General features: G+C 46.7%; 1 long non-coding RNA gene across 1 annotated transcript; it reads right to left on the reverse strand.

Annotated features, from left to right (window-relative positions):
- Positions 1-30,773: 30,773 nt before the first annotated feature.
- LOC144491329 (uncharacterized) lies at positions 30,774-60,694 on the reverse strand. The gene is made up of 3 exons (XR_013497431.1): positions 60,578-60,694; positions 40,758-40,985; positions 30,774-31,059 (listed from the first exon to the last, which is right to left on the reverse strand). It is a non-coding gene; the product is annotated as an uncharacterized LOC144491329 (long non-coding RNA).
- Positions 60,695-70,335: the final 9,641 nt, after the last annotated feature.

A 70,335-nucleotide genomic window follows, 5' to 3' on the forward strand; every position in this document is an offset into this window, starting at 1 on the left:
CAGACAGTGAATTCGCAGCCCCTAACCACTCGCTGCAGGGAACGTCCAGGTTCAGGCAATGCTGGAACCAGCAGCACTTTCACAGACAGTAGCTCTGGAGAGACCAGTGAGGAAGACCTGGTAACTGAACACAGGGCTCAAATGGCAGGAGGAAGATTAAACTCAATTCAATTATGCACTTGGGAACACTTGGCAGTGTTCCCCAAGGCTACATGAGTTTGGAGCAAATTTATGTTCTCTCAGGACTGGAGAATATCTGCCGCAATAATCCAAGTAAATTTGGATGGAGATTGCCGGAGAACTGAGCAGGCGTGGCTTATGTGGTTGCAACGAGGCAAATGGATGAATAACCTTCAATCTTCTGATAAGGTGGTAATCATTTTATAGCATATAATCTGAAGCATATGGAGTCGAATGAGAATGAAAGTGAAATTGTAGAAAGTTCATCCCCACACAGACATAGGCAATGCCCAGACAGCAGCATCGACTGTCAAAGACATTTCGGCCTTTCTGTGCAGACTTCTGGTTCGTCAGATAACTCTTGCACTGTGAGATTGGAACAGTCACAGGCAAGAGGCTTTCCCTGCGTGGACATGATGTTCAGTCAGGTTGTAAACCAGCATTGGCTTGTGTCTTTGATGGGAGAGTAACAATGGAAATTCATGAGCCTGTAGAAGAGAGAACGAAACATCAGGAAATGAACAAAAAATTGTGGCAGCGTCCAGCTCTTGCCATCCTTACTATTAGAATTAGCAGCGCTGGAGCTCGGAGAATAGCAGACAGGGTGGGAGATCGTTGATTGCGATATTGGTTGTGGAGCTGAGAGTGAGCGGCGAATGGCTGGGCACAGGAGACACTCTGGCATCCGCAACACATAGAGCTTGTGTGCCCATCGCTGGTCACACGAAATAGGCTGAAGGACGCGTTGGAATGTAAATTTTGTTACAAACTATGCCGTTAAGAAATGTATTGAATAATGAAGGATATTGAATTTGATGATCGGCCATGAACAAAATGAATGACAGAGCAGGTTTGAAGGGCCGAATGGCTGCCTCCTGCTTCTAGCTTTTATTTCTATGCAAGTTATGTTATCGACACCGTGCTATGTGTGGCCAGTGTCCTTAATTGTTACTGAAGCAGTATAATTGACATCATGTTGATTTTAATCTGACTGAATGCAGTGTTCTGCTGTTTCAGTGTTCCCCTGTAATGGCAGATTAGAGCTTGATTGTGGGTGATTGACAAGTTATGTCATGTGGCAGAGGGACAGTTATTTTTCACAGAGCATTCTAGTTTTAATTTTGCTTTCAGAAGCTGCTTGAAGTTAAGACAAACAGCAATGTTGTTTCCATCTCTGAAGTTGGAGTTTTTGCTCTTTAAGTGTTGCTGTGTTGGAAGCTGCCAGAGGCTGGAGTTACCTCTCTGCGGTTGGGCTGTTCGGAAGCGACATCCTTCTCTGAAAACAGCTGCCAGTTGGCTGTCTGGAAATGTTAAAAAGCTGGAAATTGGCTTCACGTGAGCATACTTGTTTTTGTGCTAACTAATGTTGGAGAAGGGTGTATGTCTGTTGGTATTGTTTTATATTGGAACAACAGACATAGCTAGCTGTTAAGAGTTATACCGTGTCATGTTTACATCTTGCAATTATCATAGAATCATAGAATCATAAAAGTCCTACAGTACAGAAGGAGGCCATTCGGCCCATCAAGTCTCCACCGACAATAATCCCACCCCAGGCCCTATCGCCACAACCCCACACATTTACTCCACTCATTCCTTTCACCTATACATCCCAGGACACCAAGGGGCAATTTAGCATGGCCAATCAGCCTAACCCGTGCATCTTTGGACTGTAGGAGGAAACCAGACAACCCGGAGGAAACTTACGCAGACACGGGGAGAACGTACAAACACCACACAGACATTGACACAAGCCGGCAATCGAACTCAGGCCCCTGGTGCTGTGAGGCAGCAATTGGTAAAGATTACGCGAATTCTTCTTGTTATATTCTAACTGCATTCTTAAATAAACTGTGTTCGTTAAAAGCATCCTGGTGGGTCATTTGATTCATACCTGGAGTGAAACACCTCATGCTCATCAATGTCAATATCAAAGTAAAACCTAGCGTCTAGGCTAACCTCACAAAACACCTTGGAGTTTCTGGCCTGCGTCTTAACAATTGCCTCAATTCACTCTTTCCTCTTCCTCACAAATCAAGGGTTGTGTGACTGGGGAACATCAGTCAGTAAGTATGTGAACGGGTCCTCATAGGGTCACTGTCACATTATTCCCCAACACCCATGGCACAAAAATCAGTGTGATTGCCATTCCAATGCCTTGGGAATCAGAGAGAGAAATACCAAGAATCAGTGAAAATTCAGGTTCTGGTTCATAACTTCCAACCCTTGGGCCTTTATACAGTTTTTCAGCACAGAAAGAGGCCTTTCGGCCCATCGTGTCTGTGCCAACCATCAAGCACCAATCTATTCTAATCCATTTCCAGCACTTGCCCAATCGCCTTGTCTGCTGTGGCATTTCAAATGCTCATCTAACTGCTTCTCAAATGTTGCGACTGTTCCTGACTCCACCACCCTTTCAAGCAGTGAGATCCAAATTCCCACCACCCTTTGGCTGAAACAGTTTTTCCATGGAACCATAGAATCCCGATTGTGCAGAAGTAGGCCAGTCGCCCCATCGACTCTACACTGATTCTCCGAAAAAGCATCTTAACCAGGCCCACACAACAGTTCAACCTGGACATTTACCATGGCAGATCCACCGAAACTACACATCTCGGGACATGAAGGGACAATTTAGCATGTTCAATCCACTTAATCGACACATCTTTGGACTGTGGGAGGAAACTAGAGTACCTGACGGAACCCGCACAAACGAACATGCAAACTCCACACAGGCAGTCACCCGAGGCCGGAATTGAACAAAGGTGCCTGATGTTATGAAGCAGCAAAACTAACCACTTCAATTCTCCTCTGAAACTCCTGTCCAATGCCTTAAATCTATGCCCCGAGTTATTGACCTCTAAAACTAAGGGGAAAGGTTTCTTTCTATAAACCTATGTATGTCCCTCATAATTTGATACAACTCCACGAGGTGGTCCCCCAGCCTTCCCTGTCTGAGTAAAACAACAGGAACATTGACATACAGAGGGATCTGTGCGTACTTTCCCACTGACCCCTGCAAGGCAAGACAGGTGGATAACTTGGTCAACAAGGCATGCCGCATGCTTGCTTCATCGGCCAGCACATTGAGTATAAAAGTTGGCAAGTTACGTTACGGTTGCATTAAACTTTACTTCGGCCACATGTTGAATATTGGATGCAGTTCTGATCGCCACACTACCAGGAGGGTGTGGATGCTTTGGAGAGGGTACACAGAAGATTTACAAGGATGTTTCCTGGTCTGGTTAAGGTATGAGGAGACGTTGAATAAATTCGGATTGTTTTCACTGGAAAGACGGAGGCTGAGGGGTGACCTGATAGAGGCATATATAGTTTTGATAGTTGCAGGCTTTTCTCCAGGGTGGAAAGGTCAACTACAAGACGGGACAATTTGAAGGCAAGAGGGGGAAAGGTTAGAGGAGACATGCGGGGAAAGCTTTCACATAGAGGGTAGTGGGTGCCTCGAATGCACAGCCAATGCAGTTGACGGAAGCAGGCATGTTCCCAACGTTCAAGGTTTATCTTGGTATAAACATGAACGGGAGACGAACAGAGGAATATAAACTGTATATGGGCAATAAGTACTGGGTCTGAATAAGGATTCGGAGTCGCCGTAGACTTGGTGGGCCGAAGGGCCTGTTACTGTGCTGTATGGTTCTTTGTTCTTCTTTGTACATGAAGATTGAAATCACCCGTGATTATTGCAGTATGCCTTGACAAGACCCCATTATTTTTCCATACACAGTTTGCGAGATTGTGACTATTTTTAGGAACCTCGAAAACTTGCTAATTCTTTTCTATACCTAAACTAATTCTGCATCTTGTTCATTTGAACTAATTTCACCTCTCCCTACTGTACTGTCATCTGTTACTAACAGAGAGACTCCGCCACCATGTCCTGTCCTCCATTTACTGTCATCCATTCACTCTCCCCTTTTCACAAATCAATGGATGCTGTATACAGGGAGAGCCGTGCAACTCTGAGGAGGAGAAGAGGACCGCGGAGGGTGAACCATAACAGTATTCCCCTGCATCCCCGAGATAAAGATTTCTGGCACTGCCATCCCATTCCTTCGGGATCAAAGAAAGAAATATCATGAGTCAGTGTAAAAGCAGTTTTTCTTATTAATAACGGACACCAATAGCAATGGACAGAGTTTTTTATACAAATCCCAGTGGTCAAATTATATTGTTGAATATTCAGTTATTATAAACACAATCTCATACAGTCTGCTACTTACTACAGTATCTGTATTTTACAGTCCGGATTCCTCAGAGCCACAGACAGAAGTTTCACCTCTGAATCTCCTAGTTTATTGAAACCCAGATTCAGATCTATCAGTGAGCAGTTTGCACTGAGAGCAGAAGCCAGGTCTTCGGCACCAGAATCTGTGAGATCGTTACTACCCAGACTTGAGATGAGAGCGAGAAAAATAACAGGAAACGGGGTAAATTGGTTGACGAGGGAAGGGCCGTGGATGTCGTCTATATGGACTTTAGTAAAGCGTTTGACAAAGTCCCTCATGGTCGGTTGGTGCAAAAGGTTGGATCTCATGGGATAGAGGGGGAGGTGGCTAGATGGGTGGAGAACTGGCTTGGTCACAGAAGACAGAGGGTGGTAGTGGAAGGGTCTTTTTTCGGTTGGATGCCTGTGACTAGTGGTGTTTGCTACCAAGTAAACCTGTTGTACTTTAACCTGGTGTTGTTAACCTTCTTACTTGTGGTGTTCCGCAGGGCTCTGTATTGGGACCTCTGCTGTTTGTGATTGATATAAACGATCTGGAAGAAGGTGTAACTGGGGTGATCAGTAAGTTTGCGGACGACACGAAAATGGCTGGACTTGCAGATAGTGAGGAACATTGTCAGAGGCTACAGAAGGATATAGATAAGCTGGAAATTTGGGCAAAGAAATGGCAGATGGAGTTCTATCCAGATGAATGCGAAGTGATGCATTTTGGTGGAACTAACGTAGGGGGAAGCTATACGATAAATGGCAGAACCATAAAGGTTCTTTGTTTTGAAGAATAAGATCATTCACAATAATAATGTACAGCGCGGGACATTCAAGAAACACAACTTCAGTTTATGCAGAAGGCAAAATACCATTGATGTTGTAAATCTGAAATCTGAATAAAATATATAGGAAACTCTCAGTAGGATAGGCAGTATCTGTGAAGGTCGAAACAGATTTAGTTACAGTTCAATTATCTAAAATTAAAAATTGGAAGTAGCAGTGATTTTCTTTAAGTGTCAGGGAGCTGGGGATTGGCGGGTGAGAAGGAAAGAACAAAATGGAAATGTCGGACTGAGTAAATGACAGAAAGGATGATGGTGAAAGAGAATAGCACAGGATTCCCATGTCCTTACCCTGAGTCACAGGGAGGGACATGGGATGTTCAGTGGTTCAGGAATGGAGTGTGTTGTGGGGTTCAAGATGATGTGAGAGAAACCTTTTTCACATTGCCAGTGGTTCGGGTCTGGAATTCACAGCCGAGAAGTGTGGTGGAGGTAGCAGTCAATCGAAGCAGTCAAAAGGGAATTAGATGAATTTGAATCTAAACAATGAGATAGGATATGAGAAAAAGACTGGAGAATGAAACAAATTCGTAATGCTAGTTTGGTGAGCTGGTGCAGGCATGATGGTCCAAATGGCCTCATTGTGCACTGTAACAATTCTGTGAAGATAATGGTTGGAAATGTATTGATATTTCAACTGGACATTGATGATGTTGTAGTGTGGACAGTGTTCTCAATGAAATATTCTATAGCCCTCAATGAAATATTAGTTTATCTCACCAATAGAGAGAGACAATTTGTTACATGTAGCTTCAGGGACACAACTTAGTAAACGTGAGGAGGTGGGACTCCATGAACCCCACAACTTAGTAAAAGCGGGGCAATGAATTCCCATAGCCGGTACAGGGATCAAACACACAACATTAACGTCATTCTACATCACACTCTAGACACCAAAACAACTGAACTAACTCCACACTATTGCCAGAACCGGCACATTAATATCCGACAGGTGAGGGGGAATCCGTCCACTCAGGTAGCACAGGCAGAATCACAGAATTGTTACAGAGCAGAAGGAGGCCATTCGGCCCATGGTGTCTGCAAAGACACTCTGAATGAGCAATGAACTCAGCTTCATTTCCCCACCTTCGCCCGTAACCCTGTGATTGCAGAGTTCAACTACTCTCTGCAGGGGAAGGCCGGGTTCTGGCAATGCTGGCACCATATTTAAGGGTAGCCCATAGCACTTTCAAAGGCAGCAGCTCTTCAGAGAACAGTGAGGGACCCTGGTTAATGAATAAAGGGTTGAAATGGCAGAAGGCAGATTAAACCCAATTCGGTGACACTTCTCTGAAAATGCTCATCGAGGCAACACGGGTTTGGAGGGAGGTTCTGTTCCCTCAGGACTGAAGGAGGAGGCCTGTCACATCAACTCAAGATGTAGAGATGCCTGCGTTGGACTGGGGTAAACACAGTAAGGAGTCTGACAACACCAGGTTAAAGTCCAACAGGTTTATTTGGTGGCAAACGCCACTAGCTTTCGGAGCGCTGCTCCTTCGTCAGGTGATATGCCCGTAACCACTGAACTGCTCCCCAACAGGAAGAGAACAGTCTTGCCTGGTGATTGTCGAGCGGTGTTCATTCATCCGTTGTCGTAGCGTCTGCATGGTTTCCCCAATGTACCATGCCTCGGGACATCCTTTCCTGCAGCGTATCAGGTTGACAATGTTGGCCGAATTGCAAGAGCATGTACCGTGTACCTGGTGGATGGTGTTCTCACGTGAGATGATGGTATCCGTGTCGATGATACAGCACGTCTTGCAGAGGTTGCTGTGGCAGGGTTGTGTGGTGTCGTGGTCACTATTCTCCTGAAGGTTGGGTAGTTTGCTGCGGACAATGGTCTGTTTGAGATTGTGCAGATGTTTGAAGGCAAGAAGTGGGGGTGTGGGGATGGCCTTGGCGAGATGTTCGTCTTCATCAATGACATGTTGAAGGCTCTGGAGGAGATGCCGTAGCTTCTCCGCTCCGGGGAAGTACTGGACAGCGAAGGGTACTCTGTCCACCGTGTCCCGTGTTTGTCTTCTGAGGAGGTCGGTGCGGTTTTTCGCTGTGGCGCATCGGAACTGTCGATCGATGAGTCGAGCGCTATATCCGGTTCTTATGAGGGCTACTCTCCATAATCGGTTGCATTCTTGGAAAAACGCATCTCCATTAAGGACGGTCACCTCAGCACCTCACTGTACCGCAAGCCCACGGATAACCTCACGATGCTCTACTTCTCCAGCTTCCACCCTAAACACGTTAAAGAAGCCATCCCCTACGGACAAGCCCTCCGTATACACAGGATCTGCTCGGATGAGGAGGAGCGTTCTCCAAGGCGGCCTTCACGACACACGACAACGCAGAGTCGTTGAGCAGAGACTGATAGCCAAGTTCCACACACATGAGGACGGCCTTCAACCGGGATCTTAAGTTTATGTCACACTATCTGTAACCCCCACGACTTGCCTGGACTTGCAAACTCTCACTAGCTGTCCTGTCTAGAGACAATATACATCTCTTTAACCTGTGCTTAATGCTCTCTCCACTCACATTGTCTGTATCTTTAAGACCTGATTAGCTGTAAAGACTCGCATTCCATTCGTTATTCATTATTCTGTAAATTGAGTTTGTGTCTTTATATGCCCTGTTTGCTGTTTATGAGCAGATCTCCCACTCACCTGACGAAGGAGCAGCGCTCCGAAAGCTAGTGGCGTTTGCTACCAAATAAACCTGTTGGACTTTAGCCTGGTGCTGTTAGACATCAACTCAAGCAAGTCTGGATAGAAACTGCCGAGGCCTTGAGCAAGCAGCACGTTGTTGCAGTGAGGCAAAAGGATGAATAACCTGATAAGTTCTGACAAGGTGAGCATTAAACTCATAGGCTGATATGTGAATCAGAATGAAAGACAAATTGTCGAAAGTACATCTCCACCCAGACGCTGGTGTAGGCGGGCATAAATTTTGTGGGTATTAGGATTAGAATATTTCTTAAACTGTAACTCGATAAATGAAGCAAAACAGGACAGCATTCAGCCAGAAAGGTGTGAGTAAGGTAAGCAGACATATTTTAAACACAGAAACCAGGTTGACAAAGACTCAGGAACTCGCATCAATATGCTATTCAGAAAATATCTTGAGACCTGGAAAACTTCCTGACATCCCATCAAACACCCATTGTCCAAAGGAATTCAGAGACATAAAGCAATTATCACACTCTTAAACCAAACTTTACATATTAAAACTCTAGACCAGAAAACCCATTAACGGGATAACTATAAAAGAAAACCATTTACACATCAAACTCCACACCCACAAACCTATTGAAACAGGATGATTATATCAGGAAACCACTCACAAACCATTTACATATCAAAACAGATCGTTACTATAACTGTACTCCGTTTTGGCGGGCAAGCAGAGTACTTTACGGGACTGTCTTGTCTGTGTCCTGATTGTACCTCCGTCGACGTAAAAACACTATAATAAACTGTGCTGCTATCGATCTTGGCTCTGGGTGCGAGTGGTGTGGTATCTGTTCACTCGCGCTAACAATTGGGGGCTCGTCCGGGATCGTGACCGCCGCTGGAACATCGCCTCTCAAACACTGGGTGAGTATCTTTACTCATTTAAAGTCCGCGGGAATTCCCAGTGCCAGCGGTGTTCCACGGCTGCCGCGATCTGAACTTGTGAACAGAGCCCGATCGAGAGCTGCACAGCGGGGTAGGTTCTTCTTTGGGCGGGTGAGCGGGGTCGCGAATTGTAATTGATTGTGTACTGTTGCATTCCGTGTATCCCTGACAGCGGACCCGACCAGACATTAGCTGACCCAAAAGGTACCTAAGGAAGACAAGGGTTAAGTGGCCGGGAGGCCGGGAGGACGTCCAGGGTTAGGGCCAATGAACGCGGACTCACGAAGTTCGGTTTAAGTCCGGGCGCTGCAAGTCGGGTAGGACCTCTGCAGGCGCGAAAGTCTGGGCCACTGGAAACAGATCCGCGAGGAGTCTGCTACATGTCCGGGCGCTACTAAGTCTGGAGCCTCTGTGAGTGCTTCGGGCACTACAAGCAGGAGACCTCTGGTAGCGCGAAAGAACGGCTACACGCCGGGGGAACTCCTACCTGCGGTCAATCCCACGCTTGTCCGCACCCAGGTCAGGGTGATTCCCGGGGAGATAGGGAAACGGCGAGCCTCTGTGGATTGATTTAGCGGTAGGATTTGGTCAGGAAAGAGTGGCCCCCGGCCCCTGTAGTCGTGGTCAGAGCCCCCCCCCTGTCTCTGTGAGCGGTGATCTCCCCGTTACATGCAGGACGGGCTCTGCGTGTTACTGCTGAAGGTTTAAAGGTACTGACAGTGGAAACACCAAACCAGGAACCCCAGGGATACCTACACAAGTATCTGTGGGAAGCACCAAACCAGGATTAGTACACCACTGATCTTAGCTAAGAGATTCGACATGGATAGCATTGAGACCATTTTTGAATGGGGGCCGGAAGGGTCCCTCACCCGCTATCTAGCAGATAAAAACAAGAACCTAATTAAAAGCATGATTAAAACAGGGTGGAAACCCCAAGACCCCCTTGAGAGCCAACGGGAATGGTGGGCAACGGAAAAGAGGAACAAGGATGATAAGGCTTGGATCCTCATACTAAAGGCACACCTCACCCTAGCAGGGCGAGTCCATAAATACGTTCAGGATAAACAAGAAAAGGCTGAACAGAAAAAGCATGCTGCTGTGATGGCTATTAACCCCGTGTTGCCGGCACTGACCGACTTCTCCCGTGAAGCCCCATACGAGGAATGTCCCGATTGGGAGTGCTTAATAGACGAGACAAGTCCTCGGTGCCCAACAGGGGGGAGTCCCCCGGTAACCACCGATCCCCCAAACGCCAAAGCAGCACCTCTTAAGATCGAATGTATCCCAGGGGGACAAGGGAGAGACGGGCGAGGAAGGCAGGCCCAAATTAAAATGACTTATGTGTCACTCTCGCCAGGGGACACTATGAAATTACTAGAAAAACTCCCAACCCTGCAGCCCAGGCACAGTAACGCAATTTTTTGGCAAAAGATGAAAGAGATGCAACTGTGCCACAACTTACACAACCGAGATATAGCAGGGTTAGTAAGAGCCAAGATGCCCGAGAATCACTGGGCTCGGCTCCGGGCAGAACACCAGAATGGGACTTGGTGTGCAGACCTAGACGGGAGCCGCCGGGAGCAGGAACAGGCTCTGACAGGCTTTAAAAACGATATTATCCTGACCATGGGGGAGGTCCCCGTGAGTTGGAGTGTAATAGTAGGAGTAACGCAGAAAAAGGAGGAAGGGGCTCAGGAATACGGGCGACGAAAATTCGATGCCTTTGTAGCCCACGGAGGAATGCCAGATGCAGATAGACAGAACCCGGCATTCCTCCAGTTATATAGGGATGGGCTGAGCCCAGCACACCAAGCTATCCTAAAGACAGGATTGGTAAACTTTAACACCTTCGATGAATTAGAAAACTGGGCTGTCACTGTAGACAACCAGCAAAGGAAAACACAGGGCGCCAGAGCAGGGATATCAGCGGTAGGAACTGAAGGAGGACATTGCTACAGGTGCGGGGAATTAGGCCATTTCAAAAGGGAATGCCGAGCTATAATCCCGCACCCTCCTAATACATGTAATAAGTGCGGCAGAATCGGACACACCGAATCTACCTGCAAAGACAGAAGGATCCCAAGGAGAAAGGGAGCGCCCCCGAAGAGACTGGAGAAAACCCCGGCAAGCGCCCCAGATATAAGGGAGAACGAGGTGGTTTCGGACCCAGCGCACCTCAGCCACCAGCAGCTGCTGGACATTATACAAACCTTGGCGGCACAAAAATCTGCATGAGTGGCATCGGCCCCCGCCCCGGGAACGGACCCCCGTATCTGGGTGAATGCATCGTTAGGGGGCCGGCGATGCAAAATATTAATAGATACGGGGGCTTCGATATCCCTCACCAACATGGCACTACCCACCACCCACCGTTCCATAGTAGTAGTAGGAATAGGGGGGGATAGGACTATAGCATATCAGAGCGAAGCAGTGTTACTTGAGGTAGAGGGGATCATACTCCCCGTACACTTCTGGGTGGGCCCAAATGAAGAAGGGACAATTTTGGGAATAGACCTCCTGGGAGAGTTAGGAGCAGTGGTGGACGCTTTCAATAAGCGCCTGCTGTGGACGGCAAGGAAAGAACACAAGAGCGGGATCCAAGGATACTGGGTCCCTAATAAGAACGTAGCAGCCATAGGCATGGGGGCTCCGGCTCCGACGGCCCGAGACTGGAAGAAGGAGGGACTAGTGGGACTCTTATGTCAAGCACTACCCCGGGTCTGGGCTACAGGCAAGCAAGACTGCGGTCTCGTCACAATCCTTCCTTTACAAATACAAGGACCAGCCCATGCCCCTCATAAACAATATCCCATAAAACCCGAGGCGTTACAGGCAACCGAAACAATCGTCCAGGCTTTGGTTAAACGGGGCATCCTGAGACCCACCGTGTCCCACACAAATTCCCCGATGTGGCCCGTCCGTAAGCCAGACGGGAACTACCGACTAACCATCGACTATACCGCCCTGAATAAGGTCACCCCAAAGGAACACCCTATCGTTGCGAGCCCGGCCACTATATTTAACGGACTGCGACCTGAATATTGTATCTTCTCCGTGCTGGACATAGCAAACGGATTCTGGTCAATTCCACTCCACCCAGACTCCCAGGAGAAGTTTGCCTTCACCTGTGGAGGTAGACAGTACACCTGGACCCGTCTCCCCCAGGGATTCCACAATAGCCCCAACATATTCCACCGGGTTATGAGCAAAGCCCTCGAAAATTGTAACTTATCCCCCTATGAGAGCGCTTTTCTCCAATATGTGGATGACATCTTGATCGCCTCCACTAACCCGACGGGGCATTTGGGAGCCCTGTCAGTAATCCTGCGGGGCTTACAAACAGCAGGATTTAAGGTTAACCCAACCAAAGCACAACTCGCAAAACCAGAGGTCCGATATCTGGGGCATTACATAAGTCAGGGAAAGAAAACCCTTCCCACGGACCGAAAAACAGCAATTGCCAACATGACCCGTCCGAACACAGTTAGGGGGGTGCGTAGGGTAATGGGACTCTTTAATTACTGTCGGAATTTCATCGATCAGTTTGCATCCATAGCAGAACCTATCCAGCGATTGGTAAAAGGGGGGAGGCCGGGGGCAGAAATCATTGAATGGGGACCCGAACAAGAAACAGCATACTCCCACCTGAAATCAGAATTATTAGCGGCCCCAGCCTTATGCCTGCCCAACATAGCGAAACCGTTCCATCTTTTTTATAATGCGGAGGACGGATTCTATAGCTCCGTTGTGACTCAAGAAAGTGGGGGCACCATGAGACCTGTAGCATATTATTCGGTGCGGCAGTCCCCGATAGCCAAAGGACTACACAAATGTGTGGCAGCCCTGGACTGTGCCGCATGGGCAGTCAGGGTGTGCGAACCCATTACTATGTTAGGACAGATCATCCTGCACACAAAACATACAATAGTAGAATTATTAAACACAGGTCGACTCCGAACTGTTTCAGATGCTCGAAGGGCAACTTGGGAGGCAGTGCTCCTTCCTCAGGACCAATCTATTAAAATCGTACGAGATACCGGAAGAAACCCAGCAGAGGGGTTCCTTCCAGACGGCAGTCCACATCACTGTCCGATTAACCCAGACATGGATACAGAGGATGGGATTAGTGATCAGCCACTGGAGAACCCCGATATAATACTATACGTAGACGGGTCCCGAAGGCAGGTGGAGGGACAGTACCGCACAGGATGGGCAGTGGTAGATCAGGAAGGAACACTAATAGCAAAGGGCACCATGGGGGGGGAGACCTCTGCTCAAGTGGCCGAGCTTATAGCATTAACAAAGGCCCTTAGCGCAGGAAGGGACAAAAGGGTAAACATATACACGGACAGTCAATATGCGTTCGGGGTGGTTCACGACTATATGATAGCATGGAATAGGCGCGGATTCATTACCGCAGCGGGGGGACACATAAAACATGAAAATATAATTCGAGACCTGGCCACAGCATCCAGACTACCCTCAGAAGCAGCCGTAATTAAAATAAAAGCCCATCAAAAGACAAGGACTGTAGAGCAGAAGGGGAACCAACTAGCAGATGCCGCTGCTAAAGCTGCAGCAGGGGAAGCCCTCCCACAGATAGCTGCCATCACCTCTTCCCCCATGGAAGAGATGGATGTTCATAAACTACAGGGTAGCGCTGACCCAGACGAGGTGGCGCGGTGGAAACAGACCGGGGCGTCCTTAGACGAAGATGGTATATGGAGGAAAGGACATCAAGTAGTCGCCCCCTCATTCATACAGGCGGAACTACTTCGACTCCACCACGAACCAAACCACTCCGGACGGGATGGGACCCTAGCTCGTTTATCAGGAGATTGGTGGTGGCCAGGGATGGGGCGGGATGTAGCTAAGCACTGCCAAAGATGCATCATATGCGCACAGCATAACCCTGGCCGGCCCCTGAAGGTTAAACTAGCAAACCAACCCAGACCAAAGGGACCTTGGGAAAACCTCCAAATTGACTTCATCGGCCCTCTACCCACCAGTCGTGGAAAGAAGTACTGCCTGGTCCTCATTGACCAGTTCACCCGATGGGTAGAAGCCTTCCCAACCCGGGATTGCGGGGCAACCACTGTAGCCCACATCTTAGCATATGAGATAATACCCAGATGGGGAGTCCCGTTACAACTGGACTCCGACCAGGGGACACACTTCACAGGCAAGGTAATGAAACATGCATGTAAAACCTTAGGGATCCGACAGCGGTTCCATATACCATACCACCCCCAGAGTGCTGGAATGGTAGAGAGAATGAATCGCACCCTCAAGAACACGATAGCAAAAACTATCGCAGAAACAGGTCAGGGGTGGGTAGATGTCCTTCCCTGTATCCTGATGCGCCTACGGGCCACCCCAGGTCGAACCATAGGGCTCACCCCGTTCGAACTAATGACCGGGAGAGCAATGCGACTCCCCGAAAACATCGCCGTGGGAGGGGAAGAAATGACACCCCTCCGGGACAAGCTCAAACGATATGTGCAACACTTAGATTCACAACTCCGAGACCTGCACCACACAGCCAGGGACCAGCAAGCCATTAGAGACCAGGCTAAAAAGGAAAATGTCAGTCATACCCCCACCCTCCCTCGAGTAGGGGATAGGGTTTTGATTCGGATTGCCCCAGACCGACCCGGGTTTGCACCGAAATGGATGGGACCCCACGAGGTTATCCTTACCAGCGATACATGTGCGTGTGTCGATGTGAAAGGAAAAGGCCGATGGAAACATTGGTCGCAATTAAAATCCTATCACCACGGGGAAAGAGGACAGAGCAGACTGACTGAAAGGACAGAGGATGCTCCGTCCACTCCACGTATTGGCCCTTAACCATCTTTGTCCTTACAGCGGAAATCGAAATAACAACCTTTATTTTCCAACACTAAAGGAACTATATGCCAACCGAGGCATGAATGTATATATGTAGATAGAAATAAGAATAAGATAAGTAAGACAAGTTCATCACCTAATATGAACCTAACGACTGGCGGCCACCAGGTTTTATATATCCTCCCCCAACCCCTCTCCAGAACCATGTGGACCACTTGGAGAATGATCCTCGCGGCGACCTTCCTGACGAGTGTGGCACCCAAAGAACACCCCATCTACCCGCGATTCCACGGGGTAGCCTTCAACACATCCGAGGCACTATGTGTGCCAGCTGGACCGGACCCTATGAACAGTAGAACTTATCTTAACGCATGGCTACAAGTTTACCCGGGTATCAACGAGATCTGCTTCACTTGCACTTTAGAAGGACTCCGAACATGCATTCAACAGCGGGACCTCCAGAACAGAGACCAGTGCGTTTTTGGGACTCTCTGCGCCCTCCCCGACAACCCACAAGAGGCCCGACCACAGGACACTTTGAATTCAAACATGGACATTTGCGGCTATTACGGACTTGTTGAGGCTCCCGCAGTCTCATTGTATGTATGTTTTGCACCGCTTCCAACGCGGGCCCCCACGACCACAAGGCCCGAAATCTTACCCTGTCCCTTGCAAAGCAGGGGACCGGAGGGAGGACTGGTGTTGTGGAACGAGGGGGAAATTGTGTACGACAACGTAAAACATGAGGTGGTACCTGTCCTGATCGACATTTCAGGAATCCAGGTACCCAGGCATTGCTCAGAACAGGTACAGAACTTGTATCAGATGTTAGAGAGAGAGACCATAAAACGGGCCATTGACGCAATGGGGGCCACACACTACAGGGGAAACATAAACACCAACACATACCGAAGCAAACGGGGTATTATCAATGATATGCTCACAGGGCTGAATACAGGAGACACAATGATTAACTCCATTGACATCCAGGGCCTCAACAGTAAAATTGAACAGCTGAAAGGGGTAATGAAAAACATATTACAGCGGTCATTAGACCAGCAGGCGGAACAAGCATTCTTAGGGGAAGCGGGCGCCCATATCCAACTAGATGGGATTGCAGTGTTAGAAGCACATGCCCGAACTATCAATCGCCTCATAGACAGGGAAAGGGAAGACACTGCCCGGGTACAACAGGGACAGTTATGCCATGCATATGGTCAGTGGATGGTGGCACAAGTACGACACAATTTGGACCAGGTACACAGGGGGGAAGTGCCCGATTGGATCGACAGCGCCCAACTAGCGCAACTCGCAGATCAGAAGGGGGTGCTGGATGACCGGACCCTGAAGGGGGATGACACGAGTATATCCAGTAATCCCCGACTGCGAGGTTAGTGAGGGCACCGGGATAGGAATGGTTCTGCTAATTCCAACGGTCACACAGGACGCTGGACCATTCCCCATCTTCCGAATTGAAAATATTGGTGTTGTTAGGGGCAATGCTTCCCTCCGCTACCACATAACCGAAAACATGGCCATCTCCAAACATGGCATAATGTCCAGTGTTTCTCTCGCAGGGTGCAAGCAGAGGGGAGAGGTCACCATCTGTCCTCACCCACTGAGACAAGGAGAGGCAGCAGAATGTGGGTTTAACCGAACACAGGACTGCACCTTAGAGATTATACCCGTAGACCCACATTTCGCCCGGGCAGGATACGGGGGGCGGGGTAGATACTGTGTAGCCACCACACGTACATCATTCACATATAACGGATTAACATGCCCAATCCCCGACCCTAACTTCTGTTTTACCCCTCGCAAGCCAGTCACTATAGGTCAAGCTCACATCACCAATATCCGAAATAGGCAGACCATAGCCTTTAATGCCACAGACCCCCTAAAAGACAACCTAAGAGACTACCAAGAACCCGAGCAAGCCCCCATCCCACACCTGACCGAAGTCCTAAGGGAGCTCCGACTTAAAGTAGGACACTCCGTCCGATTATACCACCGGTTACAGTCACACATCAAAACCTTGGAACAAGATACCGAGACGGCGTTACGAAGTCAAACATGGGTACAGAAGGTGTGGGACTGGGGTCTAAATGTAAACATCCACCCCTGGGTCCGAATTACATCGCACACACTGGTGGTCATCCAACTCATCTTAGCCCTCTCCTGGGGATTGGTTACATGTTATACCTACCGCCAGCGGAAGAGAATGAAAGCACATAAGAACTTAGTTAGAACAATTGGTATGATGGGGCAAGTAGCCAAGCGGGATGATTACTCCCGCCTACACATGATTTGACAAACTCCGGGACTCCCCTAAACTGTACGACTGCAGCGTACGGAGGCAGGAAGCACCGGACACAAAATATAATAAAGGGGAGAAAGATCGGTTAGAAAAGTGAAAAGGAAATAAACAACAAAAATTCACTTTTGACCGACAGGGGGGACTGTAGGCGGGCATAAATTTTGTGGGTATTAGGATTAGAATATTTCTTAAACTGTAACTCGATAAATGAAGCAAAACAGGACAGCATTCAGCCAGAAAGGTGTGAGTAAGGTAAGCAGACATATTTTAAACACAGAAACCAGGTTGACAAAGACTCAGGAACTCGCATCAATATGCTATTCAGAAAATATCTTGAGACCTGGAAAACTTCCTGACATCCCATCAAACACCCATTGTCCAAAGGAATTCAGAGACATAAAGCAATTATCACACTCTTAAACCAAACTTTACATATTAAAACTCTAGACCAGAAAACCCATTAACGGGATAACTATAAAAGAAAACCATTTACACATCAAACTCCACACCCACAAACCTATTGAAACAGGATGATTATATCAGGAAACCACTCACAAACCATTTACATATCAAAACAGATCGTTACTATAACTGTACTCCGTTTTGGCGGGCAAGCAGAGTACTTTACGGGACTGTCTTGTCTGTGTCCTGATTGTACCTCCGTCGACGTAAAAACACTATAATAAACTGTGCTGCTATCGATCTTGGCTCTGGGTGCGAGTGGTGTGGTATCTGTTCACTCGCGCTAACACTGGCAATGGCCAGACAGCAGCATCAATCATCAGCAACATGTCAGCTTCTCTGTGAAGGTTTCCGGTCAGTCAGATATGACTGCTGCACTGCCGAGACTGAGTGACCATCCTGGTGGTCCCATGATTGTCAGTCCACCTGGCAGTACCATAGGCTTATGTGTGTCTTTGATGTGTAAGTAACAATGGAAATCTATGTGGTTCCGGAAGAGAGAGCACACAGCGTCTGAGAAGGAGCCAAGAGTGACAGCGTGCGGATTATGTCACCCTTATGCCAATGGAAGATGAAGTGTTGGAGCTGGGAGACCTGGAGGCTGGGTGAACAATCACTGATGGTGAGATGGGTTGTGGATCCAGAGAGAGTGAGTGAGTGAATGGATGGGCACAGGAGAGACTCTGCTGAGTCCAATACCTGGTGCTTGTGTGTCTTCCATTGGTCACATGGAGTTCCAGATTAGGAACAGTGTGCAGGACATGTTGGAATATGCATTACCCTCTAAAATTCGTCGCTCTCTCACAAATCAACGATTGCTGTGAACGGGAGACAGTCATCCACCTCGGAAGACGAGGAGGGGTCCTCAGAGGGTGCACTGTCACATTATTCACCATAATCTCCACTGAGTAGATCCTGTCTTACACGATTAGCTAAGGGGTTACAATCTGACAGCACAGGGCAGTCGTGATGTGGAGATGCCGGCGTTGGACTGGGGTGAACACAGTAAGAAGTCTCACAACACCAGGTTAAAGCACAGGGCAGCACAGACAAACCCAAGCAGCTGATGAAGGCAGCAATAGTTGAGTTCACTCACACTCTTTAGAGGACAGGGCATTGTCAGCTTCAGGAAGATGAAATGTGAGTGGAGTCTTAAACAACGCAGCAGATACTGGAGCTGCAGCGTAACGTATTTTAACATCCGGTTGAGTTTCCAAAGGCTATGTGTATCCATACGAAAAGGATGGAGGAGTCAATTCAGGCCAGCAGTGTTACCAAAAGGAATACACATGAACCTGCATGTTATCACCACCTGCATGAGGAACACGGGCTGCGGGAGGGGTGGGAAATTATGCCTGGAGTCGCTATTAGAACCTCCCCAGCTGAGCAGGGAGGATCCAGTTTGCCCTGAATGGATAGAGGAGCGGCTGCCTGCAGCATTTGGGAGCTCCTCTCAGGATGCCCCTGGTGTGGGTCATGGGACCTCTTCTGCTCCGACTGTGAAACAAGCACCTCACAAGACTATGATGGCAGAGACAACTCCAGCATCTGTGCAGAGGACCCGCAGTCGGCCGGATTCTTCCAGGACTCACGAAATACGAGGACAAAGCCATGGTCATTAAAACTCTCAGAGGAGAGGGGTAAAGATCCTGCCTCTCGCTCAGGTGAAAGTGCGGGGATGGCGGTGGTTGTCATGGTAGGGTTGCTTCCTTGGGTTTCACAGGGTTATACTTTGTCATTACCGGTCACCTTGTTATGTGTGTGTTTTCAATAAATTTTGAGATGGAGCACCACTGAAAACAAATCCTTCACCACATTACTGGGTCTTCAACAGTTCACTGGGAATGTGAGATGGGAAATATAGCATTGGATGAGGTCAATACATTTCCAATCTCTTTGACTCATGTAGTGACGGCTCCAGCTAAATGGTTAAACATTCACAGAAACAGCAACAGGGCTGGAGAAATCATAGAATCCTACAGTGCAGAAGGAGGCCATTCGGCCCATCGAGTCTGCACCGACCACAATCCCACCCAGGCCCTACCCCCACATATTTACCCGCTATTCCCTCTAACCTACGCATTTTAGGATTCGAAGGGGCAATTTTTAACCTGGCCAATTAACCTAACCCGCACATCTTTGGACTGTGGGAGGAAACCGGAGCACCCGGAGGAAACCCACGCAGACACGAGGAGAATGTGCAAACTCCACACAGACAGTGACCCGAGCCGGGAATCGAACCCGGGACCCTGGAGCTGTGAAGCAGCAGTGCTAACCACTGTGCTACCGTGCCGCACCGAGAAGGTGGAAGATTTATTGCATTGAATGGCTGTGTGAGTGAAACTCATGCAAAACATGTCTGTATGACTGAATCTTTATCTCCCTGACATATCCCATGGTCCCTGGCCTGTGATCTATGGGTTTCCTCAACTTGAAGCATCTGGTCAACATCATATGGCATCTCACTTTGTTCAAAACTTCTCCCGTCTAAATCCAGGTTGTATAGGGCACAGCACAACACATTCAAGACCCTTGCTGGGTATATTGAAGGCCTCTACCAGATCTATCTTCAGAAACCCTATGGCCTGCTCAATGGTCGCACAAGTTGCTCTGTCGCAGCTGTTATCTCTCTCCTCTGTCACAGTGCTTGGTTGCCCACAGGCACAATAACCCATCCCTTCAGTGGTAGCGCTGTCTTTATTAATTCTTTCATGGGATGATGGTGTCACTGACCATGCCGTCACTTGCAGCCCATCCCAATTGCCCTTGAGAAGGGGCTGGTGAGCCACCTTCTTAAATTCTGCAGCCATCTGGTACGATGACGTTAGGAAGGACATCCAGGATTATGATCCCATAACAGTGATGGAAGAGCATTAAACTCCAAGCCAGGATGATGTATAGCTTGGGAGGGAATCTAAAAGTGATCGGTGTTCCATTCCTCTGATATCCTTGCCCATCTCGGCGATAGATAATATGCGTTTGGAAGACGCGGTCTCAGACGTTTCAACAGTCCACCTTGTATGTGGTACACACTGCTGCCACTGTGTGTCAGTGCTGGAGAGAGTCAATGTTTAATTTGGTGCATGGCTTGTTCATCCATAGGGCTCCTCTGCATGATTAGCTTCTTGAGTGTCTTTGAAGCTGCACTCATTCCAATAAGAGAGCGGATTCCATCACACTGCTGACTTGTGCCTTGTAGATGGAGAACAAGCATTTGCGTGACAGGAGGCGTGTTTCCCATCTCCCAGTGCCCAGGCTCTGACCTAAACTTGGAGCCACAGTATTTACAGTTCAGTGTCTGGTCAATGGTCCCAGTATGGCCGAACCACCCAGGATATTGATGGTGGAGGATTCAGCGATGTGCTGTCATTCAATGTAAAGGGAATACGGCTAGATTCCCTTCTGCTGGAGATGGTCCTTACCTGGCACTTGTGTCGTGAAACATTACTTGCCATCTATCAGATTAACCCTTGATATTCCCTATGCTTTAAGCCCCTAGCTCTGACGAAGAGTCATCCAGGCTTGAAACGTTAGTTGTTACCTCTCCACAGATACTATCAGGCGTCCTGAGATTTTCCAGCAGTTTCTATTTTGTTCAGGTCTTGCTGTTTATGGACATGGACTGCTTCAGTATCTGAGGAATTGTGATCAGTACTGAGCATTGTGCAATCATGAATATGCATCCTCACTTCTGATCTGATAATGGAAAGAAGGCCATTGAAGGTGGTTGGGCATTGGACATCACCTTGAGGAACTCCTGCAGTGATGTTCATGAGGCACTGGAGGGATTAAACTTTTCTGATGGTGCAGAGCAGACTGATGGAGCAGTAACTCGCCAGACTGGATTTTTCCTGTTTTTTCCCACATGTCGGTTAGATCCAGTGTTGCAGCTGTACTGGGACAGCTTGGCGGGGGATTGGCTAGGTATGGAACACACTATCTTCCGTACCATTGCTGAGATACTTTCAAGTTCACAGTTTTTGCAGTATGCAGTGCCTTCAGTCATTTCTTTACCTCACATACAGTGAATCAAATTGACATATGTACTCCAGGAGGAGGCTGAGATTAATTATTCCACTCGGCACTCTGGCTGAAGATGGCTGCTAATGTTTCAGCCTCGTCGTTTGCACTGATGCTCTGGGCTCCCTAATCAGTAATGATGGAATTCTTGTGGCATGTTTATAGAATCATAGAATTCCCAAAGTGTAGAAGGAGGCCATTTCGCCCATCGAGTCTGCACCAATTCTTTGAAAGAATATCTTGCCCAGGCCCCATCTCTCTAACTCCACATATATGTCCACTAATGCCCCTAACCTACACATCTTGAGACACTTTCGGACAACTTAGCATAGCCAATCAACCAAACCTGCACATCTTTGGACTGTGGGAGGAAATAGGAGCACCCGGATGAACCACACACAGACACGGGGAGAATGTGCAAACTCTACACAGTCACCCAAGGCTGGAACTGAACCCTGATCCCTTGTGCTGTGAGGCAGCAGTGTTGTCCGCTCTATCACCGTGTCGCCTAATGTTAGCGGCATGTCGAACTTTTCTAACATGTCTGACACTATAAATGACTGGATATGGCAAGACTGCAGATCTCTGATCTGATTGAGCTCGATCTACCAGATGCTACTTCCGCTGTCTGATCTGCAAATGGCTGTGTGCTGTAGCTTCACCAGGTTCACATCTCATTTTTAGATACATTCAAGTCCAATTTGTTGATATATGTAAAGACAATTAGCCATCGTAACACTGTACTGATTGCTGGGGAAAGCCACTGTCAGCTCCCCCCAACTGAAAGAGTACAGTTCTCCACTCTTGTCTGTCTCACAGATAACTTCATATCCAAGCTGTTTTTGTCTCTTTCATTTCACGGTCTTTAACTCTGCTGCCAAGCTGGTTATGTGTCTATTAATGGGGGACAGTGTTTCTAATAACACGAATATTGATAGCAATGGTACTTGTAGTATCATTATTTGTGTTATTAAAAACACTGTCTGTTATTAATAGGCATGTAATTCCGACTATGCTGCACTGTGATTATTACCTTTGGCAGCTGAGCTGGGCCTTGAGTTTATAAGCTCATAAAATATAGGAGTAGCATTAGGCCATATCGCCCATCGAGTCCGCTCCGCCATTCATCATGACTGTTAGGCTCCTCATCCTAATTTTCCTGCCTTTTCCCCATAACCTTTCAACTCATTACCAATTAAAAATCTGTCCAAGTCTTCCTTAAATTTGCTCACTGTCCCAGCGTCCACCGCACCTTGGGTAAGCAAATTCCACAGGTTCACAACCCTTTGGGAGAAGCAGTTTCTCCTCAACTCTGTTTTCAATGTGTTGCCCTTATTCTAAGACTATGATCTCTCGTCCTAGAATGCCCCACAAGACGAAGAATCCACTCCACGTCTACTTTATCCATAGCTTTTATCATCTTCTATACTTCAATTTGATCTCTCCTCATTCTTCTAAATTCCAGCGAGTATTGGCCTAAACTGTTCAATCTCTCTTCATACGACAAACCCCTCATTCTGGAATCAATCTAGTGAACCTCCTCTGAACTGCCTCCAATGCCACTACATCTTTCCTCAAATAAGGGGACCAAAACTATGCACAATACTTTAGTTGCGGCCTCACCAATGCCTTGCATAGTTGCAGCAATACTTCCTTACCTTAAGATTATATTCCTTCAGCTATAAATCTCAACATTCCATTCTCTTTCTCTGCTGCACGTGCATGCGAGTTTTCTGTGACTTATGAACGAGGACACTCATATCCCTCTGCACCGGAGCATCCTGAAGTCTCTCCCCATTTAGATAATAAGTCGCCTTCCCATTTTTCCAACCAAAATGCACAACCTCAGACTTATCCATGTTAAAGTCCATCTGCCACATTTTGGACCACTCTCTTAACCTATCAATATCCATTTGTAGGGTTCTTATTCTTAATTGCAACTTACTGTCCCGCCTCCTGGGGTGAAAGAGCTCCTGGGTTGTAAACTCTGGAATTCCCTTCCTAATCCTCTCCACCTCGATCTCTGCCTTCTCTTTTAAAATGATCCTCAAGCTGAGTTTAACACAAATTTGAGAATGGATCCCTTGGAATATAACTCATCAGATTTCAATGTCATTTGTTAACTGTCTTATCAATATACAGCAGTTTTCTATTTTTAATCAAACTGAGAAGCTTACAGACTTCAACATCTATAATTTGAATGACAAATTAACCAAATTGAACATGTGACCTCCCATATATGGTATTTCTATAACCATTTAATTGTTTTGTCCATCTTTTTTATTCTGATGAATGTTTTTGAGAATAATAATAAATGATTAGGTGAAGCTTTCACTCTGAATCTCACAGTTTATTGTAACTCAGGTTCAGACACTGACTGGTTTGAACTGAGTGCAGAGGTGAAAATATCTGAGGCCGTTACTCTCTGGCCTGGAGATCAGAGAGAAAGATTACAGGAATCAGAATAAATCCGTGATGTTTAACAATAACACTTATACTGACAGGAATGATGCAGTGATTATTAATGACACTAGAACATAGAACATAGAACATAGAACATTACAGCGCAGAACAGGCCCTTCGGCCCACGATGTTGCACCGACCAGTTAAAAAAAAAAAAAAACTGTGACCCTCCAACCTAAACCAATTTCTTTTCGTCCATGAACCTATCTACGGATCTCTTAAACGCCCCCAAACTAGGCGCATTTACTACTGATGCTGGCAGGGCATTCCAATCCCTCACCACCCTCTGGGTAAAGAACCTACCCCTGACATCGGTTCTATAACTACCCCCCCTGACACTGATAATAATGTACCTTGTCAGACACCCAGTTACTATAAACAACCTCACAAATTCTGGTACTGACCTCCGTGCCAGTATTTTGTAGGTTGGCCTCCTCAGAGCCGCAGACAATAGTTTCACTCCTGAATCTCCCGGATTATTGTCACCCAACCTAAATGGAGAGAGTGAGAAGCCAATTAAAATCAGCTGAATTTTCACCAGGAAAAAGAAACTGGGCCAATTTTTATGCCAGAAACTTAGCACCAGTGGGGAACTGATGCGAGTTACGATAGTACAACTTAACCAATTATCATTTCAGTTGAATGGAAAAGAAAATAGTCAGCATTGAAAAATGATGAACAGTTCACTATCACTGGTTTGCCTGCGAGTGAAGCGTTGGAAGCGCGAGGATGTGGAAGCGCTGGAAAGAGTGCAGAGGAGATTTACCAGGATGCTGCCTGGTTTGGAGGGTAGGTCTTATGAGGAAAGGTTGAGGGAGCTAGAGCTGTTCTCCCTGGAGCGGAGGAGGCTGAGGGGAGACTTAATAGAGGTTTATAAAATGATGAAGGGGATAGATAGAGTGAACGTTCAAAGACTATTTCCTCGGGTGGATGGAGCTATTACAAGGGGGCATAACTATAGGGTTCGTGGTGGGAGATATAGGAAGGGTATCAGAGGTAGGTTCTTTATGCAGAGAGTGGTTGGGGTGTGGAATAGACTGCCTGCAGTGATAGTGGAGTCAGACACTTTAGGAACATTTAAGCGGTTATTGGATAGGCACACGGAGCACACCTGGATGAAAGGGAGTGGGATAGCTTGATCTTGGTTTCAGATAAAGCTCGGCACAACATCGTGGGCCGAAAGGCCTGTTCTGTGCTGTACTGTTCTATGTTCTATGAAAACCACTTTTACACCTCTCAAAAGATATATTTTTGTTTAATTGTCCAAAGGATATGGTGTCGCTGGCTAGACCAGTATTTATTTCCCACTGCTAACCATTCCTTGAGGAGGTGAAGGTAATTTGGGATGGGAAATAAATGCTCGTCTAGCCAGAGCTGCCCACATCCTGTGAAAAATCAAATAGTTTTTAAACATGTCCCTCAGTCTGGCCTCATTTCCTGATCATCAGAATCACCCTCCTGAATCTGACTGACCCTCCCAAGTTTCTAGGAATTCCAATAATTTCTGCTGTTACGTAAATCCAGGATTTAATGAAAATTGTACAATTTACTAAGATTTAAATGAAAAAGCTGTGATTCCCTATACTTCTTAACTCTTGACATTACAATAATCTCTATAATATCTTAGGGTGAATTAAATTGTGAAACTGTGCTAACTGTTGCTGTAAGTTTCATCCCCTCGATTTTATATAACAAGGAAAGATTATTCTCCCATTAGAAAGTTGAAATATTTTTGTTTGAATCGTTTATTGGGAAGGGATGTATCCCACTTTATTCCACAGTAAACCGGCTCCACATTTACTGCAGGTATGGCTAGCGTTCTATCTCCGGGAATTTCCGGGAGTTCCCTCTTCCCAGTAGCTCCTCAAATAGGAAAAGGATTATCAGAAAATCCTGGTTCATATCACTGACAGTTTGACTGGAGATTTTCCCGCAGAAGATTTCCTCATTCAGGAAATTCTGCTTTCCTCAGCTCAGGTCTAAGCTCTGCAGTCCTGCCACATTTAGTTGTGAATGGTACGATGAAACAACAGAAGGGGGAGGCTCCACAAATATCCAATCCTCATGACTAGCACATCGGTGCAAAAGATATGGCTCAAATATTAGTAACTAATTTCAGTGGCTGAACCATCCAGAGGTCCCCAGCATCATAGATATATCTTCAGCTAATTCGTTTCACTCCGCATGATGTCAAGAATTAGCTGATGGCACTGGACACTGCAAAGTCATGAGTCTTGACAATATTCCTGTAATTGTACCAACGATTTCTGCTCCAGAAAATGCTCTGTTCCTAACAAGCTGTTCCAGTATCGCTACAACACTAGTCTTTACTCAAAATAGTGGGAAATTGCCCAAGTATGATCGTGCACAAAAAAGAGCGAACAAACCCAAAACCCTATTTACCATCCCATCAGTCCACTCTCGATCATCAGCAGAGTAATGGAAGGCGTCATCGAGACTATCAAGTGACAGTTAATTAGCAATGACCTGCTTGCTGACTCTGAGCTTGTGCTTAGTCATTCAGTCCCCGACCTCATTGCAGCCTTGATGCAAGCACGACAACAGACCTGAACTCAGGATGTGAGATGACAGTGTCTGCATTTGACATCAAAGTAGCATATGACCACATGTAGCAAAAAGAAGCCAGAGAAAAACTGACGTCAATGGAAATGAAAAAATCGCTCTGCCAATTGGAGTAATACCAGCACAAAGGAAGATACTTGTGGTTGTTGGGCCATCTACAAGATGCAGTGCAACAACTCGCCGTGGCTCGTTACACAACACCATCCAAACTTGTGATTTCTAACCCGAGAAGGACAAGGGCAGCAGATGAATGGAAACATCACCAGCTGGAAGTTCCCTTCCAAGATACACACCATCCTGACTTGGAAATGTATCACCGATCCTTCACAGTGACTGGATCAAAATCCGGGAACCCTCTTTCTCACAGCACTGTGAGTGCACCTACACCACAGGAGTCCCTAAATGCAATGACAGTGATATAATAGTGAGCATAGTTGAATTCGGGTTGAATTCCCGGCTATCTCAGTTTGTCGGAGTGGGTGAAGAAAGGGTCATCTCATCTCCAGGAAACCCCAGCAGGAATTTCTCAGGGGAGTGCCCTAGGCCCAAGCATCTTCAACTGCTTCATCAATGACATTTCCTCCATCATAAAGTCAGAAGTGAAGATGTTTGCTGATGACTGTACAACGTTCAGCACCATTCTCGACTCTCAAGGCAGTGATGCAGGATGTGTCCATATTTAGCAAGGCTTGAACAATATTCAGGGAAAGCTACAAGTGCCAGACGACGACCATCTCCAAAAAGGCAGAATACAATCATTACATTCATCCCCCGAATCCCCCACCATCAACATCTTGGGTGTTACTATTGACCAGAAACAGACTAGCCATATCAATATTGTGGCAATAAGAGAAGGTTAAAGGCCAGGATTACTGCGCTGAATAACTCACCTCCTGACTTCCGAAAACATTTCCACCATCTACAAGAAACATGTCAGGAATTTGATTGAACACCATCCACTTGTCTGCATGAGCGCAGCTCAACATCCAGGAAGCTCGCCACTATCCAGGATAACTCTGCCTGTTGACCGGTACTCCACCCACCACCTTCAACATTCATTCCATCCACCACAGAGGTACAGAGCTAACAGTGTGTACCATCTACAAGCTGCAGTGTAACATCCCTCAGTGGCCCGTTACACACCATCTTCCAAACTTGTGATTTCTATCCCGAGAAGGACAAAGGCAGCAAATAAATGGAACTATCACAACCTGGAAGTTCCCTTCAAAGATACACACGATCCTGACTTGGAAATATATCGCCGTTCCTTCACAGTGACTGGATCAAAATCCTGGGAATCTCTCTCTCACCGCACTGTATGTGCACCGACACCACATCAGTACCTAAATGCAATGATGGTGATATAATAGATTTATATAATAAATTTATTTATATAATATAATAGCCTGAAGAAGGGGCTTGGAGCTCCGAAAGCTTGTGTGGCTTTTGCGACCAAATAAACCTGTTGGACTTTAACCTGGTGTTGTTAAACTTCTTACTGTGTTTACCCCAGTCCAACACCGGCATCTCCACATCACGATATAATCGTCAGCATAGTAGCTACGTGGATGCAAAATTGGATGAACAAAGAGTAATGGATATTTTTCAGGCTGGAGGATATTGGTAGTGGAGAACCCTGGCGGTCAGTATTGGGATCCTTGCTTTTCCCTGATATATATTAATGATTTAGATCTTTTCAGTTTAGAGGAAAATGTTCAAGTTTGTTGACCACAGAAAAGGTTTGAGGCATCGTGAAGTGTGAGGAGGAGAGCTTGGGACTGAAAAATTGACCACGGTGGAGTGTACAGATAGGTGGCAGATTAAGTTCAATGCAGAGACGTATGAGGTGATACTTGCTGGTAACATGCACATGAGCAAGCAATATAAAATAATCGGTAGAATTGTTAACGGAGTGCAGGAACAGAGGGACTGGACATATAGGAGCATCGATCATTGCCGTTGGCAGTGTAAGTGTAATTAGCAGTTAATAAAGAATGCAGCATCTTGGGCTTTACTGTTATGAAATAATTTATGTTTGTGGGCATTAGACAATAATTCATGAGTTTAAGTTTAATTTGTGTTTCTGTGCTTGTGTGCTAAGAAAGGGCCAAAGCTTTAATTTCACTTCATGTTAAACAAAGCTGGCTGCCTGCGGGTTATTGTTTCACATTAAACAATCCCTGCATTCCAATGTAAGGATTACGACGTTGAAATAGTTATAGAGGATAACAAAAATGGTTGCTTATATTCAGAGGTCCACAATGAACGATAGAAACACTGAGTTTCAGTTGCAACCTGTAAACCCAAGAAGCAAGATGGTGTTCACAGAGGCTGCCAGTAGAGGCAGGGCAATGCAGGGATTCAGAAAGCAGGTCCCAGAAGATAAATCACCGTCAGGAACCAAGAAGGAAAAGAGGAGTGCCAGGGAGACAGAAATAAGGCGTATAACACAAAACCGGAATCTGAACAAACTACTACTCCCTGAAGTTAAACAGAGGAGCAGAGAGAGGCTCCAGTTAAAGAAAGAGCTGCAAGGTGCAACATGGTAAAGTTTGCTCACGAGAATCTAGATATCTGATATAATCCTAAAGTTGGTGACACCTTCATACAGCCTATGAAGCACAGGTGCACTGTTGGCACGGCTAAGTATGGACGAATAGTAAAAGGAAACATTGAAATATTGGATGGGGATCCTCGGCGAAGGCACCTGACAGAAAGCATTGTTTGTGAAACGATTCCAAAGGCTGTTTTTTTTTAGAGTGGATCAGCTTAGAGACACTGGTGTAGAAGCTAGAGTCCCAGTGAGACTAATTTTCTCACAGTGTGGCAAGCATTTGGGGGGATTTGAAGAAGAATCCACTGAAGTTACTTTGGGTGGCATCTGCCCCTTAGTTTCAGAGCGTGGTGTATCTGACCACAGGCGGCCTGTTGGTTTACATTGACTGTGGACTTACTGAGATCATTCGAGCATATGATCCATTTTGTAACATGTGTCATCCTTACAGATCTGCAGACATCTGTGAAGTTAGATCGGGTGAAGTAGTGGTGCATTATAGTTCTTTTTTAAGAAAGGTTTTAGTCTTTTATAAGTTAATCGACTACCTTATTATTTAGAAATGTAGATGAACAGAACAACAAAAAAAATAAAAGTTATAATCTACTGAGCCGGAGTTCTGCTCTTGGACCTGACTGTCCAGTAGTCAGCAGGGATCATAACATTGTCAATAGGGGCATAGAATACAAGAGCAAGGAGCTGTGCTGAACCTGCAAAATACATTAGTTAGATCTCAGTTCAGGGTATCATTATTTAGGAATGTTTAGAACACATTGGAGTGAGTGCTGAAGAGGTTTACAAGATTGATTATAGGGATGAGAAACTTCAGTTACGAGGATCGATTGAAGGAACGGTGCTTCTTGGAGGGAAGAATGCTGAGAGGAAATTTGATAGAAATGTTCAAAATAATGAGGGTGCTGGATGGAGCAGGTAGCAGGAAATTGTTGCTGCTCATACAAGGATCAAGAACGAGATTCAAAGTGATTTGCAAAAGAAGCAAATACGGTGTGAAAAAAGATATTTTGTAACATAGCCAGTGACTCAGCTCTGGAATGCACTGCCTGGTATTGGGGTGGAGGCTATTTTATACTGTGCCTTTTACGAGGCTGCAGTCGGAACCATGGTACATTAGAACACATGGGTTGCTGTAACTTAACAGGAATGTTTCTTTTCGTAACTGCACACAGTAAGGTTTAATACAAGACTGAACCTCCACCGTGACCCTAACTGATGATGTCACCAGTGATCACGTGACTTATAAAGGGACATTGTCCCGATATAACACACACCGACTGTAATACATAACAGAGGCAGAATGCAGGAAAATAATCCTGATGACAATTAACCACAAACTCCATCCAGCACCCTCATTATTTTGAACATTTCTATCAAATCTCCTCTCAGCATTCTTCCCTCCAAGAAGCACCGTTCCTTCAATCGATCCTCGTAACTGAAGTTTCTCATCCCTATAATCAAAGTAAGGATACTGATCCAATATCAGATTCCTCAGGTTTATTCGACAGTTAATAGTGTTCAAATCCCGGAATTTAAAACTGAAAACAAATTGAAAGTGTGGGTATATTTTCCCAGTGGCCCAGTCATAAACAATCTTTTGCATCATTGTTGTTTTCCCAATTCCCGGGACTCCACTCACTGCTGCTGAATTCCCGGATTTGGATTTTCTCTGGAAAAAAAGCTGCTCTGGAACAATTGATCAGTTTGGATTTTTCCTGGTCTCTCCGGAGATGTTTCTTTCTCCATTCTTCATGGTGTCGGCGTCTTGCCCACAGTTCATGTTCTACAAGTGTCTGATCTCGAACAAGAGAATAACCGTTAGCTCAGCGTATCCATCAGCCAGCTGGAAAATCTTAACCTTCTCCTTTATTGGGATGGTGTTCACTCTCAGTGTTTCAGTATTTCTTTGTGTTTTTGTTGGAGATCTTCAATGAGAACGGAGAGAAAAGTAGTTATGTTGGCATTTTACAAACATCCCAGTAAAATGGACAGATCCATAAAATATTACAGGCCTTAGTTCAGTTCCAACAAAGATTTGAGTACAACTGGCTTTTACAGCTAATGGTTCATGGGCCAAATTCAGCCCTTGAACTGTTTGTATTCAGCCCAACAAATTTGACGGGACAGCTCAGCTCTGCAGAAGAGAAATCGGATCCAAACACCGTCTCCCTTTCTCTCTCCGCAGTTTTTCTGCAAGTTTCCCTTTTTTTGTCATGCAACAGTATGAGACCTCAAATGAAGAAAATGTGGGGAGAAAGGAGGCTATGATTGGACAAGCAGCAAAGAGTTGAAAGCTCCACTTTTCTGTTTCAACTTGAAGCGTACAGAGCTCGTATAATGGCAGCCAATAACGGGTCAGGTCAAGGCAGAGAAAGGGCTAGAATCCTGAGGAACAATTACTGCGCGTGAGTGGGGGTGTTTGTGCATCTATATATGTGCGTGAGTGCTTGAGAGCTTGAGAGAGAGAGAGAGAGAGAGATTCAGCAAGACAGAAACAGAGTGTATGCAAGAGAGAGAGGATGTGTGAGAGTGACAGAGAGGGAGAACAACCGACAGAGAGTGCGTGGGAGGGAACACGAGAGTGAAAACGTCCCTGAGACAGTACGTGTTAAACAGAATGCGATAAAAACAGAGGAAAGGTGGAGGGATAAAGGGTGTGAGACTGTGTTAGGGAGAATGACAGAGGAAGCGATGAAGAGGGGATAGTGTGTGTGAGAAAAGACGAGAGGATAATATTGTGGGAGTGAGTAGGTGAGAGTGAGAATTTGGAAGACGGTCTATGTATGTAAGTTAAAGAGAGAAAATGTCAGAGCGAAACACTCAGAGAGTTTATCTCTGTGTGTTTCAGAAACGCACAGCATGTATGCAAGAGAGTGCGTGTGAGAGGAACAATTGAGGGTGTTGTGAGTGGACACAAGAAAGAGTATGTGAGAAGTGTGTGAGAGGAAGACCAGGCGAGAGATTAGGTGACAAAAGACAAAGAACAAAGAACAATACAGCACAGGAACAGGCCCTTCGGCCCTCCAAGCCCGTGCCGCTCCCTGGTCCAAACTGGACCATTCTTTTGTATCCCTCCATCCCCACTCTGTTCATGTGGCTATCTAGATAACTCTTAAACGTTCCCAGTGTGTCCGCCTCCACCACCTTGCCCGGCAGCGCATTCCAGGCCCCCACCACCCTCTGCGTAAAATACGTCCTTCTGATATCCGTGTTAAACCTCCCCCCCTTCACCTTGAACCTATGACTCCTCGTGAACGTCACCACCGACCTGGGAAAAAAGCTTCCCACCGTTCACCCTATCTGTGCCTTTCATAATTTTATACACCTCTATTAGGTCACCCCTCATCCTCCGTCTTTCCAGTGAGAACAACCCCAGTTTACCCAATCTCTCCTCATAACTAAGCCCTTCCATACCAGGCAACATCCTGGTAAACCTCCGCTGCACTCTCTCTAAAGCCTCCACGTCCTTCTGGTAGTGTGGCGACCAGAACTGGACGCAGTACTCCAAATGCGGCCGAACCAACGTCCAATACAACTGCAACATCAGACCCCAACTTTTATACTCTATGCCCCGTCCTATAAAGGCAAGCATGCCATTTGACTTATTCACTACCTTCTCCACCTGTGACGTCACCTTCAAGGATCTGTGGACTTGCACACCTAGGTCCCTCGGCGGATCGACACCCTTTATGGTTCTGCCATTTATCGTATAGCTCCCCCCTATGTTAGTTCCACCAAAATGCATCACTTCGCATTGATCTGGATAGAACTCCATCTGCCATTTCTTTGCCCAAATTTCCAGCCTATCTATATCCAACTGTAGCCTCTGACAATGTTCCTCACTATCTGGAAGTCCAGCCATTTTCGTGTCGTCCGCAAACTTACTGATCACCCCAGTTACACCTTCTTCCAGATCGTTTATATAAATCACAAACAGCAGAGGTCCCAATACAGAGCCCTGCGGAACACCACTAGTCACAGGCATCCAGCCGGAAAAAGACCCTTCCACTACCACCCTCTGTCTTCTGTGACCAAGCCAGTTCTCCACCCATCTAGCCATCTCCCCCTCTATCCCATGAGATCCAACCTTTTGCACCAACCTACCATGAGGGACTTTATCAAACACTTTACTGATGTCCATATAGACGACATCCACGGCCCTTCCCTCGTCAACCATTCCAGTCACTTCTTCAAACAAACTCCACCAGGTTAGTGAGGCATGACCTCCCTCTCACAAAACCATGCTGACTATCGTTAATGAGTTTATTCCTTTCTAAATGCACATACATCCTATCTCTAAGAATCCTCTCCATCAACTTCCCTACCACGGACGTCAAGCTCACCGGCCTATAATTTCCCGGGTTATCCTTCCTACCCTTCTTAAATAACGGGACCACATTAGCAATCCTCCAATCCTCTGGGACCTCACCTGTGTCCAGTGACGAGAAAAAGATTTGCGTCAGAGGCCCAGCGATTTCATCTCTCGTCTCCCTGAGCAGCCTGGGATAGATTCCATCAGGCCCTGGGGATTTGTCAGTCATCTATATCAATGATCTGGATGATAATGTGGTAAATTGGATCAGCAAATTTGCTGATGATACAAAGATTGGAGGTGTAGTGAACAGTGAGGAAGGTTTTGCAAGCTTGCAGAGGGATTTGGACCAGCTAGAAAAATGGGCTGAACATCTGCAGATGGAATTTAATGCAGACAAGTGTGAGGTTTTGCACTTTGGAAGGACAAACCAAGGTAGAACATACAAGGTAAATGGTAGGGCACTGAAGAGTGCAGTAGAACAGAGGGATCTGGGGATACAGATAGATAATTCCCTAAAAGTGGAGTCACAGGTAGATAGGGTCGTAAAGAGTGCTTTTGGTACATTGGCCTGTATGAATCAAAGTATTGAGAATAAGAGTTGGAATGTTATAATGAGGTTGTATAAGACTTTGGTGGGACCGAATATAGAGTATTGTGTGGAGTTTTGGTCACCTAATTACAGGAAGGATATTAATAAGGTTGAAAGAGTGCAGAGAAGGTTTACAAGGATGTTGCCAGGACTTGAGAAACTGAGTAACAGAGAAAGGTTGAATAGGTTAGGACTTTATTCCCTGGAGCGTAGAAGAAAGAGGGGAGATTTGATAGAGGTGTATAAAATTATGAGGGGTATAGATAGAGTGAATGCAAGCAGGCTTTTTCCGCTGAGGCTAGGGGAGTAAAAAACTGGAGGACATGGGTTAAGGGCGAATGGAATGTTGGCCTTTATCGCGAGGGGGATAGAATATAAAAGCAGGGAGGTCTTGCTGCAACTGTACAAGGCACTGGTGAGGCCGCAACTGGAGTATTGTGTGCAGTTTTGGTCCCCTTATTTGCGAAAGGATATATTGGCCTTGGAGGGAGTGCAGAGAAGGTTCACCAGGTTGATACCGGAGATGAAGGGTGTAGCTTATGAGGAGAGATTAAACAGATTGGGTCTGTACTCGTTGGAGTTTAGAAGGATGAGGGGTGAACTTATAGAGACATATAAGATAATGAAGGGGCTGGATAGCGTAGAGGTGGAGAGATTCTTTCCACTTAGAAGGGAAACCAGAACGAGAGGGCACAGCCTCAAAATAAGGGGGGGCCGGTTTAGAACAGAGTTGAGGGGGAACTTCTTCTCTCAGAGGGTAGTGAATCTCTGGAATTCTCTGCCCATTGAAGTGGTGGAGGCTTCCTCGTTGAATATGTTTAAATCACGGGTAGATAGTTTTCTGATCGATAAGGGAATTAGGGGATATGGGGAGCAGGCGGGTAAGTGGAACTGATTCGCTTCAGATCAGCCATGATCTTGTTGAATGGCGGGGCAGGCTCGAAGGGCCAGATGGCCTACTCCTGCTCCTATTTCTTATGTTCTTATGTTCTTATATGAAGGGGGAAAAGTTCAAAGGGAATATTCGGGGGGGCTTCTTCACACAGAGAGTGGTGGGAGTGTGGAATGAGCTGCCGGATAAAGTGGTAAATGCGGGCTCTCTTAAAAAGATTAAGAAAATCTTGGACAGGTACATGGATGAGAGGGGTGTGGAGGGATATGGTCCAGGTGCAGGTCAGTGGGACTAGGCAGAAAAATGGTTCGACACAGCCAAGAAGGGCCAAAAGGCCTGTTTCTGTGCTGTAATGTTCTATGGTTCCATGGCTCCAGTGATGAGGGATTTCAGTGACATGGAGAGATTGGAGACACTGGACTGTTCTCCTTGGAGGAGCGAAGAGTGAGAGGGAGATTTGAACGAGGTGTTCAAAATCACGAGGAGGGCTTTTGGGCAGAGTAAATGAAGAGAAAGTTTCTTTTCCAGTAGCAGGTGAGAAAAGGAAGCAGAGGGATGCAGGTTGAAGGGAATCGGGAGGGGGGGGCGGTGGGGAGATGAGGCGGATTGTTTCTTTGCACACCGAGTTGCTGTGATCTGGAAGGTGCTGGAAGCACGTCAAATAGGGAGACTCAAAAGGGGCAATTGGAAAATATCTCATCAACTGGGAAACACTGTCTCTGCTCTTCAGCCTTCGAATAAGGGAATTCGAATTCTTCCCCGCCTCTCTCTGTCTCTGTTCTTTAGCTGACTCCTTTTCTTTCGCTGTCTCTCTGTTATGCTGTCCCTCCCTTTATCTCTCTCTCATTGCATTCTCTGTCTCTCAGCTGTGTATTCCACTCTCTGTGTGTTTATCTCTCTTCCACTCTCACATTCTCTCTCTCTCTCTCTCTCTCTCTGCCTCTCTCTCTCGCTCTGTATTTTTCTGTATCACTCTCTGTCTCTCTTTTCCTCTGCCTCTCTCTGTGCCTCTCTCTGTGCGTGTTTTTTCATGGAATCATAGAAATCATAGAAACCCTACAGTACAGAAAGAGGCCATTCGGCCCATCGAGTCTGCACCGACCACAAAACCACCCAGGCCGTACCCCCATATGACCCTCCAGGGGTAAGCCACGAGGACCAGATCGCCTCCACGGAGACAGGCTCAGGGGTCCGGAAGGGAAAGAAGGGGTTTAGGAGAGCGATAGTTGTGGGGGACGCAATGGTTAGAGGCACGGACAGGCGCTTCTGTGGGACTGAACGAGAATCCAGGATGGTAGTCTGCCTCCCTGGTGCCGGGGTACTGGATGTCTCCGAGAGGGTAGGAAGCATATTTTAAAAGGAAGGTAGTCAAACTGATGTGATTGTACACATTGGTGGAAATGATGTAGGTAGGAAGAGCAGGGGGGTCATACGAGAGAAATTCAGGGAGTTGGGTGCTAGGCTAAAAAGTAAGACCTCCAGGGTAGCAATCTCTGGACTGCTCCCGGTGTCGAGTGCAAGTGAGGCTCGAAACAGGGAGATTCTACAGTTGAACGCATGGCTAAAGGACTGGTGCAAGAGGGAGGGTTTTAAATTCATAGATAACTGGGAAATCTTCAAGTCAGGATGGCAACTGTACAGAAAGGATGGGTTACACCTTAACTGGAAGGGAGCAAATATCCTGGCTGGGAGTTTTGCTAGAGTGTTTCGGCAGGATTTAAACTAGTGTGGCAGGGGGGTGGGGAACAAAACAGGAGGTCAGTAAATACTGAGGCTGGGGTTGAGCTGGGGGCCAGGGCAAGGCTAGCTAAGAAGAGGAGCACTCTGGAGGAGGAGGACCTGACTGGGCCTGGAGGTCTGGAGTGCATCTGCTTCAATGCGAGGAGTGTAACGGGTAAAACAGACGAACTTAGGGCCTTAATGCTTATGCGGAATTTGGATGTGGTTGCGGTGACGAAAACTTGGTTAAAAGAAGGACAGGACTGGCAGCTGAATATTCCGGGGTATAAGTGTTTTAGGCGAGACAGAGGAGGGGCTAAAAAAGGTGGGGGAGTAGCGATATTAGTTAAGGAGCATATTACCGCGGTGCAGACGGTAGACAACTTAGAGGGGTCATGTACTGAGTCGCTGTGGGTGGAACTCAGAAACTGGAAGGGTGCAGTCACTATGCTGGGGGTGTACTACAGACCACCCAACAGCCCACGGGAAGTGGAGGAAAGGATATGTCGGGAGATTCTGGATAGATGCAGAAAACATAGGGTTGTTGTAGTGGGGGACTTTAATTTCCCTGGCACAGACTGGAAAGTGCTTAGGGCTGGGGGTCCGGACGGGGAGGAATTTGTAAAATGCGTACTGGAAGGTTCTTTGGAACAGTATGTAAATAGCCCGACTAGAGAGGGGGCTATACTGGACCTAGTTCTGGGAAATGAGCCCGGTCAGGTCGTCAAAGTTTCGGTAGGGGAACATGTGGCAAATAGTGACCACAACTCTGTTAACTTTAGGATAGTAATGGACAAGGATGAGTGCTGTCCTACGGGCAGGGTGCTAAATTGGGGGAAGGCTGACTATAGCCGGATTAGGCAGGAATTGGTGGATGTTGATTGGGAGAGGATGTTCGAGGGTAAGTCCGCGTCTGGCATGTGGGAGTCTTTTAAGGAACTATTGATAAGGCTGCAGGATAGGCATGTGCCTGTAAAAAGGAAAGATAGGAAAGGTAGGATTCGAGAGCCGTGGATAACCAGGGAAATTGAGGATCTGATTAAAATGAAAAGGGAGGCGTACGTTAAGTCCAGGCAACTGAAAACAGATGGAGCTCTGGAGGAATACAGAGAGAGTAGGAAAGATCTCAAACGGGGAGCTGGAAGGGCAAAAAGAGGTCACGAGATGTTCTTGGCAGGCAGGATTAAGGAGAATCCTAAGGCATTCTATTCATACGTTAGGAACAAAAGAGTTGTCAGGGAGAAAATCGGACCTCTCAGGGACAAAGGAGGGGAATTATGCTTAGAACCCAAGGGAATAGGGGAGATCCTAAATGAATACTGTGCATCAGTATTCACGAAGGAGAGGGGCGTGTTAACTGGGAGTGTCTCGGAGGGAGGTGTTGACCCGTTAGAGAAAATCTCCATTACAAGAGAGGAAGTGTCAGGTTTTTTAGGGAACATTAAAACTGACAAAGCCCCAGGGCCTGATGGCATCTATCCTCGACTGCTCAGGGAGACGAGAGGTGAAATTGCTGGGCCTCTGACGGAAATCTTTGTCGCTTTTTTGGACACGGGTGAGGTCCCTGAGGATTGGAGGATAGCGAATGTGGTCCCGTTGTTTCAGAAGGGTAGCAGGGATAACCCAGGAAATTATAGGCCGGTGAGCTTGAAGTTGTTGGAGAGGATTCTTAGAGACAGGATGTATGTGCATTTAGAACGAAACAATCTCATTAGTGACAGACAGCATGGTTTTGTAAGAGGGAGGTCGTGCCTTACAAATTTGGTGGAGTTTTTTGAGGAAGTGACAAAAACGGTTGATGAAGGAAGGACCGTGGATGTCGTCTATGTGGATTTCAGTAAGGCATTTGACAAAGTCCCACATGGCAGGTTGGTTAAGAAGGTTAAGGCTCATGGGATACAAGGAGAAGTGGCTAGATGGGTGGAGAACTGGCTTGGCCATAGGAGACAGAGGGTAGTGGTCGAAGGGTCTTTTTCCGGCTGGAGGTCTGTGACCAGTGGTGTTCCGCAGGGCTCTGTACTGGGACCTCTGCTATTTGTGATATATATAAATGATTTGGAAGAAGGTGTAACTGGTGTAATCAGCAAGTTTGCGGATGACACGAAGATGGCTGGAATTGCGGATAGCGAAGAGCATTGTCGGGCAATACAGCAGGATATAGATAGGCTGGAAAATTGGGCGGAGAGGTGGCAGATGGAGTTTAATCCGGATAAATGCGAAGTGATGCATTTTGGGAGAAATAATGTAGGGAGGAGTTATACAATAAATGGCAGAGTCATCAGGAGTATAGAAACACAGAGGGACCTAGGTGTGCAAGTCCACAAATCCTTGAAGGTGGCAACACAGGTGGAGAAGGTGGTGAAGAAGGCATATGGTATGCTTGCCTTTATAGGACGGGGTATAGAGTATAAAAGCTGGAGTCTGATGATGCAGCTGTATAGAACGCTGGTTAGGCCACATTTGGAGTACTGCGTCCAGTTCTGGTCGCCGCACTACCAGAAGGACGTGGAGGCATTGGAGAGAGTGCAGAGAAGGTTTACCAGGATGTTGCCTGGAATGGAGGGTCTTAGCTATGAGGAGAGATTGGGTAGACTGGGGTTGTTCTCCTTGGAAAGACGGAGAATGAGGGGAGATCTAATAGAGGTATACAAGATTATGAAGGGTATAGATAGGGTGAACAGTGGGAAGCTTTTTCCCAGGTCGGAGGTGACGATCACGAGGGGTCACGGGCTCAAGTTGAGAGGGGCGAAGTATAACTCAGACATCAGAGGGACGTTTTTTACACAGAGGGTGGTGGGGGCCTGGAATGCGCTGCCAAGTAGGGTGGTGGAGGCAGGCACGCTGACATCGTTTAAGACTTACCTGGATAGTCACATGAGCAGCCTGGGAATTTAGGGATACAAACGATTGGTCTAGTTGGACCAAGGAGCGGCACAGGCTTGGAGGGCCGAAGGGCCTGTTTCCTGTGCTGTACTGTTCTTTGTTCTTTGTTCTTTGTATATCCCTACATATTTTAGACAATAATCACTCTAACCTACGCATCTCAGGACACTAAGGGCAATTTTAGCATGGCCAATCAACCTAACCCGCACATCTTTGGACTGTGGGAGGAAACCGGAGCACCCGGCGGAAACCCACGCAGACACGAGGAGAATGTGCAAACTCCACGTAGACAGTGACCCAAGCCGGGAATCGAACCCAGGTCCCTGGAGCTGTGAAGCAGCAGTGCTAACCACTGTGCTACCGTGCCGCCCATTTTTGCCTTACATTTCTATCTCACTGCCTCTTTCACTCTTTGTGTAACTCTCGGTCCCTCTGTTTCTCCCTCACGATGTCCCATTGATTCACTCTATCTCTGCTCTTCCCTCGTCCCTGCCTGTCTCATTCTCTCACAGCCTGTCTCTCAGATTCCTGCCCTCTATCAATCTCTCTGTCTCTGTAACTCTCTCTCTCTTTCTCTCTCCCTCTCTATCTCTCACATTCTGTCTCTCTGTATCTTTTATTTTCTCTGTCTGTATCTGCTCCTGTCCCTATCTATGTCTCCATCACTTCCATTTTCCGAACCCACCTCCGACTGGAATTTTCCATTCGCAACGGATAGATGGGACATTTGAATGGACGGTCAATACCACTGCAGAGAACAGCTACAACAGGGCCAGGAAAAAAACAGCCTCAATCTCTGTTGATTCCATCCCTCACTCGCCACCTAACTCTCTATTCCTCTTTTTCTCTCTTTCCCTCTGTGTCTCTATTCTGTCCCTCGCTCATGATTAATCCTGTCACTTTCTCTGTCCGTCTTTACCTGCCAAGCTCGGGGCCTCGCCAGATGAATATAAGTTAATAGATACCAGAGGATGTTTAAGAGGCGAAATTGGAGGAGCGCAGAGATCACAGAGAATTGCAGGATGTTACAGAGATAGGAAGAGTTTGTAGGGACTGGAGGAGGTAAATCCTACAAGGATTGCTCACAAATGACACACTTCACTCATTAATGTGTGTGTCCACTGTGAACAAGGGTAACTAAGTCACACTGATCTGCCATGAGATATATGCAATGCAATTAGTTAATGCTTACATTCCAATAAATTATATAATTGAAACCACAGACCTGGAGATTAGCGATTTCCTTTAATGAATTGCAACACTCTGCCAGAATATAGCAGTTGTTTTAATGGTAAAATGTCCATATATATAATTCCGATTTTTGCTGAAAGATAAATCTATAACATCACTCCACCGACCAACGTCAAGGTCGTAATCTGTTTCTTCACTTTGAAAACACAATCTTAAATTGAATAGTGTTGCAATATCAATATTCCCGAGGTGGTCTCACGTGCTGCAAATAGACGGTTTTGGGAAAATATTAGTCCAAAGAAACATACAATGAGATTGCCTGCAGAAAGAAGGGACATAAAACTACACTTTGAGAATGTGGAATATCTTTAAAATTCCTGAACCTATGTAAATGGAACCCATGGACACTTTGCAAGATAAAGCAAAAACAAGCAAAAATCTGCATGGATTTATGAAAGGGACATCATGGTGATGAAACCGCCATTACGTTACCAGCAGAATGGAACAAAACTGCACAGTATTATCAATGTGGTCTCACCTATATCATGTTGAAATTGGAACAAAACGTCCATTGCTTTTCGCAAAGAATAAGCAACATCTTCTCAATCCATCCCGTCCCTACCAGAGCCATAAATGTGTTCCCCTGGTCCTCACCTTCCACGCAAGTAGCGTTGCCGTTCAAGCGGATCATCCTCTAACATTTCCACCACATCCAACTCATTTCACCACCTCTCGCCCCCTCCCGCCCTTTTCTACCACCCAATGCTACCTTCCTTGTGCACTCGAAAATCACACCAAACATCTGTATTATCTTCATCACGGTGTGCTGCAGCAGAGCTACGTCCCTTTTACCTACCCCTTCCACTTCCCAAATTCCCAAAATCTCCTTTCAGGTGAATGCGCGATTTGCTGACATTTCTTCTAGTTCGCTGCTCAGACTGGAGACTACTGTAATTTGGCAAAGGACTAAACCTAGATTCAATAAACACTTCGTTGATCTCCTACGTTCAGCCTGCAAACATTACTCTAAGCATTTGTCACTTTAATGCTTCCTTCTAATTGCACTCTTTCCTTTCTGCTATCTCGTACACTCACTCATCCATTGAAGCTCAAACAGCAACTGCGCTGTACCTTTCCATTCAACTCATTCTTGTTCTTTTTGTTCCTTTTTTTGTCCATTGTTATGGGACGTGGCTGTCGGTCTCTGGACCAGCATATATAGCCCATCACAAATTGCCATTCAGAAGGTGGTGGTGAGCTGCCTTCCTGAATCGCTCCAGTCCATGTTCTGTAAGCACACCCACAGCGCTGTTAGACAGGAGTTTCAGGATTTTGACCCAGCGACAGTAAAGGAACGCTGATATATTTCCAAAGCAGGATGGTGAATGACTTGGAGCGGAAATTCCAGCTGGTGGTGTTCCCATGAATCTGCTGCCCTTGCTCTTCCAGGTATTAGCGACAGCAGGATTGGGAGCTGCTGCCTGAGGAACCTTAGTGAGTTCGTGCAGTGCATATTGTAGATAGTACGCTCTGCTGCCACTATGAGTTGGGGTGGAGGGAATGAATGTTTGTCGATATGGTGCCAATCAAGCGGACTGCTTTGTCCTTGATGGAGTCAAGCTTCTTGAGTATTGCTGGAGATGTACCCATCCAGGCAAGTGGGGAGTACTCCATCATACTGCTGACTTTTACCTTGTAGATTATGGACAGGATTTGGGGGGTGAGGAGATGAGTTCACCCTCTCAGCATATCCAGCCTCTGGCTTTCTCTGGTAGTCACAGCGTTCAGATGGCAACTGCAGTTCTGCATCGGGTCTTGGGAAATAAGGAAGGGCAGGTGACAGAAGTGTTAGTGAGGGATCACTTTGGGACCAGTGACCATAATTCTATTAGTTTTAAGATAGCTATGGAGAATAATAGGTCTGGCCCAAAAGTTAAAATTCCAAAGAGCTTCTACAAATATATAAAGGGCAAAAGGGTAACAAGGGAGAGCGTAGGGCCTCTTAAGGATCAACAAGGTCATCAATGTGCAGATCCACAAGAGATGGGTGAGATCCTAAATGAATATTTCTCATCAGTATTTACTGTTGAGAAAAGCATGGATGTTAGGGAACTTGGGGAAATAAATAGTGATGTCTTGTGCATATTACAGAGAAGGAGATGCTGAAAGTTTTAAAGCGCATCAAGGTAGATAAATCCCCAAGGCCTGATGAAGTGTATCCCTGGACATTGTGGGAGGCTAGGGAGGAAATTGCGGGTCCCCTAGTCGAGATATTTGAATCAACGCTAGTCAGGGGTGAGGTGCCTGAAGATTGGAGAGTGGCAACTGTTGTGCCTTTGTTTAAAAAGGGCTGCAGGGAAAGGACTGGGAACGACAGGCCAGTGAGCCTCACATCTGTGGTGGGTAAATTGTTGGAAGGTATTTTGAGAGACAGGATCTACACGCATTTAGAGATGCAAGGACTGATTAGGGACAGTCAGCATGGCTTTGCGAGTGGAAAATCATGTCTCAGAAATTTAATTGAGCTTTTTGAAGGGGTAACCAAGAAGGTAGATGAGGGCAGTGCAGTTGATGTTGTCCACATGGACTTTCGCAAGGCCTTTGACAAGGTACCGCATGGTAGGTTGTTGCATAAAGTTAAATCTCACGGGGTCCAGGGTGAGGTATCAATATGGATACAAAATTAGCTTCTTGACAGAAGCCAAAGTTTGGTTGTAGAGAGTTGTTTTTCAAACTGGAGGCCTGTGACCAGCGGTGTGCCTCAGGGATCAGTGCTGGGCTCACTGTTATTTGTCATTTATATTAAAGATTTGAATGAGAATATAGGGGGCATGATTCGTAAGTTTGCAGATGACACCAAGATTGGGGGCATAGTGGACAGTGAAGAAAGTTGTCTCCAATTGCAACGGGATCTTGATCAATTGGGCCAGTGGGCTGACGAATGGCAGATGGAGTTTAATTTAGCCAAATGCGAGGTGATGCATTTTGGTAGATTGAACCAGGGCAGGACTTACTCAGTTAATGGTCGGGCGTTGGGGAGAGTTACAGAACAAAGAGATCTAGGGGTACATGTTCATAGCTCCTTGAAAGTGGAGTCACAGATGGACAGAGAAGAAGGTATTTGGCATGCTTGGTTTCATCGGTCAGAACATTGAAGACAGGAGTTGGAATGTCTTGTTGAAGTTGTACAAGACATTGGTAAGGCCACACTTGGAATACTGTGTGCAATTCTGGTCACTGTATTTTTAGAAAGGATATTATTTGTAAGGGGAAAATACAAGGGGGGCACACTTTAAAATGGCAGCACAAGAAAGCACACTCTGAAATGGCTGCCTGGCACACACAGGGTTAACTGGGAAAGAAGCCAGAAAAACAGCCACAGGCTCCCGCTGTTCAGAAATAACGTCAAGCCAGAATCCTGACAGACAAACCACTTACAAAGTACAGACAGTGACTCATAGCAAACAAACACCTCAGGAAGCCAAAGCCAAGGGTCGAAACATCTTTCAGATAAGGAAACCCCTAAACAAAGAGCTTAGATTAATGTTAGAGGAAGGCGGGAAATATGAATGCGAGGGAACCGATTAGCACCCGCACAAGACGAAACTAGCCATTGATAGACCCATTCATAAAATGCTAAATGTCTATACCTGTTTGTATTCTTGTAAACATGGGGAAATGTACCCATTCATGAAATGTTAAATACTTGTACTCACTTAAACAATGTGATAATCTTCGAATCACCGGTGTGCCCATTGTGTAAAGGGTATAAAATTGAACCGCTCCCGGTATACAATTGAGAAAAGGTGTTCTACGAACATAGTGCCTTTTCTCCACGGGGCTCCGTTTAATAAATCGTATTTTCTGAATCTCGAAGTCTGACTACTGGTGGATTTTTCCCACAACAATTGGCGTAGTCGGCTAGGATCCTGTTACTGGTGAGACCGATTGGCCACGGTCGCAACCGGGGTAGAGATGGGATTTATCCAAGGTCCGGATGGGATTTATCCAAGGATTCTCTGGGAGGCAAGAGAAGTGATTGCAGAGCCTCTGGCTCTGATCTTCAGGTCGTCGTTGGCCTCTGGTATAGTACCAGAAGATTGGAGGTTAGCGAATGTTGTCCCATTGTTTAAGAAGGGGAACAGAGACTTCCCCGGGAATTATAGACCGGTGAGTCTCACTTCTGTTGTCGGCAAGATGTTGGAAAAAATTATAAGGGATAGGATTTATAGTTATTTGGAGAGTAATGAATTGATAGGTGATAGTCAGCATGGTTTTGTGGCAGGTAGGTCGTGCCTTACTAACCTTATTGAGTTTTTTGAGAAAGTGACCAAGGAGGTGGATGGGGGCAAGGCAGTGGACGTGGTATATATGGATTTTAGTAAGGCGTTTGATAAGGTTCACCATGGTAGGCTTCTGCAGAAAATGCAGATGTATGGGATTGGGGGTGATCTAGGAAATTGGATCAGGAATTGGCTAGCGGATAGGAAACAGAGGGTGGTGGTTGATAGTAAATATTCATCATGGAGTGCGGTTACAAGTGGTGTACCTCAGGGATCTGTTTTGGGGCCACTGCTGTTTGTAATATTTATTAATGATCTGGATGAGGGTATAGTTGGGTGGATTAGCAAATTTGCTGATGACACCAAAGTCGGTGGTGTGGTAGACAGTGAGGAAGGGCGTCGTAGTTTGCAGGAAGACTTAGACAGGTTGCAAAGTTGGGCCGAGAGGTGGCGGATGGAGTTTAATGCGGAGAAGTGTGAGGTAATTCACTTTGGTAGGAATAACAGATGTGTTGAGTATAGGGCTAACGGGAGGACTTTGAATAGTGTGGAGGAGCAGAGGGATCTAGGTGTATGTGTGCATAGATCCCTGAAAGTTGGGAATCAAGTAGATAAGGTTGTTAAGAAGGCATATGGTGTCTTGGCGTTTATTGGTAGGGGGATTGAATTTAGGAGTCGTAGCGTTATGTTGCAACTGTACACAACTCTGGTGCGGCCGCACTTGGAGTACTGTGTGCAGTTCTGGTCCCCACATTACAGGAAGGATGTGGAGGCTTTGGAGAGGGTGCAGAGGAGGTTTACCAGGATGTTGCCTGGTATGGAGGGGAGATCCTATGAGGAGAGGCTGAGGGATTTGGGATTGTTTTCGCTGGAAAGGCGGCGGCTAAGAGGGGATCTTATTGAAACATATAAGATGATTAGAGGTTTAGATAGGGTGGATAGTGATAGCCTTTTTCCTCTGATGGAGAAATCCAGCACGAGGGGGCATGGCTTTAAATTGAGGGGGGGTAGTTATAGAACCGATGTCAGGGGTAGGTTCTTTACCCAGAGGGTGGTGAGGGATTGGAATGCCCTGCCAGCATCAGTTGTAAATGCGCCTAGTTTGGGGGCGTTTAAGAGATCCGTAGATAGGTTCATGGACGAAAAGAAATTGGTTTAGGTTGGAGGGTCACAGTTTTTTTTTTAACTGGTCGGTGCAACATCGTGGGCCGAAGGGCCTGTTCTGCGCTGTAATGTTCTATGTTCTATGTTCTATGAATCTGTGACAGTCAGACTGGATCAGAAAATACGGTTTACAAGGGGGAAACATTTGTACTGTTTATTTGTGATAATATTTGTAATAGTGATAAGTACTAACTGCTGATAGGAATAAGAATTACTGTGATTTGTGCTGATCAACAAAAGGACAAGGTAGTGCCTGTCTCAAAACCTCTGCCTTAGACTGGCTATGAAGAGCAGAAATCTGCCACGTGAAGGTCAGGAATTGAGGTGAGTGAGAGACACCAAGGGCACTAAAGGATTGTGAAGCACAAAAGGGCAGAAGTCGGTTTAACATCACCCTCTGTAGTGGCGAACAGACGCAGAGGTGCCAGCTGATTGCATGAAAGTTATTGAGAAGTTGGAAACTGTACTGTCAATGTGGTGAAAAGCGGGGCGGAACAGGAGTTTGATCAACTCTGACCTAAACCGAAATCCGGTGGAGAAGCACATTGCCGAAGTGGTAATCGTGGAAGCCGTGAGTATAACTTGAAACCCTGTAACGGCAGTAAAACACGGTGTGAGAATAGCAATAGTGGCCGGGGGTAGTGAAGTCCCTACGGTAGTTAACACACTTTGCTAAGAGTAGTAATAGTGGCCGGGGGTAGTGAAGTCCCTAAGGTAGTTAGCACACTTTACTAAAGAATAATCGTGGCCGGGGTTAGTGGAATCTGCGAAATGGCAGATAGTGAAGTTAAAAGGGGATCTGCAGGTTCCCTGATTGAAATCTACATGACAGACAGGAAGGAGTTAATAAAGAGAATGCAAAAGGATGGCTGGGATACTTCTCAAACCTTAGAGCAGCAGAGAAAGTGGATAGATAAAGTAAAAAGAAACAGAACGAAGAAAATAGGAATAATGTTAACACATCAGTTAGCAGGTCTAATTGAACAAACAATTGCCTCTACAAGGAAATGGAGAGAGGACAAAGAAAGAATTAGAGAACTAGAATCCCAAGTGAGGGAATTGGAAAAACGAAATCAGGTTTTAGAAAGGCAAGGGGGAGGAGAAACTGATCCTCTGCCCTCTTATGAGTCCACCCAGCAAGGGCCAACGGCACCCTCAGAAGAGTGGGAACAGCTGGAACATAACTTAGCGCCCATAACTAGAGGGGGGAGAGCAGCGCGACCAAAGGCAAATTATAAACCCTTTACCCCAGGGGAAAGACAGCAGATAATGGCCTCCCTGGGCAAATTACAAACCAGAAGCGCGAACACCACATTCTGGGAGGAATTAGACACAATCTGGGTAGGACATCAATTACACCTAAGAGACATACACCAGCTGGTCAGGGCAGCCTGTCCAGCGGATAAATGGAGACAGGTAGTAAGTGGACCCGCTTCCCCTATAGCGCAGGATTATAGTGGGGGACGGTGGACACATGTAATTCCCCTAACAGCAGAAATAGATACCCAACAACCACCCTTCTTACGGTTTAAGGAAGAAATTCAGAGGGTCTTAGGGAATGCCCCCACTAACTGGAGCAGAATCACCACCACAAAGCAGCTTAAAGGGGAAGGAGCCTCTGAGTACGGGGAACGATTGTTCCGAATATACCAAGAGTGCTCAGGACAAGTGGACCCAGGGCGAGGAGATCGAGCATTCATCCAAGCTTTTAAGGATGGACTCTCTAGTGCCCACCAGATCATCCTAAAAATGGGAGTGATCATGTCCCAAAATTACGATGAGCTGGTGGAGTGGGCTGGCGGCGTCCCAGCGGAAGAGAAACCACAGGCAAGAGCAAGGTTAGAAAGGGTAGCAGCCTACAGTAACGAGAGTGAAACAAAACCCAGATTGATCTGCCACAATTGTGGACGACAGGGGCACTTTGTGAGGGATTGCGGGACTCCACGGAGAAAGAGCAAAACTAGGAACAGTGGTAAGCATTGCAGCCACTGTAAAAGACACGGACATACGGAAGCCGTATGTTGGCATAGGCATGGGAGACCCCCAGCCCAATCCACGTCCCCAGCTGAACCCCAGGAACAAAAGGACACCCAGGGTCAGCAAGATTGACGGTCTGCAGCCCCCGTCCACAAGGGTAAAAAGGAGGGAAGGATTTATGTGTCAGCACTGGTAGGGGGCAGACAATGCGAGATGCTAGTGGACACAGGGGCATCCATATCCGTTACCGACCTACCCTTACCCACTACGAATAAAATGATTTATCTGACCGGGATAGGAGGGAACAAAACTCCCGCCTACCTTAGCGAGACCACGTTAGTAGAAATAAACAATCTATATATCCCAATGAAGTTCTATGTGTGCAGAAATAACGAGGGAACCATAATGGGGAATGATTTAATGAAAGAATATGAGATCTTGAAAAATTGTGGGAAGGGAGAATTGATTTGGCCAAGACAGGACGGTCGAAAAATTAAAATAGGGAAACTCACAAGCCACCTCGAGACCATTAAGGTGGCCACAGTCACCACCAGAAAATGGGAGTTAGAGACAGGAGGGTTCGGAGCCATTTGTGCTTCCGTTCCCGGAGTATGGGCTGAGACAAAGTTAGATACCGGGTTAACCAAAACGGACCCAATAAAGGTACCAGGACCAGAGCATAAGCCAAAAAAGGCAGTACCCAATTAAACCAGAAGCAGAGAAAGCTGTAGTAGAGATTGTAAAAGGGTTAGTGAAAAAGGGGATCCTGAGAGAAGCCACGAGCACCACTAACTCCCCAACATGGCCAGTGAGTAAACCTGACGGGAGCTATAGGCTCACGATAGATTACACTGGACTTAATAAAGTCACGTCCAAACTGCACCCCATTGTAGCAAGCCCTTCGACAATCCTGAATGGACTGTCACAGGAGCATAAAATAGTTACAGTACTGGACATAGCTAATGGATTCTGGTCCTTACCCTTGGATCCTGAATCCCAAGACAAATTTGCATTTACAGTAGGGGACAAGCAGTATACCTGGACCCGTTTAGCACAGGGATTCCACAACAGCCCCGCTATATTCCATCGAGTGATGAGTGACATCCTAAATAGGGTAGAACTGCCAGAGGGTAACACGACCTTACAATATGTAGACGACATCCTAATAGCTTCAGAGTCCAAATCAGGACATCAAGAAGCCCTATACCTGGTACTGAGCGAATTAAAAGCCGCAGGGTTAAAAGTCAGCCCCAAAAAGGCGCAGATCGGGAAGTCACAGGTCCTATACCTAGGGCACCTTATATCCCAAGGACTTAAAGAAATGCCGGCGGACAGGAAAGAGGCAATACAACAGATGCCGCGGCCGGTTAATATAAGAGGGGTTAGAAAGGTGCTAGGACTATTCAATTACAGTCGGAGTTTCATCCCAGGGTTCACAAAACTCGCAGAACCCATACAGAGACTCGCTAAAGGGGGGAAGCCAGCTTTAGACCCCGTAGAGTGGGGACCCGAGCAAGAAGAAGCTTACACTAAATTAAAAACAGAACTAATATCAGCCCCCGGACTAGGCTTACCCGATCTTAACAAAGACTTCCACATTTATTGTAATAATGAGGAAGGGTTCTATTCCGCAATAGTGACACAGGACCATGGCGACAGAAGGAGACCCATAGGGTATTATTCCACCGCAGAGGGGCCGGTAGTCACTGGACTGCCAAGGTGCATAGCCGCCTTGGATTGCGCCACATGGGCTGTAAAGGTTAGCGAACCAGTAATCATGACAGGGAATATAATCCTTCACACCAAACACACCTTGGTGGAAATGTTAAACACAGGAAAACTAAAGTCAGTCTCCAACATGAGAAGGGCTAAATGGGAAGCTGTCCTCTTACCTCCCAGTAAGTCCGTAACAATAATAAGGGATACGGGAAATAACCCAGCAGAAGGAATCTTAGATGGAGGAGAACCCCACAATTGTGGGGATGTGGATGCAGGAGAAGGAGAAGGAAGGATAAAGGACATGCCCCTGCTAACAGCGGAAGAGACCCTCTTTGTGGATGGGTCACGTAAATATGTGGAGGGATCACCCCGAACAGGATGGGCAGTCGTAAATAGTAAGCTAGAAACAGTGAGGTCAGGAAGAATTGACGGAAGCTTGTCTGCACAAGTGGCAGAACTGGTGGCACTCACCCAGGCACTTGAGTTGTCCGAAGGTAAAGCGGTAAACATTTATTCAGACAGCCGCTATGCCTTCGGAGTCATACATAATTGTATGACCGCTTGGGGAAGGAGGGGGTTCATAACGACAGGGGGAACCCCTATCAAGCACCAGCAGAGAATTGAGGCATTATTGAGAGCTAGCGAGAGACCTAGAGAAGCCGCAGTAATAAAAATTAAAGCGCACCAGAAGGAACCCGGAAGAGATAGCCCAGACTGGCTAAATTTCAAAGGAAACCAAACCGCAGATAGGGCAGCACAGATAGCCCTAGAGCAGGAAACGATTGATGAATTACCCATAGCAACAATAGAACCAACAGAAGCCGAAGTAGACATTCAGGGTTTACATGAGGATACTCCAAAGGAAGAAAAGGAGAAGTGGGAAGCGCAGGGAGCAGTCAAGGGGACAGATAACATTTGGAGACGAGAAGATAAGGTAATAGCACCAGAGTGCATACAAAACACCCTATTGGAGTTACATCATGGACTCTCACATGTGGGTAGAGAGGCCATGATCACTAATATCGGAAAGGAGTGGTGGTGGAAGGGAATGGGAAAGGATATTGCCCGACACTGTCACCGATGCGTGACGTGCGCGCAACACAACCCTGGCAGACCCAGAAAAATTAAAATGGGACACCAGCCGAGACCCAAGGGACCCTGGGAACATCTACAACTGGATTTTACAGGACCACTGCCACAGTCCCATGGCAAAACTTACTGTCTGGTCATCATAGACCAGTTCACCCGGTGGGTGGAAGCATTCCCAACTTCAAACTGCACGGCCACCACAGTGGCCAGAATATTGGCAGAAGAGGTAATCCCAAGATGGGGGGTACCCCTACAAATTGATTCGGACCAGGGAACGCACTTCACTGGAAAGGTAATAAAAACAGTGTGTCAATTAATGGGGATAAAACAAAAATTTCACATCCCCTACCACCCGCAGAGCTCTGGAATGGTGGAGCGTATGAACAGAACACTAAAAAATGCACTTGCTAAGGCCATGCAGACATCAGGAAGAAGGTGGACAGAGGTATTGCCCACCATACTAATGAAATTAAGGGCGACCACGAACCGGACCACCGGATTAACCCCTTATGAACTAATGACAGGACGGGCGATGCAGTTACCAGAAAGCATCATAACAGGTGGGACCGATGTCGGTCCACTAAAAGATAAAATCAAGAGATACGTTCTGGACCTGAGCACCCAGCTAAAAGGGATGCGCAAATTAGTAAAAGACAATCAGGAAATAAAAGACGCAGAGAGAGAGCTGGAAACGCTCTCTGACGTCCCAACAGTGGGAAGTCGCGTCCTAGTGAAAACACTACCCGACAAACCAGGGTTTGCACCAAAGTGGAATGGGCCATATGAAATTATAATTAGTGGGGATACCTGTGCCTGCATAGACATAAGAGGGAAAGGTGTCTGGAAGCACTGGACGCAGCTGAAATTAGACAAGGGAGATAAGTAGCTAAATCAATGAACTAACAGAACTGCTTTCCTCAACACAGGCAAAAGACTGCAAGCAAGTGCCGGCGTGCGCGGGTTAATAAACGAAATAAACTGTAAAAGATTAAAAGTGTAATATTAAGTTACAACTGTTGCGAAAATGTATGTAATCGCGTATGTAATTGTATTATTTTGTGTTGTGGTAACCGTAAATCTGACTGGGCTAGAAGACAACTTGTTTTACAAAGCCCACATACATTTACATGGGAATCGAACTGTATGTTACCCATTAACACAATCTGTAGAAGCCCTATTTGTAGCCACCCCTGGGTGGACCCCTCATGACTTATATACTGTAGATACATCAGAGACACCCTGTAAGGGACAAATTGGCAAATATAAAAGAGGTTTACAGGGGAGATGTGTAGGACTTGTAAACCCCACTAATCCTACATGCAAGGGGTCCCAACAGGAGGGAGGAAAAGCTTGCCCAGACACTGCAAGCTATCCGCTTTGTTTCACGGGGCAGGGGTGGGGATGTGCCTATGCCTTAGTCCCCAAGAATGATTCTTGTGTACAGACACAGTGTGTCCGTCAACATTGTCGGATCAACAAGGGACGGATTATTTGTATTTGTGACGAACGAAAATGTTTAAATATAACCGCGGGAAGACAGCTTATTTGCGGGCAATGTAATGGGACTCACGTAAGCTCAGCCAAATGGACATACCCCTTTGATACTTAGCAGGTGGTGGGATCAAACGGGAAGCTAAGTGAACTGACAATTGGCAGTATGAGCAAACTCACAATCGGGACACTAAATGCTACCGGGCTAAGAAGGGGTATGTATTCCTCTTCAATGGTACCTACATGACAGAAACTCCAAACCTCCCAAACCGTTTTGCGGTAGGAACAATCGGGCCACTGACTGTTCCATGCCCTCAGAAGGGGTACATTCGGAGGAGAATAGTGACCCGGGCTATTAGCAGGGAATTCTGCGCTGACTGGGAAGCCCCGGGTACACTGGGATTCTCACTGGGGTATGGGTTCCTCGGAGCTTTATCTCTAGGAGGGTCAGCCGGGGTAATTGGAGCTAAGAATAGAAACCATATTGTTTGTGGGCTAACAATCCTGGGAAACAGCACTTCAAAAGCATTGGAGGCTGTCAACCAAGAAATGGCTGAGTTAAGATTGCATGCGCAGCAGACACGATACGCAGTGGACTACCAGTTAGCACAACAAGGGGGAGTATGTGCCATCATAGGCGACAAATGCATAACCCATGTCACAGATGAGTCTTACAATATTACACAAGTCATCAATGACATCAGGACGCAACTCGATAACTTTAGACAGGGACCCACAAGAGGAGGTAGTTGGCTGGCTTGGCTGGTGGGAGAATCCTGGGAATCGTACCTGTTACATGGGTCGATTATACTCATTTTCATTATACTTGTCTGTTGTCTGACTGTGGGATGCCTTAAAGCCTGTTTTAAAATAATGTTGACAAGAATTGTGCCAGGAGCCAGTGTGTACATCGAAGAAGAACCCCTAATGAAGATCCCCGAAGACGTCAGAAGAAATGAAGATACTGGAAGAAATAAAGACATCAAAAGAAGCAAAGAAGGAGAGAAGAACGAGAACCTGTATATGTGAATGTATGATTGGTGGTCTGAGGATTGTCCAAGCTAGAATCCGACCAACAGGAGGGACTGTAAGGGGAAAATACAAGGGGGGCACACTTTAAAATGGCAGCACAAGAAAGCACATTCTGAAATGGCTGCCTGGCACACACAGGGTTAACTGGGAAAGAAGCCAGAAAAACAGCCACAGGCTCCCGCTGTTCAGAAATAACGTCAAGCCAGAATCCTGACAGACAAACCACTTACAAAGTACAGACAGTGACTCATAGCAAACAAACACCTCAGGAAGCCAAAGCCAAGGGTCGAAACATCTTTCAGATAAGGAAACCCCTAAACAAAGAGCTTAGATTAATGTTAGAGGAAGGCGGGAAATATGAATGCGAGGGAACCGATTAGCACCCGCACAAGACGAAACTAGCCATTGATAGACCCATTCATAAAATGCTAAATGTCTATACCTGTTTGTATTCTTGTAAACATGGGGAAATGTACCCATTCATGAAATGTTAAATACTTGTACTCACTTAAACAATGTGATAATCTTCGAATCACCGGTGTGCCCATTGTGTAAAGGTTATAAAATTGAACCGCTCCCGGTATACAATTGAGAAAAGGTGTTCTACGAACATAGTGCCTTTTCTCCACGGGGCTCCGTTTAATAAATCGTATTTTCTGAATCTCGAAGTCTGACTACTGGTGGATTTTTCCCACAACATATTAAACTAGAAAGAGTGCAGAAATGATTTACTAGGATGCTACAGGGACTTGATGGATTTAGTTATAAGGAGAGGCTGAATAGACTGGGACTTTTCTCTCTGGAGCATAGGGGCTGAGGGGTCGGTGACCTTATAGAGGTCTATAAAATAATGAGCGGCATAGACAAGGTAGACAGTCAATATCATTCCTCAAAGGTCAGGGAGTCTAAAACTAGAGGGCATAGTTTGAGGGTGAGAGGGAAGAGATACAAAAGTATCCAGAGGGGCAGTTTTTTCGCACAGAGGGTCGTGAGTGTCTGGAACAAGCTGCCAGAGGTAATACCAGAGGCGGGTACAATTTTATCTTTTAAAAAGCATTTAGAAAGTTACATGGGTACGATGGGCATAGAGAGATATGGGCCAAATGCGGGAATTGGGATTGGCCTCGGGGTTTAAAAAAAAAGGGCGGCATGGACAAGTTGCGCCGAAGGGCCTGTTTCCATGCTGTAAACCTCTATGACTCTATGAGTCAATGGAAACAACCTGGATGTTGTTAATAAGGGATTCACCAATAGCAATTCCAAAAAGTGTGAGGTGATTCACTTTGGAAGGAGTAACAAGAATACAGAGTACTGGGCTAATGGTAAGATACTTGGTAGTGTGGATGAACAGAGGGATCTGGGTGTCCATGTGCATAGATCCCTGAAAGTTGGCACCCAGGTTGATAGGGTTGTTAAGAAGGCGTACGGTGTGTTAGTTTTTATTGGTAGAGGGATTGAGTTTCGGAGCCAGGAAGTCATGCTGCAACTGTACAAACTCTGGTGCGGCCGCATTTGGAGTATTGCGTACAGTTCTGGTCGCCGTATTATAGGAAAGATGTGGAAGTGTTGGAAAGGGTGCAGAGGAGATTTACCAGGATGTTGCCTGGTTTGGTGGGAAAATCGTATGAGGAAAGGCTGAGGGGCTTGAGGTTGTTTTCGTTAGAGAGAAGAAGGTTAAGAGGTGACTTAATAGAGGCATACAAGATGATCAGAGGATTAGATAGGGTGGATAGTGAGAGCCTTTTACCTCGGATGGTGTTGGCTAGCACGAGGGGACATAGCTTTAAATTGAGGGGTGATAGATATAGGACAGATGTCAGAGGTAGGTTCTTTACTCAGGGAGTCGTAAGGGCGTGGAATGCCCTGCCTGCATCAGTAGTGAACTCGTCAACATTAAGAGCATTCAAATGGTTATTGGATAAACATATGGATGATATTGGAATAGTGTAGATTAGAGGGGCTTTAGATTGGCGCAACATCGAGGGCCGAAGGGCCTGTACTGCGCTGTAATGTTCTATGTTCTACCTTCTATTGAAACTCAAGGGGCAATGGTTGGGCTCCCCTTGTTGGAGAAGGTCATTGCCTGGATATTGTCCATGTCACACTGCATTTTTGGCATGGAATGTCTCAGTATCTTAGAGGTGCGAATGGTGCTGAACATTGCACAAACATAAGCGAACATTCCCACTTCTGATATGATGGAAGGAAGGTCATTGATGAAGTAACTGAAGATGGTTGGTCTGAGGCTGAATATTGTGGAAGTCCTGCAACAATGTCCTGGAGATGATAGGATTGAACCCTGACCACCACAACAAGTTTTTATTGCTCCATGTATTAAGTTTAACGTGCATTTATTAATGTCACTATAGACTTCTGTTAAACACTGCAATGAAGTGAATGTGAAAATCCCCCAGTCGCCACACTCTGGTGCCTATTCCGGGAAACTGATGGTGAATTTAGCACGAACAATGCAATTAAACAACACGATTTCGGACTGTGGAAGGAAACCGAGTTCCCAGATGAAAGCCATGCAGACTCAGTCGGTGGGATTTTCCAACTGCGCTCGCCTCAAAACCGGAGAATCGCGCCCCGAGGTTAAAGACTTTTGAATGGTTCCCTCCCGCCCCCCCCCCCCCTTCCCCCCTGCACCCCCCCCCCCTCCCAACAAAGCCCGCTACAGTTCGCATGGCGGGCCAGGGGGATTCTTGGCTGGTGAGAATGTGCAGACAGTGACCCAATGACGCACAGACAGTGACCAAAGCCAGGAATCAAACTGGGTCCCTGACGCTGTAAGGTAGCAGTGCTCACCACCGTGGCACCATGCCGCCCATGCCTTTAATAAGTTATGTTTCCAACAAGTGGATGTTTTACTTCCTGTTTCACGTTTTGCTTGATGTATTTGATGTCACACAGATAAACGCTGCTTTGTTGTCAAGGACTGTCACTTTCACTTCATAGAATCATAGAAACCCTACAGTAGAGAAGGAGGCCATTCGGCCAATCGAGTCTGCACCGACAATAATCGCACCCCAGGCCCTATCCCCACAACCCCACACATTTACTCCGTTAATCCCTCTAACCTACACATCCCGGGACACTAAGGAGCAATTTAGCATGGCCAATGCACCTAACCCGCACATTCTTGGACTGTGGGAGGAAACCGGAGCAGCCGGAGGAAACCCACGCAGACACGGGGAGAACGTGCAAATTCCACACGGACAAGGACCCAAGCCGGGAATTGAACCCAGGCACTACACCTCTGGAATTCAGCTCTTTTGTCCATGTTTGAATCAAGGCTGTAATGAGGTCAGGAGCTGAGTGACCCTGGCGAATCCCTAAGTAGGCGTCAGTGAGCAGGTTACTGATGAGCAGGTGCTGCTAGATACCACGCTTGATAAGCGCCTCCATCATTTAACCGATGATCGAGAATAGGCTGATGCGGCGGTAATTGGTCAGGCTGGATTTAATATGTCATGGTACGGAACATTCCTGGGCAACTCAACATCTCGAGTACAATGTTCTCATTCTATCCATCGCTCTGAATTTCTGGAATGATTTGTTTTCGGAATGAAGGTTATTTACACCAGAGTCACTGAGAGTAGAAAGGGTGTGGAGTGGTCTTAATGCATTGGTGGATCCCTTACTGACATAGACCTTTCGGGCTAGTCCACAAACCACTGTCCACCCATTTCCAGGTCACTGGGGCCTTCACCCTTTTCTGCATTTCTCTTCCCTTTTCATGCTCTGTTATTCTGTTCTGGCACTTCACACCTTTGTGGCGAGAATGCCTGCTTCCCAACCTCAGAAGGAGCGGTGTCTTATATTTGATTGAGTTCTGAGTCCTGAGATTTGAGAGGGAGAGGGTGTGATCCAAAGACTGATGAAATTCACCCAAATCATAGTGAGGGGTGTGGGGTGTCCCATCCCAGCAAGGGGCTGGGAGAGATCAACAGAACCCAGGGAACAGAACTGACCCCGTGGGCATTCTGATGGAAGGAAGGTGTCTGACACTGAGTGGCACAGATGATGGAGAGTATGTTGTATATTATTGCATGTTTGATCGCAGGAGAATGTCCAATGTGAACGCAGGCCCATGTCTTGTCCGGATCTGGACCCGAAGATTCTGTGCAAGACTTGGAATAGAGCTGTGGTTCTCCAACAATCCTTGGCTGCATGCCAAATCTGGAATAAGCAGTGATCCTGCAAGTGATAGGGTCCTGGATGGGAGCACATCCTGTGGAATGGCAGAATCTTCACTAGGTCCAAAACTGTAGAACGATGTCAGATGTAATACTTTGCTGTGGTCCAAACTTGGTGAGGTTCCTTCTGACGTGAACTTGTATAGGAAACACACTACGGAATGCTCCAAACCTGGAAAAAGAGCAAAGGTGAGAGGGTCCAAACCTGGGGAGAGCTCAAAACTGGGGAGACTACAATCCGTGAGACACCAAATGTAGTCAGGGCCTGAACTCGGTGAGAATTTGAACTTGGTGATGGTCCGAAATCGGTGAGGGACTGAAATCGGCGAGGTTCTGAGCTCGGCGATGGTCTGAACTCGGTGCGGTTCTGAACTTGGTGAACGTCCAAACTCGGTGAGGACCTGAACTTGGTGAGGGTCTGAACTTGGTGAGGATCTGAAATTGGCGAGGTTCTGAGCTCGGTAAAGGTCTGAGCTCGATGAGGTTCTGAACTTGTTGAGGGTATGAACTCGGTGAGGATCTGAACTTGGTGAGGGTCTGAACACGGTGTGGGTCCAAACCTGGTGAGCGTCTGAACTCGGTGAGATCCTGAACTTGGTGCGGGTCTGAACTCGGTGAGGTCCTGAACTTGGTGCGGGTCTGAACTCGGTGAGGTCCTGAACTTGGTGAGGGTTTGAACTCGGTGAGGATCTGAACTTAGTGAGGGTTTGAACTTGGTGAGGATCTGAACTTGGTGAGGGTTTGAACTTGGTGAGGATCTGAACTTGGTGAGGGTTTGAACTTGGTGAGGATCTGAACTTGGTGAGGGTTTGAACTTGGTGAGGATCTGAACTTGGTGAGCGTCTGAACTCGGTAAGAATCTGAACTTGGTGAGGGTCCAAACTCGTTGAGGATCTGAACTCGGTGAGGGTCTGAACACTGTGTGGGCCCAAACTCGGTGAGGGTCTGAACACGGTGTGGGTCCAAACTCGGTGAGGGTCTGAACTCAGTGAGGATCTGAACTTGGTGAGGGACCAAACTCGGTGAGGGTCTGAACTCGGTGTGGGTCCAAACTCGGTGAGGGTCTGAACTCGGTGTGGGTCCAAACTCGGTGAGGGTCTGAACGCGGAGTGGGACCAAACTCGGTGAGGGTCTGAACTCGGTGTGGGACCAAACTCGGTGAGGGTCTGAACACGGTGTGGGTCCAAACTCGGTGAGGGTCTGAACACGGTGTGGGTCCAAACTCGGTGAGGGTCTGAACACGGTGTGGGTCCAAATTCGGCGAGGGTCTGAACTCAGTGAGGATTGAACTTGGTATCGGTCTATACTCGGTGAGGGTCTGAACTCGGTGATGGTCTAATCCTGGTGAGGGTTCGATGCGAGTGAAGGTTGTGAGGCTATTATGCCTTCAATAAATATATTTTTATCACACTTCTCTGCACTTCTTTTAAGAGGGCCTTTTGTACTTGTTGCCAACTTGTCCGATTAGTTGCCTCTTAATTGCCTGCTCTGGACCCTAAATGATTTAACGTGGCGATGTTTATTTTTAATCTTGGCCTCGTGCATTTTCTTGAAGTTTACGAGCTTTGCAACACTTTTGAATTTTTGGAGGGAGAATGATTGACAAGTCAGGTGGGGCAGCATTCTTTTTCTTTCGCACAAGTGCTCTTACTTTGAGGTTTTGTTGCTGGCGAGTAAGAAGGTGCTTGGACTTCAGGCTGGATGCAGTGAATTTGTCTCTCTCCCTGGTATTAGAAAGTCTGCTGGCTATTTGGAAGCACGTTTTCTTGCCTTACGGGAGAGAAAGCTTTGCTGTTCGTGGTTTGCTGGCGAGAGGTAAGCACTGGATCTACCTCCAGGTCGCTACAAATCTGGGAAGTCAGAGAGTCTATTCTCTTTCCAAATGAATAAATAAGAGCAGGTGTTGCAGAGTTACACATTCACGTGTGCATTCTTATTTTCTGACGATAAATCTGACGATAGGTTGTTTGTAAAGAGTATTCGTTTGTTTGGAACAGTACATTGAGCTCTTAAAGTATAGACAATATCAGGATCGTTTTTATTTGTTGCTTGGAATTGGTGGAAGCTATTGCTAATTTTCTTATGATATGCTAACTGTATTCTTTCCTAAACGTTGTTTGGTTGAAGTTTCATAGTGCATCATGTGAACAATCCCTGGAGTGAAAAATCTGACGCTTACCCGTCTCAGAATTCGAAGTGCAAAACCTATGACCTAGGCTGACTTCATGAAGCTGTTTGCAGTTTCTGACCTGGATTATAATAGGGTCCAAGCCGGGAGGTCCAAAACCTTTTGAGGGTCCGATCATCATGAAGATCTGAACACGGTGAGGGTCCAAACTCAGTGAAGCTCTGAACTTGGTGAAGATCTGAACTCCGGGAGACTCCGAACTTCGTGAGGGACCAAACCTGGTGAGAGTTCTAACACGGTGAGTGTCTGAACTCGGTGAAGGTTCGTAACCTGGGCTGTTGAAAACCTGGTAAATATGAGAAAATGATGAATCTTGGAACGGGATGAATCTGGTCAGAATCAGAGTGCTCAGCAATTGCTTCTGATCACGGGACACCTGTTTTGATGGGTGGGCAGGGAAATAATGTGTAAGAGCAGCCGGATCTAATCGATGCTGCAATCTTGGGAAAGTTCTGACCCTGGAAAATATCTAAATCTGTGATGTGGAACAATCCTGTGACAGGACTGAATACCTCGGAGGCTGAGAATTTGGTATGGGGTGGGACGTGGTTCTATGATTACAACTGTCAATCACAGAAGTCTGTGGGGTGCGGGGCCTGGTGAGGAAACATCTGGTCAGATTTCCGTCTCCAATTCCATTCTGCCTCCCTCCTCCACATGCAGACGCATGACCCCCGCCCCAGACCATTTCCAGCTAAGATCCTGTACTTACACCCTGGGTCAGACATCGTCATTGGAGATTATTAATGTTCAGTCTCTTTCTCTCCTCTCTCTCTCACACGCAGTTAATTTACTGGCGGTTGTGATCCTGTCCCAAGAGAAGTGTGGCCTCTCCACCTGCACCACTTGCTGGTAACCATGGCAGCAGCGGATCTACTGGTCATTATCATGGAGGTCCTACTGAGAAGAATCAATTCGTATTATTTCCCACTGTGCTTCCTGGACATGACTCATGTGTGTACTTTCCGCAATGTACTGCGACGTGTATACATAGACTGTTCCATCTGGCTCACCGTCGCTTTCTCCTTCGATCGTTTTGTCGTCATTTATTGCCAGAAGCTAAAGACAAAATATTGCATCAGCAAAACTGTGGTTATGGTTTTCGCAATAAGTGGCAGGCTGCTCTGTTTTTTTAAAAAAATCCTCTTTTACTTTATGTTTGAACCTGGAGAGATAAGCAACAATGTATCCTGGTTCTGTAATGTTAAGTCAAACTATTATTCTGATCCCGGATGGTTTCGGATTTGACTGACTTAATATTGTTTCAAACCCATTGCTCCCATTCGCCGTAATTCTGTTGATCAACTCTCTCAGAGCCAGGCACATTTTAGTGGCCAATCGAGTCCGGAAGGGAGAGCCAGAACAAGGGAGAAAATCTGAGTGACCCAGAGATGGCGAGCAGAAGGACGAGTGTGATATTACTGTTCACCATATCTGGCAGCTTCATAATTTTGTGGATGGTCATTGTCATCAATTTCTTTCATTACAGCACTACAGGGACAGATCCCGAAGATTACACCATTTCTGAATATATATTCCAACAAGTTGGAATGATGCTGCCGAATGTAAGTTGCTGCACCAACACATTAATTTATGCTGTTACCCAATCCATGTTCAGGGAGCAGATTAAGAAGGCAGTGACATATCTGGTTGCACTAATCATGAAATGACTGAACAAAGAAAACAACTCAGGGAAGTCTCGAAGCGGCGCCGAGTTCTTTTTTTTTGGTTCATGAATGCAACATGGACCCAGAAACTCCAAAACAATACACACTTCACAGATTCAGGGAACCACCAGTCAATATCTGACTCTGCATGGTCAGTCCAATCATCAGTGGAGGAATGATCTCCAGTTGATGACTGACAAGGCAATCTGACTGATGGTCTCTCAATCCAACCAGGAAGCTTAATTCCCATGCACACACACTTATCTCAGCCAATCGGGAAACCAGCGCTGTGACTCCCAGTCCTTCAACACTTAGAGTCAGAGAGTAATAGAGGTTTACAGCATGGAAACAGGCCCTTCGGCCCACCTTGCCCATGTCGCCCTTTTTTTTTAAACCCCTAAGCTAATTCCAATTGTCCACATTTGGCCCATATCCCTCTGTCCTCATCGTATCCATGTAACTATCTAAATGCTTTTTAAAAGATAAAATTGTACCCGCCTCTACTACTACCTCTGGCAGCTTGTTCCAGACACTCACCACCCTCTGTATGAACAAATTGCCCCTCTGGACACTTTTGTATCTCTCCCCTCTAACCTTAGACCTATGCCCTCTAGTTTTAGGCTCCCCTACCTTTGTGAAAAGGTATTGACTATCTCGCGGATCTGTGCCCCTCATTATTTAATAGACCTCTATAAGATCGCCCCTCAGCCTCCTACACTACAGAGAAAGATATTCCCAGTCTGTCCAGCCTCTCCTTATAACCCAAACCATCAGCAACATCAATTTCAGCAAACTCAACCAACTGTCAGTGGTCTTTGTCTATCATGCATTGCTCTTTCTGGTCAATGATGCTCGTATGAACCAGCCAGTCACACAAACCAATTTCCTCCTCCTATAGTGAGGCCCAATCAGAACTGCTGAGTTAGGACTGAGATCCAGTCCAACCAAAGAAAGCTGCGAGTAAGGTGAAAAAGTTTGGTTCATAGAATACAATGCAGAAAATGCCATTCGGCCGATCGAGTCTGCACCGACTCTCTGACAGAGTATCTGATCCAGGCCCTTTCCCCTACCCATAGAACATACAACAGTACAGCACAGTACTGGCCCTTCGGCCCACGATGTTGTGCCGAGCTTTATCTGAAACCAAGATCAAGCTATCCCACTCCCTATCATCCTGGTCTGCTCCATGTGCCTATCAAATAACCGCTTAAATGTTCCTAAAGTGTCTGACTCCACTATCACTGCAGGCAGTCCATTCCATACCCCAACCACTCTCTGAGTAAAGGACCTACCTCGGACATCCTTCCTATATCTCCCACCATGAACCCTATAGTTATGCCCCCTTGTAATAGCTCCATCCACCCGAGGAAATAGTCTTTGAACGTTCACTCTATCTATCCCCTTCATCATTTTATAAACCTCTATTAAGTCTCCCCTCAACCTCCTCCGCTCCAGAGAGAACAGCCCTAGCTCCCTCAACCTTTCCTCATAAGACCTACCCTCCAAACCAGGCAGCATCCTGGTAAATCTCCTTTGCACTCTTTCCAGCTATCCTATCCAGTAATCATGTGGATTTAGCACGACCAATCCAAGTAATTTACACATCCTTGGACACTCAGGGCAACGACCTAACTTGCACCTCCCTCGACACCATGGGACAATTTGCCATGGCCGATCGACCTAACCTTCACATCTTGTGAAACTACAGCGAAATTTAGCACAGCCAATCCATCTAACCTGCACAGCATTCCCATTAAGGGGCAATTTACGTTTGTTTAGTCGTGTCGTAAGTAGGTTTAAATTAACATAGCAATGAAATTATTGTGAAAATCCCCTCGTCGCCGCACTCCACCGCCTGTTCGTGTACACTCAGGGAAAATTTAGCATGGACAATGCACCTAAGCAGCACGTCTTTCAGACTGTGGAAGGAAACAGGAGCACCCGGAAGAAACCCACGCAGACATAGGAAGAATGAGCAGACTCCGCACAGCCAACCATCTGAATCTAGAATTGAACACATGTCCCTGGCACTGTGAGGCTGTATAGTCGTGCCGCCCATGGCTTTACTGTATCAAAGCGACAGCAGTCTTCTTGAGTCCTTTGTTTCGGACGAACACGCGATTTCCACGGAACAATGAAGACGACAAATAGCAGAGCATTACCTTCAGCTCAGCAATGCCTCTCCCCGGCTCGCGTGTGAATAACTGTTTACTGAACCATCGGTGAGTGCATTCGCAGAGAATTGACCACTCTGGAATATTCAATCCCGGGTTGGAGTGCTGAACTCCCGCATGACCAGACCTTGCCCTTTCCTGGCAGGAGGCAGGGCGTCAATTCTTAAAGCAGAGGCGCACTGAAATTTACATTTGTGCAATCACATTACACTGATTTCAGTCGCTGCGGCAAAAGGACAGAGGAAGGCCAGATAGTGAGCGAATTGGAAGCTGGTGAAAAACACTACTATACATATAATCAGCGAATAGCAGAATAGTAACAGTGAAGATTTAAGCCATTCCGTCTAGTCTGTCCGCATTGTGTCTTCAAAGGATTAATTCATTTAGTGTCATCATTCCCTGAAAGCCATAACTTTTTTTCATTTCCAGTGAATGGGTTCATTCAATTTTGAACCTTTTAATCCAATTCAATTTCCTCCACCACGCTCCCTGCCACTGATTCACCATCCTCAAACACTGACGGTGCGAAATCTGCTCTCCTCATGTCGTTTTGGCTTCCTTTACAAAGTACATTTAATCTACACCCTCTCAATTCTTCACACACAAATGAGTGGGAACATTTTTTGACAGGATACTCACCAATTGTCTGGATGAGTACTTCTCGTTTCTCCTGTCATTTGTGTATGTGTGGCTCCATATGCGTGTGCGTATCTACGTGTGTGTGTCTCTCTCTCTCTCTCTCTGCACGTGGGTATCAGAATACATGTGTGAGTCCATGTGTGTGTATTATCACTGCGTGCATGTGACTACCAGAGAGTGTGCGTGGGTTTGCGTCTGTCTGAGTGTGTGAGTACAAGTTTGTGTGAATGTGAGATCAGAAAGAGGTGAGACTGAAAGGTCCAATGCGTCGTATGGTCTGAATCTGATGTAATCCTCACTCTGTCTCTGGAATATTCAATACCGAGTTGGAGTGCATGCTGCACAAGAAGCAAACACATATTGATGTTCATTGCACCCAACTCTTTAGCGTGGCCTCGTGGCCACTTTGCCACATCTGGCGCGGGTGCGGAATGAGTTTGGAATTCTATGTCATACTGAGAGTATAGGCATTGTCCAATTTCAGAATGAACTTCTAGTTTATTACTATTTTGAACCTTGACTGCATAGTTGTTTTAACGTAACTTTTGGGTTTCCATCATTGAGATGTATGTGGACAGGTCAATAACTATTCGATTCTTTTCTGAATAAAGAAGGCAACATTCCCAAAATCTTTGCTTCACTTTTATTTTGTATTTATTAGTTGGTCACAGTTGGCGATGGGGCAATGGCGCCACCTTCTCCACAATGCACCCTGGGGGCTGGGTAAAGCCTGGCGTTGTTTGCTGCCATTGTCAAACCCGGACATTTCCAGTGGGTAATTCGGTGACTTCAACAGCAGGCGATAGCGCGGGTAACGGTCCAGAATGAAAGTTAGTACCACTCATTCTCACAGCTCTGTTCAAGCTGGGAAGGGGCTCCTTACACAACATCTTCAGCGTGTCCCTTATGAAGCAATAGCATTTTAAAAATGCTCTGAGGAAAGATTGGATAGGCTGCGCTTGTTCACCTAAAAATGCAGAAGGCTGACACGTGACATAATCGAGGTGTACACAATTCTGAGGGACCAAGGTAGGGAGGAAGGAATGACGTGTTTGTGCTGGCTTCCTGAGAGGTCAGTTAAAGGGGAAGGAACCGCTTTAAGTCAATTGGTAGAAGGAGTAGAAGGAGTATTAGGAATAATTTGTTTCGCCCAGAGAGTGGTAGGTGTCTGAAATTCTATGTCTAAATTACTGGGTAAAGCAGAAATCCCTTGGGTCATTTGAAATTCATCCGCACCGTCTCCTGAAATGCTGTAAGCAGCCCGGCAAGGGTTGGGTTGTACAGAGCAGGTTGTAGCATTACAATCGGGGAGTAGGCGTGCTCGGTTTTATTCCCAAGCTGGTGCAGGTGAGTGGTGTTGAATATCCTCTTCCTGTGCTGTAAACTTTCCAGGTTTCCCCCCCTATCTCTGGGAGGAGGATGTTACTGATATGTAATCAGTAAAAAGAGGTGGGAGGAGCAAAACGTTGAGGTGAATTTGAGTTCGTCTGAAAAACCACGTCAAAGTGAGTTTGAAATCCCCTGCCCGGCCCTGTGCCCATGTTCACCCCAATATTTTTGCTGCTCACTGTTGTTCATTTCTCTCCAGTTTTGAGACTGGAGAGAAGTGAACAGGGAGAGCATTGCAGATCCCCCTTCCATTGAAACTGGAATTGTTGCTCCATCTGCTGCAATATCTCAACCACATCCACTGGAGGCAATCTGGTCAGTGGGCAGATGCATGCCTATTTCCACCGCCGGCGTCTTTTAAAATCATTTTTAAAAAACATTTACCTCCAACATTGCGACCGGCTCCTTGGGCCCTGGACTTTCCGTCAAGGAGCAGAGGCCAGGCCCGGTGATGGACAAGAGGTGGTACAAGAAGAGCAGCTGCAGTGTCCTCCCCCCTGCAGCCAGCAGGGTAAAAACAGCCTGCACAGTCTCTGCCCCAAAGGCTTCCTCAGTTTAATTTGCTCACAGAGACTGGGAATCAATACAAATCTAAACTTCAGCTTCTGAAATTCACTGCCATTCATCCATCTACACAACATGAAACCATTCACTCTGCAGCTTCACTCTCATTCGGTATTCACACCAGCTCTTCTGCCAGATGCATTACACCCTTACATATTATATGAACACTTCGTAACATGTCCCAATTCAGATATCTTCAGGGAGCTCATAAACTACAGAGAAATAATCAATTACATTTCCAACCTGGGAAATGGGGATATATTTACATTGTCTAAATTCCCAAAATTCAGACAGAATATTAACTTTGCCTGTGTTATTCTTCACGTGCCTCCGCCTTAGGGTGACATTTGTGAGATTAACATTAATCCTCTCCAGTCCCTGTATCTTTGCGTATGAAACATAGAAACATAGAAAACTACAGTACAAAACAGGCCCTTCGGCCACACAAGTTGTGCCGAACATATCCCTACCTTTTAGACCTACCGATAAACCTCCATCCTATTAAGTCCCATGTACACATCCAGGAGTCTCTTAAAAGATCCTATTGAGTTTGCCTCCACCACCACTGACGGCAGCCGATTCCACTCGCCCACCACCCTCTGTGTGAAAAACTTCACCCTCACATTTCCCCTGTACCTACCCCCCAGCACCTTAAACCTGTGTCCTCTCGTAGCAGCCATTTCCACCCTGGGAAAAAGCCTCTGATAGTCCACCCGATCTATGCCTCTCAACATCTTGTATACCTCTATTAGGTCTCCTCTCATCCTACGCCTCTCCAAGGAGAAAAGACCGAGCTCCCTCAGCCTATCCTCATAAGGCATACCACTCAATCCAGGCAACATCCTTGTAAATCTCCTCTGCACCCTTGCAATCGGTTCCACATCCTTCCTGTAATGAGGCGACCAGAACTGAGCACAGTACTCCAAGTGGGGTCTGACGAGGGTCTTATATAGCTGTATCATTATCCCCGGACTCCAAAACTCAATCCCTCGATTGATAAAGGCCAGCACACCGTACGCCTTCTTAACCACCTCCTCCACCTGCGGGGCCGATTTTAGAGTCCTATGGACCCGGACCCCAAGGTCCTTCTGATCCTCTGCCGTACTAAGGGTCTATCCCTTTATATTGTACTCCTTCATCCCATTCGACCTGCCAAAATGGACCACTACGCATTTATCTGGGTTGAAGTCTTTCTGCCACTTCTCCGCCCAGTCTTTCATTGTCTCTATGTCCCTCTGTAACTTCTGACATCCCTCCAGGCTATCCACAACCCCACCAACCTTCGTGTCGTCGGCAAACTTACCAACCCGTCCCTCCACTTCCTCATCCAGGTCATTTATGAAAATGACAAACAGCAAGGGTCCCAGAACAGATCCCTGGGGCACACCACAGGTGACCGACCTCCAATTGGAAAAAGACCCATCTATACACACTCTCTGCCTCCTTTGGGCAAGCCAGTTGTGGATCCACAGGGCAGCAGCCCCTTGGATCTCATGCCCCCTCACTTTTTCGAGAAGCCTTGCATGGGGGACCTTATCGAACGCCTTGCTTTGATCCATATAAACCACATCTACCGCTTTCCCTTCATCATTGTGTTTAGTCACATTTTCGCAGAACTCCACCAGGCTCGTAAGGCACGATCTGCCTTTGACAAACCCATGCTGAGTATTCTTGAGCATACTGAACCTCTCTAAATGCTCATAATTCTAGTCCCTCCGAATCTTCTCCATCAGTTTACCAACCACTGAGGTTAGACTCACCGGTCGGTAATTTCCTGGGCTATCCCTATTCCCCTTCTTGAAAATAGGAAGCACATCCGCAATCCTCCAATCCTCCGGCACCTCTCCCATCTCCATCGACGATGCAAAGATCATCGGCAGAGGCTCTGCAATCTCTTCCCTTGCCTCCCACAACAACCTGGGGTACATCCCATCTGGACCCGGCGACTTATCTATCTTGATGCCATTCAAAGTTTCCAGCACAACCTCTTTGTTAGAGTCCACATACTCAATCTTTTCAGTCCACCGCAAGCCCACAGTACATCCACCCAGATCCTTCTCTGTGAAAACCGAGGCAAAATACTCATTAAGCACCTCTGCCATTTCTACTGGTTCCGTACTGATTTTCCCGCCTTCACCTTTTATAGGCCCTATTCCTTCACGTCTCATCCTTTTACTCTTCACATATTTATAGAACGCCTTCGGGTTTTCCTTAATCCTACCTGCCAAGGCCTTCTCGTGACCCCTTCTGGCTCTCCTACTTTCCTACTTTAGTCCCTTCCTACAAGCCGTATACTAATCGAGATCCCTATCTTCGCCAAGCTCTCTGAACCTCTTGTACACTTTCGTTTTCTTCTCGACTAGGTTCCGCACAGCTTTCGTGCACCACGGTTCCTTTAACCTACCAACTCCTCCCTGTCTGCTCGGAACGTTGTCCTGTAGAACTCTAGACAGACATTCCTTGAAAAACTGCCACCTCTCTTCAGTACATTTCCCTGAGAATACCTCCTTCCAATTTACTCCTCTAATTTGCTGCCTTATGTCTTCATATTTCCCCTTACTCCATATAAACGCTTTCCTAGCTTGCCTGATTCTCTCTTTTTCCAATGCAAGCATAAAGGAGATAGAGTAATGATCGCTATCCCCAAGATGCCCTCTCACTGAGAGATCTGACAACTGTCCAGGCTCATTGGTCAGTATCAGATCAAGTACAGCCTCTCCTCTTGTAGGCTTGTCCACATGCTGTGTCAGGAAACCCTCATGAACACACCCAACGATCTCCTCCTCATCCAATCCCCTTACCCTACGGATATTCCAATCTATGGTTGGGAAATTAAAGTCTCCCATCACAACAACTCTGCTATTACTGCATCTCTCCAGGATCTGATTCCCTATCTGCTCCTCCACCTCCCTGTCACGATTGGGCGGCCTGTAGAAAACGCCCAGCAAAGTGATCGATCCCTTCCCACTCTGAACTTCCACCCACAGAGACTCTGTAGACAATCACTCCACAGCATACACCTTCTCTACAGCTGTGACACTATTCCTGATCAGCAGTGCCACTCCAACCCCTCTCTTGCCTCCCTCCCTGTCCTTCCTGAAACATCTGAATCCCGGCACCTGGAGTATCCAGTCCTGTCCCTGAGACATCCAAGTCTCCATAATGGCCACCACATCACACTTCCAGGCATCAATCCACGCTCTGAGCTCATCCCCTTTCTTCACTATACTCATGGTATTAAAGTAAACACACCTCAATCCTTCGGTCTGAGCTCTCCCCTTCTCTATCCCCCGTCCATCCTCCCTCTTGCACCGTCTGTAACCCTTCTGTGTTTGCGAGCTAACTTCCTCGCTCCCAGTCACCTCGTCTCGATCCCCTCCCCCCAACCTATCTAGTTTAAACTCTCCCCAGTAGCCTTAGCCAACCTTCCCGCCAGGATATTGGTCCCCCTGGGATTCAAGTGCCACCCGTTTTTTGTGTACAGGTCACACCTGCCCCTAAAGAGGTCCCAATGGTCCAGGAACCTGGATCCCTGCCCCCTGCACCAGTCCCTCAGCCACACGTTCATCCTCCACCTCACTCCATTCCTGCCCTCACCTTCCCGTGGCACAGGCAGCAATCCTGAGATTACTACCTTTGCTTTCCTCCTTCTCAGCTGTCTCCCTAATTCCTTATACTCTCTTTTCATGACCCCTTCCCCCTTCCTTCCCACATCAGTGGTACCAATATGTACCGCTACCTCTGGCTCCTCTCCGTCCCCCCTCAGGATTTGCAGGAGTTGACATCCTGGATCCCGGCCCCAGGGAGGCAGACCACCATCCGAGACTCCCGCCTGCCTCCGCAAAATCGCCTGTCCGACCCCCTTACTGCCGAGTCCCCGATTAACACTGCCTTCCTCCCCTTTTCCTTAGCCCTCTGAGTTACAGGGCCGGACTCCACTCTGGAGACACAGCCACTGCTGCTTCCCCCAGGCGGGCTGTCCCCCCCAGCAGTACTCAGGCAGGAGTACTTGTTATGTAGGGGCACATCCACCGGGG

The sequence above is a fragment of the Mustelus asterias genome (genome assembly GCF_964213995.1).
Source record: "Mustelus asterias chromosome X unlocalized genomic scaffold, sMusAst1.hap1.1 SUPER_X_unloc_2, whole genome shotgun sequence".
Classification (NCBI taxonomy): domain Eukaryota; kingdom Metazoa; phylum Chordata; class Chondrichthyes; order Carcharhiniformes; family Triakidae; genus Mustelus; species Mustelus asterias.